We start from the raw sequence: 72,089 nt of genomic DNA on the forward strand, positions 1-72,089 counted from the left end.
GACAGTCTACATTCGGAAGAACCTGGTAACATTTTTTCTTATTGTGATTTATTTAGTTCTGTGATACGACGGTGAAATTTGTACCAAAAAAAAACATCAGGTTGCAAAGAAAATCGCCGCATCACTTGGGGCAATTTGTGGCGGTTCCCCTTCCCCGGGCAATGAAGACAAGAGCCAGTTAATTAACGTGATTTTTGCGGGGGGGGGGGGGGGGGAAGAGAAGAGTCATAACGAACATGACAGCGCCGAGAAACCGGGTTGAAAGAGAATGTAATGACGATCAGATTTCTGGCAGCTATTAAAGTAACGTACAAAGAGGGCCCTGTGTCTTTAACTGGGAACTGTCACATTAGGCAGTGAATTGTTGGATCCTCCCCACCTCCCAGAGCTTTTATTTCCCGTGTAAATTGTTGGCGGGGTGGCTGGACCCATAAAAATCAGAATGCTTAGGGAACGCAGAGGGGAGCGCAGTTAGAGTAAAAGAGTTTGGGAATTAAGGTCATTAATTTCCCAGTTTCAAGGCTGCCACACAGACCGAGATAAAGTCAGCATAAATATTCAACCAGAGTTTCTCTGTTTTCCTTCTCTCTTTTTTTCCATCGGCTGCCCATTTATCTCCATCCTGTCAATTAGAGCAAAAAGCAAAGAACTAATTAGGAACTGTGCAATTTTAATTAGCTGTTTTGATAATTAAACTAATTGGTTCCCTTGTGTTTCCGCAATGTGCACAGAGCACTTTTTTGATATCTGGGCTGCAGATTTCCCATCCGTTGGTTAATTAGTCACTTTTGCATTAAAAAAGGCTTTCTTAATAGCCTTAATTTGCAGTTGAAAAGAGAATCTGCCGTCAATAATTTGTGTAATTGGTAACCGTTTGATTGTAATTTAGAACTGTGGCTGGACAGCTCTGCATGCCTAATTCCTAATAGTTAGGATTAAAGTTGCATTGAATGTTAAAAAAGAGAACGGGGGGTGGGGGGGTTGATCTTGGATCTAACCACTGTTCTGTCATTTTATTAAAAGATCGGTATGAATCCACAGTTTAATGATCTTCCCCCTCCCCTTTTGCCCCCCCCAAAAGATTCGAGGGTGGCTCGGCGTCATTGTACCTTTGGAAGAAATAAGGTTACCGTTTATAAATTAGTAGCAAAACCCTTTCTCGCTCTTTCTCTCTCGCGATCTCCATTGCTAAATGCACGTGTGTTACAGAATGTTGCCTTTGTGAGTGAACCACGCACACTCCTTAAATGGGCTTTTGTATTTGTCAGAATTAATGAGAAAAGTTCCCTTGCCCTAGGGGTAATTAGTGTCCTTGGAGTTAAATAAGCTAAAACTTAGACACCTCTGGCACAGGCAATTATGTTTGTGTATTGAATAATTGATTCGGGGGCTGCTAATCAGATATGAGCATAATGAATTGATTTAATTAACCAGGGAACCTGAGGAATACTGGGAAATGTGTGCATTTATTCGCCAGCTAGGGACCCTAAAGGGTACAGAACCACATAAATTGGAGGAAAAAACTGCTAGTCGCTGTTTGCCGGCTTTTGAGATCGGTTTAGTGCGATTTTTAGGTACAAACCGTTGAAGGTGTGTGGTTGTTGTCATTTTCATTTAATCGAGGAAAGGTCGGTTGTCGCGGCTTCTCCCTATCTTCAAAGGCAAGATAGTCAGCGGTTCAGCCAGCGACTCTCGTTGGCTGGGGAAGCCGAGGAGGGAGCGCCGTGCCCCGGACTTTACTGCATCCAGAGGACGATGGTGCTTGACAAGGAGGAAGGTGAGACGCGCTGTTTTTTTTTAAAAATCAGTTTATTTCTTCTCTCGCTTTCTGTCTCTCCCCTTCCAGTGATCACTCTCTCCTGATATGAGAACAGCCAAAATAACATCGGCGACTGCATAAAGATAGAAGCTGTTTGTGTGATCACTTTTTTAGGATCTGTTTACACCATTCTTCGTATTCTACATGCTTCTCACATGTTCCTGTGGTATTTATGTCGGCTGTGTATAAGCATTGCGTCTTTTCTGTTCCCATTCGTGTGTCTCCCTTATCGGACTCGCGAACTCTGATCATTTCTGGAGCTTTATATTTTCCTGGTCCCCCTGTACAACATAAATCGCTCCATTTCTTTTGTACGTGTTTGTTTGCTTTCCCTTCCTCCGCCTCTGTTCCTCACTCTTCATTTTTTATATTTCACTTTGAGATGGTGGTTTAATGTTGCACTGTGCCCCCCTTGTCCTATGCAGTTATCTCTCTCTCTCTCTCTCTCTCTACCCCCCACACCTCCCCCCCCCCCCCCCCCAAAAAAAAACCTCGGTGCTGCAAATCTTTTGCACGAAAGTATGTGGTGTGGGTTTAAAATGATGTAATTGCTTTTATTCGGCCAGCGAAAGTTACAGCAGCGAATTCACGGGCTGTTGCTGCCGCGAAGATATATTAGCAATCGGATTACTGAATATCGAGACGCTCCGAGCTTTTTAATTTTCTATCGTGGCTCATACTGAAGCCAGTTCCGTCCTTGTCTCATTCTGTTCACCCCCCGCCCCCCCCCAGGTTGCTGGTTGCTGGCGCTTGCCCTGTTGCTACGGAGATGAAATTGACACAATTAACACAATTACTTTCAATCCTCTTGTAATTTTTTTTTTTAAAAAAACGCTTCATACTTTTGCTCCTTTTCTGTTGTGTACTTCCTTTACATTAGCCTAAATACTGAAACACGTGCCTCTTTTAAAACGCACTCCTTCGACAAAACACTTCAATGAATCATGAGCTTCTACGTTAAAATGATTGTGTTTAATGTGGGACTTTGAAACGCCTGTTTTCCTGTCATGCTGCCGTCGAAGTGAACCGGCCCTTTAACTCCTTGAAGACTGAAGAACTTAAAAACGTATGAAATATTTGTCTTGTCGGCCGTCCCCTTAAAAATGCCTCTGACATGAGCTTCAACTGACATGAGCTCCAAGGATAACGGAGGACATAATAGCTCACATTGGACGCGTTGTCTATTCATTATACACCGAGGCTAATTCCACTGAATGCATTGTGGAAAAGTCACCATATACCATAGTGTTGGCAGGGTTAAACTGGTGAAAATGATGAGGATGAACTGCTTTGTGTTTTGATAAGTTACAGTTCTTGATTAAAACCATAATGCAAAAATGACAGTTTAGTTAGCCCTATTAAATCCTGCTTCTCTAAGTGGACCATGTACCAAGTCGACTGTAAATTTCCTGTTTTGGATGTCTGTCTTGCTAAAAGTTTTGTGTATGATTCATGATTTGGATTGCTTTTAACAGATATTGGCTAAGCAATATGGTAAATGTACAAAGGCGATACAAATGGCATTAGTAAAAGAGGATACACAGGACCATATAATGCAGTCAATACTACATTAACTACTGAAGCCCAATTACAGTACACTGAGAGTGGCTTTTAGTAGCATTAGGATTTCCAGAAGAGCAAGATCACCTGCTGTTTATTGCCTAAAAGCTTCACCCTTTGCTTGCTGGGTTCAACCAGTCATTGTGAGTAATAGCTGAAAATTTCTTTCTGCCTGTTTTCTGCTTGTTGAACTTAGTTGTGACAGTAAAAGCCAGATGTTACACTTGGTTGTTTCTCTAAACTAATAGGTTGAAGAGATTTTACACTGATTTATAGCTGCAAGTCTTAACTGCAAGTTTTGAAAAAATCTATCCCTACCATTTCTCAATTTAGTGATAGTTTAAAACTGCTTTTGTCTCCTGCCTTTGACCTGTAATAGGCAGGTACATTCATTTTACTTTATGGTCTCAACTAACCAACCAGAGATGCTGAGGCTGCCATAAAAGTGAAACGCACTGAATTACAACCGTGAAAGTGTAACATTTTTCCCAGAAATCAGTATTTTAAATGGCCATTTTATTCCTCCTTTCTTTCTTGATTTCCCCCCATATAAATTTTCCAAAACATACCTCTGTAAAAAGGGTCATTTTTGGTGAATCAATTATTACTGCTTACAATGATGACCAGTAAATGCAATGTAGCTCCTTACAGCTTTTTTAAAAAACTGGCTTATTTTGCTTACATGTTAATGCATGTTTAAAAGTAGTCATCCAAACTATTTATAGCAATTTAAAGAAGTTTGAGCCTGTTGGACTTGCTTCATTAAGAACTCGCTAATTGTTACCATTTCTCGAGTCTGAGAATGTTAACTTCTGTTGGGAGGAGTATTTTGGAGCTTAAGCTGTCATTATATAGTTGTGTAATAAAATGCTTTACAATTAATTGCATTAAAATTGTTTATAAATTCATTTCGAGGGCAGGGTATACATTGCATCTGGCCATGTGTCCTGTTTTAAATCCTGCACAGTGCTTGCATTGCAGTGATTGAATGAATGCTTCATAATTATATGTTCACTTTCTTTTTTTAGGAAAAGGCATGCTCATGGTATAATTGCAAGAATAACTGTTTAACTAGAAACCGGTCTGCTTTTGTTTATTGAAACATAAAATTTTTGTCAAGTATCAGTGCTGCTGCATATACCTTTTAAAAAAGGCTGATATGAAAAGGGTGCTGTGGACCCTTTAAAATGGAGAGTGCTTGATGTGCAAGATGGTTTGATGGATATGAATTGGTTCTGAAAGTTGATGGCAGCATCTCACTGTACAACACATGCACCTATCAGCACAGCATGCAGTGTCATTGTCATCCAAGTTCATCTGCAGCAAATGTAGACTCCTGTTAATTGAAAGTAAACTTGGTTTCTGAGCTCTTCCAAAATGTTTACTGACACTTTATTAACCCTTTTGAGGGCTATGTTGATTGTTTGCACCCTGAAGTCCAGCTTTGATTCAAAAAATCAACTTGCTAAGCTTTTTGAATGCCTGCACTCCACACACTTAGAATTTAAACTGTTTTAAATCATTTTTTTTCTGGCTGTAAAAAGGACCTACATTTGGCTTAAAAGTTGGATATTTTAGCATAAAACTTAATTCTTCAATTGGTAACTTCTCAAGGAAGAGTGACATGCTGGAATTGTATATCAACACTTGTATCTAATATGATCGGGAATTATATTTGGTATCCCAATTTACCAGTGGTTTAATTGGTTTCCTTAATTTCAGTTCTGTACTGAAGGGCTAACCTGTTGTTTCAAATTTGATTCTCTCATTATCTTTGCACAAGACGGAACTACAGTCATAAAGTTTACATTTCTTTTGAGATTAGTGCAATGCACCTAAATCAAGCCCTTTTCAGGCAAGTCAAAGGCAAATTATGAGCCCATCTTACTCTGAGCTAGCTTTGATCAACAGACAGTTTGGTAATGTGTTCATAAAGTGCATGGTTGAAACCTTTGCAAATGCTAATATGCTTTGAGATCGCTGGCAGTCATTGCAATAAATTCTAGGCTTCGGGGTGCTTTCTTGTATTTAGAAATTTAGGAATTGCTGTTTGTTTTGAGTTGCCATGGTGATTTCCTCACATGAGTATATATCATTAAAAGTGGACAGTAAATGTTCCTGTCATGTATACTGAGTTCCTACAGCTTGATGTAGGATTAATCTGTGGTAGAAATTAGATGAATACCAGAACCTGTTTTAACTTGAGTAATTTCCCCAAGCCAAATTTCATTTTTTCTTCCCTTGCCACCATATTTGTTTTTCAAATTGCTTTACACTCTGCACCTCCACCATCCCTCTCCATAGTTGAACTGTCCTTGCTGTCTTGATTAGAATTTCTAAACTTTTTTAGAAGTTTACGTTGTCAATAAAATCCAATCTTTATTTAATGCTTGTTTATCAGCCTTTGTGCTGGTCCTCAAAGCTAATGTCTCAATTGAATTTTCGGGTTGTCTGTCTTCCTCTTGGGTGTGTATCAACTGCTTTGCTTTTTTTGGCTTGAGAGCTAGCATATCCCTCTTTTAGCTATTGCTCCATTTTGTGTAATTCTGGTTTGGAGAAAAAAAACTAGTGTTATTTCTACATGACAAATTTCTATAAATATTTTCTAGATTGACACCATTGGATATTTGCACTAGTGGTGCACGTATCCAATTTGCCTGAGCACAATTTAAAATTTTGTGCTGTCAGTACTTGTTCACTGTAAAACCAAGATTGCCGTGAAGAGAATTAAGGGATCATTGTATGAAGTTACTTAAACTTGTTAAATTGAATTTTCAAAGTTTGTCGAACATGGAAGCCTGCCTTAAATGAATTAGATTTAACTTAGTTGTGAAACAGGGCAAGGTCACTTAAGAAGATGGATTTGTCAAATAAGCAGAATGATTTGTGGACACTTAAGTGGGTTAGCTTGTTGAAATCTGCATGCATTTAATGTAAATTTCATAGATATTTTATCTGCAAAGGGACAATTTGCACTTTACCTCAGTACAATATGTATAAATGTGGAATGTGATGCCACTGTCTCAAAACAGAACTTCAGAGACTTATAGCTTTCAAGAATTTAAGGTGCATGGTGACCAGGTGAGGCCTACAAGCATACATCACTTAAATCAATGTTGTAAAAGTTCCAAGTCAATCAGATTTAGCAAGGGTGGTGGATGATGATGGTGGTGTTTGGAGGCGAGTGAGAGAATCTGCTGGAGAGTAGGTTTTGTGCAGTTCCATATAATGTCAAAGGATGTTCATTTAAATGTTCAATGGTTGCAGTAGCATTTTAAGAATAAAAGGACAGGTGATAAAAATTGAAAATAGTCTGACAGTCTGTTGTAGACTATGAAAGGTTGATTTTTGAACTTTACACTAATTATGCTATGTCTGCTCTTCAGAACTGAAGTTTGCTTAGTTCTCTAGCAACCAACCCCATTTCTTTCCCTGGGATACTGCCTGAGGTTCTACCATACTATTGACAGCCTTGGTGTTGTATTTGACCCTGAGATGAGCTTCCAAACAAATCTGCATCAAGGCTGCCTATTTTCACCTCTAAATTTGGCCCTACTTCATCTCGTCTTCTGATGAATCTCTCATTCATTCCTTTGCTACTTTTCAGGTTAACTATTCTAGTGTACATCTGGCCAGCCTCCCATGTTCTACCCTCCATAAACCTGGACACCAAAACTCTGCTGCCTGTGTCCTAACTCTCAAATCTTGTTCACCGAGGTGTCAGCTGTGGCTCAGTTCATAGCACCCTCGCCTTTGAATCAGAGGGTTGTGGGTTCATGTTCCACTCCCGGAAACCAAGAACTGTGATTGTACTCGAAAGAGTTGCAATCTGTGACAGTTGATAACTCGAAAGAGTTTCCTCTGCCCTTATGCTTCTACATGGCACCTGGTTAAGTAATGCATTGATTTTTTAAATTATTTTAACCCATGTCATACCTACATGGCCTCCCCCTTCCTCTCTCTAATCTCTTTCAGCCTTACAATACACTATCTGTTGTTCTTATGTGCCCTCATATTAATTGCTCTGCCATTGGCAGCCATATTCCTTAGGCTGCCATGCCCCTAAATACCCTCTGTTCTTTCCTCCGAGTCTAACATTTTATCTAAAGCTTTTGGTCACTACTCTAATTATCTTTTGTGGCTTGGTATAATTGTTTTCAGTGAAGCACCTTGGGACTAGGCATTCTAGATTTTTCTAGTTGCCAGCCTGCTGCTTGAAATCTATACAAGGTTTCCTTACAAACTTTCCTACTATATTCAAACTAATTTTGAGGTGTGGGTCAAACCAAGCCATTATTAACTTGCGAACATAGCTTGAGTGGACCAGAAAAGCATAATGGCATGTGATTTTTAGACTAGATAATGAATGTACAAGAGTAACGCCATCATGCTTCAGTTCCAACCAAAATCTTAATCCACTAAGGATCCTAAACAAAACAACAAAAGGGGGTGCAGGAGCAAAGGGACCTAGGTGTATATGTGCATAAACATTTGAAGGTGGCAGGTCAGGTTGAGAGTGGTTAATAAGGCATAAGTTGGATTTAATGGGGGAGAGTACGAGACCCAAGGAAGTTGTTAAACTTATATAAAACATTAGTTTGGTCTCAGCTGGAGTATTGCATCCAATTCTGGGCACCACACTTAGGAAAGATATGAAGGAGAGTGCAGAAAAGAGTCACAAGAACAGTTCCAGGAATGAGGAACTTCAGTTATGAAGATAGATCGGAAAAGTTGGGACTGTTTTCCTTGAAGGGAAGGTTGAGAGGAGATTTGATAGATGTATTCAAAATCATGGGTCTGGACAGAGTTGATGGGGAGAAATTCTTCCAACTGGTGGAAGGGCTGAGAATGAGGGGGTGCAGGTTTAAGATAATTGGCAAAATAAGCAATGGAGACATGAGCAACTTTTTCCTGCAGCAAGTGGTTAGGATCGGGAATGTGCTGCCCGAGTGTGTTGGAGGCAGGTTCAATTGAGGCATTTGAGAGGGAATTGGATGATTATCTGAAAAGGATGTGCAGGGTTACAGGGAGAAAGTGGGGGAATGGCACAAGGTGAATTGCTCGTTCGGAGTGCAAATAATAGGCTGGATGGTGTCCTGTGCAACAATTCTGAACTTGAGCAGTTATAATTCATTTTTCTGGGTGCACGTATACAATTGAGTATAAGCAACCCATAGTAGAATAATAGAATACTTACTGCACAGGAGGCCATTGTATCCAAGCCAGCTCTCTGCAAGAATAACTCAACTAGTCTCACTGCCTGCCTTTTCTCCATAGTCCTACAAAATTTTTCTCATCGGATAATCGTCCAATTATCTTGAAAGCAGCGATTTGCTGCAACTCTTGGGCAGTGTATTCTACAACCTAAACATTTAATATTTCAATCATAATGAAACAGAAGGAGGCCACTCAGCCCATTGATTCCATACTGGCTCTCTATAGCAATCTCGTCAATCTCTCTCCCCTGTGCTCTCCCAAAGCCCTGCTCTCCCTTGTTGCCTTTGGTTCTTTTGTCAATCACTTTAAATCAGTGTTGTCCTGGTTCTGGACTTTTTGCCTATGGGAACAGTTTTTCCCTAATCTATTCTGTCCAGAGCCCATGATTGAATATTTTTACCAAATGTCCTTTCAGCTGCCCCATCCCTAAGGGGAACAACCCCAGCTTCTCCAATCTACATAACTGGTTCCTCCAGGGATGAGGGACTTGATTCTTGTAAATTTTTTCTGCATCCTCTCTTGGAAGGGTGTGATGCATCAGTGTGGTGCCCAGAATTGGACACTCTAGTTGAGGCCAGAGCAGTATTTTTTGAGGTTCAACATACCTACCTTGTTTTTTGTACTTTCCCTTGATTTACAAAGCCCAGGCTCCTTTGTGCCTTATGCTCAACCTGCTGCTCTGTCACCTTCAATGATTTGGGCTCATATACTTCTACTTCTCTGCCCCTGCACCCCATTGTTATCCTTTTATTTTTGTATTGCCCCTCGTTTTTTCTACCAAAATATATCACTTCAGGCTTCTCTGCATTAAGCTTCATCTGCCACGTGTATGCCTATTCCACCAGCCTATGTCCTCGTGAAGTCTATCTATCCATTTCTATCCTCATACTTACAAGTTTTGTCATCTGAAAAATTTGAGATTTGAGTCCTGCACACCAATAGGCCAATCGTATAGATCAAGAAAAGCAGCTGTCCTAATACTGGGAACCCCAGTATATCTGAATACTGGGAACCCTCCTATTGAAAAACAACTGTTCACTATTGTTTCCTGTCACTCAGACAATTTGCCACTGTCCAAGTTGCCACTGTCCCTTTTATTCCATGGGCACCTTGCTGACAAGCCTGTTATGTGGCACTTTATCAATGTGTTTTGGATGTCCGTGTACTCCACATCAGCTGCATTACCCTCTTCAAAAAAAAATCGCATTAACAGGATTTCCTTTAAATCTGTGCTGTCTGTCTTGGATAACTGTGAATTGTTAATTTTGGTTATAGTTTCTGAAAACTTACCCACCATTTCCAAATGGCCTACAGTTTCTTGTATCTAAAAAGGGTTAAAACATTTGACCAGTGCATTCACAATTTCCACCCTTGCTTTCCTGAGTATCTTTGGATGCCTCTCACCCAGTTCCAGTGACTTCAGGTTAGCCAGCCTTTCTAATGCCACCTATTAATTTAGCCCATCCAATGTCTCAATTTCTTCCTCTTTCACTCACTCCAGCAAAATCTTCCTTTTTAAAGACAATTGCAAAGGTCTTATTTAGTACGTTAGCTATGTCCTCTGCCTCCGGGCATAAATCTCCTCCTTGGTGTCTTATTGGCCCCAATCTGTTTAACCACCGTATTTATACATTTATAGAAAACTTTTGGATTCCTTTTTTTGTTAGCTGCCAATCTCTTTGCACTTTTTTCCCCCCCTCATTTCCCTACATTCTGCTTGATTCTCACATGTATCATCAATCTGACATCTCTCATTCACAGCCTTATTTTATCTTTCATCATCCAGGAAATTTGGGTTTTGTTTGTCCTCCCTTTTTCCCCCTTGTGGGAACCTGCCTTAACTATACCCAAGCCACCATCTCTTTAAAGGCAGTACATTGTTCTATTAAAGTTTGTTTGCCATTCTTGATTCCAATTTACCTGAACAGACCTGTTGTCACCTTGTTGAAATTGACCCCCCTCCAATTAATTATTTTTACCCTGTTGTCCTTTTCCACAACTAATTGAGCAACCTGGGAGAGGCAATAAGGGCAGATGTGTGAGATGGGTGTTAAATAATGCTACCTGTATTGATTGACAGTGCTTTATAGTATTTCAATGGGGGTACCCTTATTTTTACACTACAGCAATGTTCTTGGACAATTCTGGAATTTCAACATGCATTTGATAAAGAATATTAAATTCCTGGCTGGAACAAGCATATCAAAATAGTTGTGACCAGGTGTGAGGGATGGTATTTTAATTGACAGGTTTGATACACTGCTACATAATTGCTACAGTAACCTAACTGTGCAATGAGAACCTGGGACCTCTGAATTTCTCACCGAGATGTGATCTGAGCAGATATGTAAAGTTGAACTCTAAGCAAAGTCGCAAATTAAGTGCTTATTTTTGGCCTATCGATATTGAGCTGAATAACATTGATAAGGGTGAATGTTTGGGGATGTGGGGCATGGAACCGCAAACTTCCAATTTGACTCAGTGAGCGATTAGTGAGTAAATGTACATATGATAACCAAGTTTCTCAACAGCTGTAGGACTCTTATTTATCAGTGGGAAACATTCAATGAGGAAATAGAAGGTTCAAACAAACTTTCCCCCAGAAAGTCAGTGTGGGACTCCTAAATCCACAGACCACTTCCCCCATACAGGGTTCCTATGCAGGGAACGGTAAAGTAAAACAGGAAGCTGCTGTCAGATTTGCGTGTTCAATACTGCAAAAAAGAGTATAGAGAATGTAAGGTGCAATGGGAAAACAGACGTGAAAAATAATGGCAAGGAAAACCCAAGATCTTTTTTAAGTACATAAGAACAAGTGGATAACAAAGGAAAGATTCAGCATCAAGGGAGAGATATTGGCTGGTTATAAATAGTGAAGTAACCATTCAGGGGTTTAACATCTTTGAAAGTAGATAATTTGCCAGGCCAAAATGAAATGCATCCCAGGTTGCTAAGCAAGGGAGGGAATATCAGAGACTGACTATGCCTCTTTAGCCACAGGTGTGGTGCTGGAGGACTGCTACCATTGTTTGAAAAGGGAAGAAGCGGTAGACTGAATAATTACAGGTTAGTCGGCCTAACCTCAGTGGTGGGGAAATGTTGAAAAAGTTCGAGGGATGGTATAAATTGTCCTTTTACAAAGGCACAGATTAATCGAGGACAGTCAGCATGGATTTGTTATGGGAAGGTTGTATCTAACTTGGTTGAATTTATTTGCCTACAAGGATTTTGACGAGGTCCCACATGATAGGCTGGCCACTTGTAAGCCTGCTGGATGCAAAGTGGGCTCAGTGATAGGAAGCAAAGGGTAACATTCAATGGATGTCTTTGTAACTAGAAGGTTGTTTCCAATGGAATTCTGCAAGGCTCTCTACTAGGTCACTTTTTGTATGTCAATGATTTAGACTAAACGTAGGGAGCATGATTGAAAAGTTTGCAGGTGATAAATAATGGTCGCATGGCTGGTAGTAAGGAAAGAAGATGTGGACTGTTCTCAAGATGGAATCCCATTTGACACTGTCCATCCATTGGTATCTTAGTGAGATAATGAATTTGGGGAGGCTCACAAGACAAGGGAATACACAATAAATAGTAGGATTCTGAAAAAAGTAGCGGAATGAGGAGACCGTTTGTCCATGTCCACAGATCCCTGAAGGTAGCAGGACAGGTAGGTAAGGTGATTAAGAAGGCATGTGGGATATGTGCCTTTTTAATAGCTAAAGCATAGAATGCTAGAGCAGGACTGTAATGCTAAAACTGTAGAACACTAGACTTCATCCATCAGATGGTTCAGAGCTCTTAAAATGATTGCTAACTGCTGCAACGTTTCAGTGCTTACATAGATAATATTTGGATTTGAGTCTTTAATCTTGGGACTACTTTAATTTGAAGTTATTAGAATTTAATTTCTCTCCTTGGCCATTTTTCCATGCCAAATAAAATTCTGTTGTAACTTCATTCCTAATGGGGATGAAGGAAATGGATGGCTGGATTCCCACAGTTTAGTTAGACTTGCCTTGATGTTTTCATGGCAGATGCATCTACATGACTGCTTGCTAGAAATGTCTGCTTCTATCTACTTAATAGCTTAGTAAGTACATAATGAATGAAGAGTAGAACAATTAAATGGCTACAACATGGAAAGACTGCTCCTAGATATAATCATTGGGGTAAAAGTTGTAAAGTCTGAAAGTGCATTTTAAATCTCCTTTGAGGTTAGAGAAGTGATGCCATGGCAAATAAATATTTGGGAAAATTATGCAGGAGTGCAGTGCTAGCCTCCCTGCTGATATCTGGCAAAGATGGTAATTCTACTGCAGAAGGTGATTGCAAGGAAGTTTGCCAATCACTATCTGTTGGACATGACACTGAATACCTAGGGGCAAGTACCCAGCTAATGCTGTATAGGCAACCAACAGGGTTACAAACAAATCAAGATGACACATTGAAACTGTCCATGTAATCCTACCCATTAGCACCACTTAGCTAGCCCAAGATTGAATGCCAACTGGCTTCATATTTATAGTCTTAAGACAAGATTTCAATATGCTTAACGGCCTTGACATCTTCAGAACTTCTCTCAATCAGTGTGACACAACCTAGCTGCATGATCATCATCACTACCTGACCAGCTGTGCTGTAGCTTTGACTTGTCCATAGCAGTGTGTATTCCTTCAGTTTAACATCTCTACTCATACAGCAAAATAGTATGTAGGGAGCCAAACACACACTAGCACATTTCTGGAGCTCATCCTGGACATTTCTCATTTGAGGGAAGAAGTGAAGCTGCTGTTTTTTTATCCTCCCAGTGCAATCCTGATCTTATGCCTTTTCTCCTTCCTTATTCCTGCACTGGCGTAAGGGTATTCTATTTGGTCTCTTGAATGCTAATGTTACTTTTTTAGTCACTGTAGACCTGGACAAGCACCCTGACAATGTTCCAGAAGAATAAGAGAGCACAATACCAAACATAAGTTTCAAAACTCATGGACATTCTGCTGGATGCAGTTAGTGAGCTTTGAAGTAGGAGCTAGGGGTGAGACAGTGAAACCAATGAGAGAGCAAGTGTTCACAGCAGATATTAGAAGCTGTATTTGCCATCAATGGTCCCTGTACTCTTGGCCTGCAGCAAGATAGTGGACAAGTGTCCTGCTTTTGTCTGGTAGGAAGAATGGTGGGTGCAAACCAATGCTGCATCTAGGTTGACAGTCTGGAGAGGCAATGATGACCCCAAATGCCAATTGGTTGTAGAAGTCTTGAGCTGTATTCACCTCACTTCCAGAGAGAGTTGAAGCAATTGTCCTTGACCACTGTATCCCAAGGCCTCCAGACAGCCAACAACTTGTTGGTTATGTACATACCAAGGCTTTGCCTGTGTCCCTGCTGTGCCATTTCATCTTGCCACAACTAGAAAATACTCTGTTCAGGGTGATTATTTCACTTGACAACTACCATGTAGCACGAAAGTTTGTGTTGGAAGTTTTATTCCCTATATTGAGCCACAGGTATAGAGCTTAAAATTGGCATTCTATAATTGTCATAATGGATAGCTTTAAGGACCCATGTAAATTGTACCAGAAGATAATGGTTTAAAATACTATATCCTATAACCTTAAGAGCTTTCTTGCAGGTGGAGCTTTTCAGGGGTACAATTGAAACTGCCTAACATGCCAAACAGTGTGCTCTTAAAAGAGTTGATAGATGATGCCTGGGCCCCACGACATTTTCCCAAACTGAAATAGCTCAGTTGGGAGAATGTTAAAAGACCCATGGTCCAGTCCTGGGCTTCAGCTGTGCTCATTCAATGAGAAGCTTGCACTTGACCATCTCTGGCTGACTGGAAAATAGTAGGAATCAAATGTGCTGATAGCTCTCATTTTAACTAGGGTTGCCAACTGTAGATGTATTCCTGGAGGTGTCATCTCTTGGACCTCCATTGGTCACTCATCGTGACACCAGACTTCCTTGGTTGTATAATTCTAGAACACCTTTTTACCCACCTCAAATTTTTAGAACTAAGAGGTGTTCAAAGAAAATGAAAAATAAAACTGGGTTGATTGCAGCAATGTCCTGAAGGGTTGACAACCAAGTCCCTGACCCTTTTTACACTCCCTGCCTGCAGCTTCCTGGCCACTTTAGGAGTGTTCACTTGTGCTGTTCGTGTGAAATCTGAGGGCCCTTATATTCCAGACATGAATGTTGCTGACTGGTGCTGAGGAAAAGTAGACAAGTAGGCCTTATTGTATTATCAACAAGTGATGACCCATAAAGTGGTGTGCTACTTTTGAGTTCAAAAATTTAAGTTGGTTCACTACACTCCTAATCTGGTGCCCGTTCACTATCCTTTATTGAAGCTAGATCGTGAAGTCACTAAGAGTGATCTTGAAAGTATATCTTCCTGTTACTTAGCACCACCTTTCCCATTTACTATTTGTAAAATAAGTATTAATGAAGTGATTACAGAACTTAAGGTTAAGCACGGTATAAAATGGAATTGTGAAATGTATTTTGGGGGCTGCAGGGCATAATATTCAAAACTGGTAAAGCAGAGGAAGCTTTTTAATGGCAGGTTTTGGAAACATGCAGTAAGAATAATGGAAACGATCTGAGCTAATAGTTAAGCTATTTTTGAGTAAGAATGAGAATTTGGAAATGACACCAGATGATTAAAAACTGTTAATGGCACATCTTGAGTAGATGTCAAGCAGAGAACAGCATTTAGCAAGGTAAAAGCTTGAGTGTTCCAGTACTGCCATCAGTGAATCATTCAGACAATAGTGCATTGTCCCTCAACTTGATACCATTTAAAGGTCATCACCAACCACATTAACCCACAAGCTGGGTTAGATGAGAAGCATCTTGATCTGCAGTCTTTTAGTTGTCTCCTAATTTAAAACATGTAATTGAATAGCTCTTAGATTATAACTGAGAGCAGAAATAAAAATCCAGATAAAATATGCAATCTCCCCTGCCACTGAACCCATTTTTTTTCTGTCCTAATTTCTGTTTAGGGCAGTTGAATATTTTGGTGAGTGGCAATATGTGCTTTGTCCAAAATTGGTTTGGCATTTTAAGTGCTGCAGTAGTAAAAGGGTAATTTTAAAAGCATCTTAAATTGATTCTGTCTAACACTCTTCGCTACCTTTCTCTGGCTTACACAAGGCACTTTTCTTCGATTCAGGTGCCACAAAATACCTCCTAGAAATAGTTGTTTGGTAGTACAGAACTTGAGTATCAGTGGAAAAACTTTTTTGTCAAAGCTTCTTGTCTTGCACTCAGGACAATTTGCAAGGAAATACCAATGTCAGGGGGAAACATATGTTGTATGAGAAGATTGCTGATTGGTTGGCAAGTGGAATCTGAGGCATTGCCATGGAGAATGCACCAGTTGATGATGACTGGTTAATTGCCAAGCATTGTTTGAAGTTTAAACCAGGCAGCTTGACTCTAGTCAAGGCATTACCCTGGGGTGTGAACCAGCAAATGGATGTCACTGCATCTGTTTCTGCTAAACAAAATAAATATATGTACATGTTCTTTTTGCCTGCAAAGAACAGGGCCCCATGTAGTAATGTAGCTTCCAGTAATGCAAATGCACCACACTACGAGTCTGACCGACGATCTTAAATTGGTTGTCAGCATAATTCATACACCCTGTTATTCATTTGTACCCATGCAAGCTTGATGCTGAAATAGAACACATCAATGACATCCTGTGGGATAATGGCTAACCTGATCAGATTTTGCGCTGTATATTGTGCAAACTCATGAACTGGCCCAAGGCCATTACTTTTGGCCCTGGAAACTGCGCAGTTAACCCAGATTACCCTGGAAGGGCAAGGTGTATCAAATTTGAGCAATGGGTAAAGCCAGCTGTTACTGCTGCTGTGCAGTAGCAACAGGACTGGTGTTTGCCACAAACAGGATGCTGCTGTCAAGCTAAGGATGTTCTGCCTATCTCAATAGTAATGTGGTGTTTGAATTTTCAGTGCCAGTGTGATGCTAGATATGTAGGCCTTATGTCCTAAAGACTGGCAGATTGTATCAAACAACATGTTCTTTCTGCTGTTCGCAACAGGCAAGGTACAGACCTTAGCCAACCAGCCTGTGCATGCAAAACTCAAAAAAGTGTTCACTATTAGATGTGATTATTTTCTAAATAGTCCTCAGTGTTAAGAATTACGCTGACATTGTCAGTTGGACTCGCAGTGCTGTGTACTGGAAATTAAATATATTAATACGCAGGGCCCTGGTCTTTGCAGATAGAACATGTGTGCATGTTGTGCCTTTCTCAGCTAAACAAAATAAGTTGCATCATTTGCTGGTCCATTCCCCAGGGCAATATCTTGACCAATTAATCATGCTGTCTGGTTTAACTTTCAAATAATGTTTGGCAGTTAACTTGTCAGTCACCATCAGTCACTATCAATCAGTCCACTTGCCAACCAATCAGCACACTCTTCTCACAGCATAAATGTCATTCTCCCTGACATTGGTATTTCCTGCATATTTTCTTGTTAATTGTCCTGATGAGTGCAAGACTAAAAGCTTCTACAAAAATGTCTGTCTTTTTCAGCAATAATTATATAAATGTCAAGCATGCAATTTAGTCAGATTTGCTCCTACAATAGCCATTATGGTTAATAGGCCAGATTATGTATAGTTTGAACAGGAGCAAGATGGTGTGCTACAGTGTTACAAGTAACTTTGTACTAGTCAAAAGGGGCCTCTGGGGAAGAGTGACAATAATAGAACTTCAGTTAATGCAAGCTGCACGGGTATGAGGGTTAAGTTGACTAAAGTAGATTGGGGAAACAACACCAAGATGATAGTTGAGTATTGGATCAGTTTATTTGAGATGCTTTATAAAAGCCCTGTTTCTATTGCAATGCTTTAAGATCAAGGTACATAACTTGCAGCAAATATATATTAAGGCACAAAACCGATGGCTCAATTGTGGTTAACATGAACTAAATCAGTATGGATTAAAGGAAGTCTTATCCTGTTGCCAAACAAAAACAGTAAACTTGAGGGTTGAGAGGTTTGCAAAGGAGGATCAAGAAATTGGTAAGGAAAGTGTAGAGTAGCAAGAGTCACGAAAACAAACATTTACAGTGCAAACAGGAAGAGATTAGTGAAGTGTAGGCTCATTAGACAGGTGAAGTAATGGAGAATAAGGAAATGGAAGACATTAATTTTTTCGTTCACAGGTTGTGGGCTTCGCTGGCTGGGCCAGCATTTATTGCCCATCCCTAGTTACCCTTGAGAAGGTGGTGGTGAGCTGTTGTCTTGAACTGCGGCAGTCCATGTGGTGCAGGTACACCCACAGTGCTGTTAGGAAGGGAGTTGCAGGATTTTGACTCGGTGACAGTGAAGGAACAGCGATATATTTCCAAGTCAGGACGGTGAGTGACTTGGAGGGGAACTTCCAGGTGGTGGTGTTCCCATCTACCTGCTGCCCTTGTCCTCCTGGATGGTAGTGGATTTGGAAGGTGCTGTTTAAAGAGCCTTGGTGAATTCCTGCAGTGCATCCTTGTAGATGGTACACATTGCTACTGGGTGTCAGTGGTGGGGGGAGTGAATGTTTGTGGATGTGATGCCAACCAAGCAGGCTGCTTTGTCCTGGATGGTGTCAAGCTTCTTGAGTGTTGTGGAAGCTGCACTCATCCAGGCAAGTGGGGAGTATTCCATCACACTCCTGATTTGTGCCTTGTAGATAGATGGTGGACAGGCTTTGAGGAGTCAGGAGGTGAGTTACTTGTCGCATGATTCCTAGCCTCTGACCTGCACTTGTAGCCACAGTATTTATGTCTAGTCCAGTTCAGTTTCTGGTCAATGGTAACCCCCAGGATGTTAATAGTGGAGGATTCAGTGATGGCAATGCCATTGAACATCAAGGGGTGATGGTTAGATTCTCTCTTGTTGGAGATGGTCATTGCCTGACACTTGTGTGATGCGAATGTTACTTGCCACCTGTCAGCCCAAACCTGGATATTGTCCAGGTATTGCTGCATTTGGACATGGATCTGCTTCAGCATCTGAGGAGTTGTGAATGGTGCTGAACATTGTGCAATCATCAGCAAATATCCCAACTTTTGACCTCCCTAGTGGAAGGAAGGTAATTGAAGCAGCAGAAGATGGTTGGGCTGAGGAAAATACCCTGAGGAACTCCTGCAATCATGTCCTGGAGCTGAGATGACTGACATCCAACAACCACAGCCATCTTCCTTTGTGCTAAGTATGACTCCAACCAGTGGAGAGTTTTCCCCCCATTCCCATTGACTCCAGTTTTGCTAGGGCTCCTTGATGCCACACTGTCAAATGCTGCCTTGATGTCAGGGGCAGTCACTCTCACCTCACCTCACCTCAGGAGTTCAGCACTCTTGCCCATGTTTGAACCAAGGCCGTCATGAGGTCAAGAGCTGAGTGGCCCTATCAGAACCTAAACTGAGAGTCACTGAGCAGGTTATTGCTAAGCAAGTGATGCTTGATAGATAGCATTGTTGATGACCCCTTCCATTACTTTTCTGATAATTGAGTGTAGACTGATGGGCAGTAATTGGCCGGATTGGATTTATCCTGCTTTTTGTGTACAGGACATACATGGGCCATTTTCCACATAGCCGGGTAGATGCCAGTGTTGTAGCTGTACTGTTTCTTGACATCATGTGGAGTAAATAGAATTGGCTGAAGACTGGCATCTGAGATGCTGGGGACCTTCTTCAGAGGAGGCCAAGATGGATCATCCATTTGGCATTTCTGGCTGAAGATTTTAGCGAATGCTTCAGTCTTACCTTTTGCACTAAGTGCTGGGCTCCTCCATCATTGAGGATGGGGATACTTGTGGAGTCGCCACCTCCAGTCCAGAATACTTCCAGAATAATGAAACCAGATCTAGTGAGAATGACTATCTTAAATCAGTATATAGCACTACAGAAGTCATAGGTCAAAATGATGAATCCCCTGGAAATGACTACCTGCTCCCGAGGGTTTTAAGAGGTAGCTAAAGAGATAACATATGCATTGGTTTTGATCTACCAGAATTCCTGGAACAATTCCCAAGTATTGGAAGGTAACCAAGATAACCTCACTATCAAAAAAGGAAGAAAGAAAAATTGGGAAACAATAGGCCAGTGAACCTAACATCAATAGGCAAAATGCTCTAATCTAGCGTTTGATGTGGTAAGGGGCATTTAAATCCATGTTGACTGCTTAATCATAGGATTTATGAAAGGGCAACTATAAATCGTAAGATTTTTGAATATGTAGCTTTTAAGATGGTTAAAGTGCAACCAGTGGATGTATGTGGCTTTTGGCTTTTCAGAATGTATTCGATAAGGTGCCATATAAATTTAGGACTCGAGGGACTTGGGGTAATGGTGTGGACTAGGATTTTCTGTCCATTTAACCAGAGTAGGAATAAATGGGACGTTTTGGGAAGTATATAATTAGCAGGTACCACAAGGATCAGTACTTGGCTCTAGGCAATCCATGTTAATGAGTTGAGGGGGCTGAGTGTTGTATCCAAGTTTGCTGATGAGAGAAAGTTAGGTGAGGATGCAAGAACAAGGCAAATTGAATGCAGCATGAAGTGTGAACATATCCACTTCTGTGGGTAAAATAAAGCAGAATAATTTGAGACTGGCAAAGAAGGGATCTGGGTGTCCTTGGTCATGAATCAGCAGGTACAGCAAGCAATTAGCAAGGCAAATGGCATGTTAACTCTTGTTACAAAGGAATAACAGTAGAAGAGTCTTTTACAATAATATAGGGACATTGGCGAAGCCGCACCTGGAGTACTGTGAAGTTTTGGTCTCCTTACCTAAGGAAGGACATATTTGCCCTAGGGGCAGTGCAATGAAGATTCACTGCACTATTTCCTTGTCCTATGAGCCAGATTGAGAAGACTAGGCTATATTCCCTGAAGTAAGGGCAGCAGATACATGGAAACACCACCGTCCAGAAGTTCCCCTCCAAGCCACTCCTCATCCTGACTTGGAAATATATCACCGTTTCTTCACTGTCGCTGGGTCAAAATCCTGGAACTCCCTCCCTAACAGCACTGTGGGTGTACCTACACCACATGGCCTGCAGCGGTTCAAGAAGGCAGCTCACCACCACCTTCTCAAAGGCAATTGGGGATGGGCAATAAATGCTGGCCTAGCCAGCGACACCCACATCCCATGAATGAATAAAAAGGTGGTCTAATTGAAACATTCTTAAGGGGCTTAATAGGGTAGATGCTGAACTTAAAAAAAAAAACAGAGTTACAGCCTCTGAATAAGGGGTCAACTATTTCTTCTCAGGTAGAGATTGAGTTGCAGATGCTCAGTTCAGTATATTCAAGACACAGGTCAATTTTGAGATTTTATGGATACTACAGGATATGGGGGTAGTGTAGAAAGATGAAGTTGAGATACAAGGTCAACCATGGGCCAAATGACCAATTGAAGCGCCAATGAATGTGGTACCAGAGCTTGGAATGAGGCATAACAATATGCCAAATGCAGCTATTCCACCTTGAGATTGCACTTCAGGGAAAGAAAACAAAATTATGTCCCTGCTTTTTGACTTGCAAATTTCAGGTCAGTTTTTAATCATCCAAGAATTTTATACTGTAACTTATTACCTGTTTATGTCCTTACTGATGGTACAATTCCGCAAGCTGGAAATCCGGTTTTGCTGGAGTGATCTTTAGCTTAATACTGGGCAGAATTTTGCCCTTTGGGCAGGCTTGGCAGGAAGCTCACCTGACATGATCAGGGCCAGGCCATGATTCCAGGCCAATTAAGACTCGCCTAGTGTGAAACATGTGCTGCAGCGCTGCCTGTGCAGGGGAAGGAGGGTGAATGGGAAACTTCGCGCATGCACATGGGTGCACGCTGGAAAATCTCCGAGGCACAGAGCTGAGTTCTGAAAAACAAAAGTAAAGAATTTTTAAATGTTAAAAAACATGCCCCCTCATGTGACACTCACAAGCAGGGACATTATGAATGAGATGTAAATGTTTTTTTATTGCTGGAAACCTCATCCCGCCCGTGGATGAGGTTTCCTAAAAAGTGCAAAGGCCGCTTAGCCTTCTCACCTGCCCACCAACTGCAAGGTTGGATGGGCAGTGAAAAATTTAAGTTAATACTTTAACGGCCTTAATAGGTCTTCTAATTGCCGGCCGGCCTTAATAGGACTTCTAATTGTCGGCGGGCGTGCTGTTGATTCCCGCACCTGCTGACCGAACTATTGCGTGACTGTGATGTCAGGATGTTCACTCAATGTCACCACGTCATTTCACGCTCGGTGTGCCTGCCCACCGAGGTGAAAATTCTGCCCAATTTAAAGGCAGCTACCTAAAAGTTAATTATTTTCTTCCCCTCTTCTTTGACCTTTGAAAGATGTGCAACCTGTTCATCAGTTACTAACTGAGCAGTTGAATATTTAGTAGAATTGTTAGAATAATGTTTTAACACTTTGATTACAAACTTTAATTTTAATTTCTTAACTGCAAACCTATTTGAAGCAATAACATTTCAAATTGTGCTGATGCATCTTAAAGTTGGTGCACATGTCAGCAGATGCATATATTTTAAGGATGTGAAAGGATCAAGTTAAATGTGTACACACTTGGAGATACAAAATTGACTTGTGTAACTTTGGCTTTGAGAGTTGAATTTGATGTTGGGATTAATCATCTGGGAATGGATATATTAAATATCTGACGTCTCTCAGGCCAGTTGTTCTAGCTTCATCTAGTTGAGAAGCAGCTCCTAAATGAAAATGCAAGTACAATGTAGCAATTAATTGCTTCAGAAAAATACAAGTTCTTATTTTGGAAAGATTGGTAAGGAAGGACTTCTAATGCCCATACATATACGCCAAGAATTCTGCAGTTGAGTCAATGGATTAAGAGGAATGTCAGAGCATGACTTGGAGCACTTGCCATGAAAGGTAACGATACATTTATTCTAGCCTATTCATACAAGATTCAAAATTACTGATGTATGTAAATTTACATAGCCAATAATTAAACATAGGCTCCCACAACAGGAGTACTATAGAAGCAATTTTGTTCACTGCCTCCAAGAAAGCTCTCCCAACTTCTAGGGAAATGAGGTGTTATACCTCAGTGCGGGCAAGATCACAGTTCGGAGCTTGAACTCAGTTTTTATTTTATCCTCACTGCTTTTTCCTAGAGATGGTCAAAAATTGGTATTTGTCTGACTCCTGTTGCTTCAATTATTTCTTGATCAGGGTCTTTTTCAATTGCACTAACAACCATCCATCCAGTCTGCCTGCTACTTGAAATGCCACCAATACTGTGGATTGTTGCAAATTTGAAGACATCATGAGTATAAGAGCAGGACTAGGCCAGCTCTGCCAGTCAATAAGGTTGTGGCTTATGTAATCATGGCCTCAACTCTACACTTCCTGCCTTTGACTCCCTTTTCTAGATCTGTCTCAGCCTTGCATATATTCAATGGCCCAGCTTTCTCTGCTATCTGGGATAGAGAATTCCAAAATTCCATGGCCCTCCTAATCTTAAATGGATGACCTTTATTCTGAAACCATGCTCTTGCAAGGGGAAATGGCCTCTCAGCATCTGCTATCAAGTCCCCTCAATCTTATGTTTCAATAAGATTCTCATTCTTGTAAACACCAATGAGCATAGGTTCGGCCTTCCCTTAAAACAATCCCTTAATTCCAGGAATCAACCTCTCGTGTCTCCTGTGAACTACCTCCAATGCTCCCTTTTAGTCTGACACCACTTGTGCCCTTGCAACGAAAGCCTGTTCTATCCATCTATGCCAAAGGACTGTCCACAGTCTTGCAGGCTATGGAATTGGGAATACCCTGTTCTTCAGGGAAACTGCCCTCCTGGTTTAAAAAAAAAACACTCTCCTTTTGTGCTGTTGTGTTCCATGGGGAAATGATCACAATATTTCTCCCCAAGGGCCAGAGATGAGGAAACTGGAGGGGTGAGACTCAAGTCTCTTAGTAGCTGTGCTAAACTGATTAATTAACTACATTAATGGTGAGCTGGCCTGTTCTATTTTACAAGAAAAAAACTTCTTGGTAGAAGGTATTTAGCTCATCTGCAAGCGTGGCCTTCTGAAAAGTACTCTTGTGCAATAATTCTAAAATGTTGAACTGAATTTATTGAAACTTGCGCTCCTAATGCGGGTAAAAGCTATGTGCAAGGATCAAGAACATCCTTTTGACTTGGAGCAACTTCATAGTCCACTTGTGGAATTTAAGAGTTTTTCAGATGAAACTGGTTATGTATGGATGTGCAAAGACACATGCCATTGTCATCGAATACATATACACTTTACATTCTCTTAATTTTAACTAGGTTTCTTGAAGTTAACTGCTAACGCTTACAACTAATACTCTTCCCTGCCCCCTTTAAGCTACATGTCTCTAGGAACAAAAATAAAATGTTGCATTATGAAAAGAGCCAAAGACCCCCAAATATAATAAAAAATATTACTTTGGCATTTTTTGCAAATAAAAGGGAAGCTAGGTAACACTTAATATGATGAATGGGAATAGTTTTTCAATTACCTCAAAGATGTGACAAGCAATTCATTAACTTGTCTAGTTAATCAGGCTGGGGAAAAATACCTTTTTTTTTACTATGTTAGAAAACCTTTTTGATCTTCCAAGAGGTGGAATGTGAAGAAGCTGCTGAGGCAAGAGCTTCAAGGAATGCCTGGGGGAATACTTTTTCTGAGAGAATCTAGAGTGCTGGAGAATAGCAAGAAGCCTTTATCAAGCAAGACAAACCCATTGATGTGGGGAAGCATGATATGTTTATTTTGTATCTTGATATGAAGATAAATTGCATCAACTGAACTAAGTGAATCTGAAAGCTTGTTCTGTTCACTTGCTGTGAGCTCAAGCAGCTTAACAATTCGTGTAAGTCTTGCCTCACTGTTTTTCTCAGTCTACCTTGAGTGAAGAAATGTAGATGAAAGGCATTAATATCCTGCTCAGATTGCAAATGGTTGCATCCCTGGATTCTATCTTGCAAGTAGTTATGGCAGTGTCTAGGTAAGACACTAACTACTTCCATGTTTAGTTTGTCCTTAAAAGTATTAACATCTGAATTTGTGATAGTTGGAAATGCACCAGTCAGCATCTGAAAGATGGAGTCAGAAGTGTAGATCCTGTTTTTCAGGTTTTGAGTTTTTTTAGTTTCTTTCGTTTTCTTCTCCAAATCAAATGAATACCCATTCTTTTTAGGTTTGATCTTTACACACAATTTGAGAGTGAATTTGGCTGTGGTACAGAAAATGCTAGATGCCTGTACAGACCACTGTATTTAAATGAGTCAAAGAATTTTGAACACTAGCCTTTTAAAACCAAATTGAAGATGACAGTATCAATAAGCCATTTAGCCACTGATCTATGCCTTTACTCCTTACCTTATAATGCCCTTGCCTAATAAATCTATCGAATTTAAGACCTGAATTTCAAGTGACCCAGTGTCTACAGCCTATTGAAGGCAGAATTCCTGATTTCTTCTACCCTTTATGATGAGTATTTCCTAATTTCCCTAAAAAAAAAGGCCCAACTTTAAGTTCCTTGATTTCTAGTAACTTCAACATTGTTAGACTGAGGATTTGTAGTTTTCTAGTTTCTCCCTCCCCTTTTTCAAATAGTGGCACTTGCTGTTTTCCAATGCAATGGCAATTCCTGCATCTTGTATACCTAAATTTCTTCAACTGCCCCCACCCACTCTAGTTTAAATGACCCATTATACTGGCCATGTGATTTCCTACTCTGAAGGAATGTTCATTTTGTCTCGTTTAGAATTTTTAGCACCAATTTGTAATTAATTCCCCCACATTTTAATAATGGTGTGTGGAGTCCTGGCAGAGGCAGATGGTAATCTATTTAATGATCTGGATACATGGCTGGATGAAATTATCTAAGAGCTTTGGTGAGACTGTTCCTGGAATACTGTGTACCGCTTTGGCTTCCCTTCCTAAGGAACGATACACTATGCAAAGAAGGTTCAGTCATGATTCTCTGGGATGAGGGGATTGTATTAGAACGTATGATTCTTTCAACCCCTCAAGCCTGGTCCGCCATTAGATTATGGCTGATCAGGTTGTGGTCTCAACTCCACTTTGTCTTCCTGTCCCCTGCCCCCACCCCACACCAAGAAAAATCATAGCCTTTGACTTCCTTGTGTATCAAAAATCTATCTAACTCTGCCTTGAATTAATTCAATGACACAGCCTCCACTGTTTTCTGAGGAAGAGAATTCCGCATACTAACGACCGTTGGAGAGGAGAGAAATTCTCATACCCATATTAAAGGGTAGACCTCTTAAACTTTCTCCTGGTTCTAGTCTCTGCTACAAGTGGAAACATCCCCACTGTAAATACTCTATCAAATGCCATCAGGATCTTATGCATTTCAAAATAGCCGTTTGATATTAGGGAACTTGAGTATTGTTGAAAAAGAGAGAAGCTTTGACAAACTCTTTTCAATTATATGTTTTCAATAAGATCACCATCTTCTTCTAAACTCCAATGGACATAGGCCCAATCTGTACCTCCTTTCTCTGTAAAATAAGCCCTTCATCCCAGGAATGAATCAAGTGAACCTTTTCTATACTGCTTTTTCAAATAAGAGCAGCAAAAGTGTAGACAGTATTCCAGATGTGGTCTGACCAAGACCCTGCACAGCTGCAGTAAAACTTGCCTTTTTTATTACAAGGTGAATGGAATATATGCTACCATTCCATTTGCTGTGTTAATCACCACCTGTACCTGCATACTAACATTGATTCATGTACTAGGGCACCCAGATCCCTCTGTACCTCCAAGTTCTATATTTTTCTACCTGCCAAAGGAAAGTTCACATTTTCCCACATCAACCCCATCTGCTAAATTTTTGCCCACTCACTTAACCTGTCTATATCCCTTTTGCAGACTCTCTACCTCCAGTGACAACTTGCTTTCCTATCTATCTTGGTATCGTTAGCAAACTTAACTACCATACATTTGGTCCCTTTTATCCAAATTGATGTAAATTGTAAATAGTTGAAGCCTCAGCACTGACTACTGTGGAACTCCACTAATTACAGCTTGCCAATCTGAAAAAGACCCATCTATCCCTACTCTCTGCTTCCTGTTAGCTAACCAATCCTTTACCCAAACTAATATGTTAAGTTGACACCATGTAATCTTGTGTAGTAACCTTGTGGCACCTTATCAAATGCCTTCTGGACATCCAAGTATACCACACCTACAGGTCCCCCTTTTATCCACCTTGTTACTTCCATTAGTTAAACATGATTTCCCTTAACAAACCCATGTTGACTCTGCCTGATCAAATTGCTTTTTTTAAGAACCTTGCTATAACCTCAATAATGGATTCTAGTAATTTCCCTGTGACATGTTAGTCTAACTGGCCTGTGGTTTCCAGCTTTTTCTCCCTTTTTTTTGAATAAAGGTGTTACATTAGCTATTTTCCAATCCACTGGGACCCTTCCAGAATCTAAAGAATTTTGGAAGATTATAACCAATGCATCTACCATCTCTGCAGCCACTACTTTCAAGATCCTAGGATGTAGGCTATCTGGTCCTGGGGACTTGTCAGCCTTTGAATTGAATAGTTTTCCCAGCACCTTTTTCCCTAGTCATGGTGATTTATTTTTAAGTTTCTCCCTCCTGTTCACCGGTATCTTTGGGAAGTTTTCTAAGTCCACTATGGTGAAGACAGATGCAATACCTGTTCAATGCCTCCATAATTTCCTTGTTTTTTTAATCAAATCCCAGACACGCACACTAGAGAGAGCCAACACTAGCTTTACTCTTAATAGAGACTTTTTTTATATTGCTAGCTTTTTTGCTGGTTCTTAATTTGACCGATCTTTTGACCTACCACTAATCTTTGCAGATTTGTATAGTGCCTCTTTCAATTTGATAGTAACCTTTAAACTTATTCAACCATGGATGGAGCATCCTTCTCAGTCTTTCAGCAAGATTTATCCCAGAAAGTTATTAAATATCTCTCTAAAAGACTCACTGCATCTCTTCTGTCTACCTAGTTTCCCAATTCACATTAGCTAGATCTGCTTTCATACCCTTTTTAAACCTGAAGAAAAGTAATTTATAACAGTAGTCTTGGATTCTAACCTCTCCCAAACTGAACATGACATTCTATACTGATATGATCACTATCGCCTACAGGCTCCTTTACTGAGGTTATTGATTAATCCTGTTTGATTTCTCATTGCCAGGTCCAGAATAACCTGCTTCCTGGCTGGCTCTAGAACATGCAGCTCTAAGAAATTGTCCTGAAAACACTCTGAACTCTGACCACCTTTGCTACTCTGATTTACCCAACCTACGCATATATTAAAGTCACCCATGATTACTGTACCTTTCTTAGAACCCCATTAATTTCTTCCCATATACCCTGTCCTACCATGTAACTACTGTTAGGGGACCTATAAACTCTTTCCACAAGTGACCTCTTTACTATTTCTTATCTTTACCCAAGCTGGCCCTACATCTTGCCCTTGTGAACCAACTCCCTCTCACTACTGTACTAATGTCCTCAATTAACAGTGCTACCCCACCATCATTTTTTCTTAGCTTCCTAACTTTTTGAAATGTCATACCTTTCAATATTTAAGTCCCAGCCTTGGTCATCCTCACTAATGAGTGAGTAGGCCAGGTCTATGTTCCCTGGAGTTTATAGGAGTGAGAGGTGATCTAATTGAAACACCAATTCTTGAAGAGGCTTGACAGGGTAAATGCTGGGATGTTGCTTGCCCTACCTGGCGAGGTTAGAACTAAGTCTCAGACTTGAGGGGGTTGATAATTTGGCACAGATGAACATTGTCTTCACTGGGGGCTGTGGATCTTGGCATTCTCCTCAGAGGGCTGTGGACACTTTGTCATTGAGTACATTTAGGAATGAGAAAAGCTAGAATTTTGGATACGAAGGGTATCGAGGTAATGGTGCAGAAGATGGAGTTGAGGTAGATCAGCCATGGTCTTAATGGATGGCAGAGCAGGTTCAGAAATGAATGACCACCTATTTCTTTCCAATAAAACATAACTCAAAAAGGAAATGCAACTTCAATGTTGTAACTTATTTGCCACCTCATTTTTTTGATGCTGCCCAAAACACTTGCAGGATTTGAAGTTTGACTGTGCTGAGTGGGAATTTTCATAAGTTATGGGTTGCACTTGGCTACAAATATCTCCTTGTATAAATAGTAGATAGTGAAATTGTAACAAAGGAATGAAACTGGACGGACCACTTGGCATCGACCTAGGCACTGAAAACTACAATGGCAGATCTAGCCCTGTCGACCCTGCAAAGTCCTCCTCACTAACATCTGGGAGCTTGTGCCAAAATTGGGAGAGCTATGTCTCAGACTAGTCAAGCAACAGCCTGATAGTCATATTCATAGAATCATACCTTATAAATCATATCCCAGACACCACCATCCCTGGGTATGTCCTGTCCCATCAGCAGGGCAGACCTAGCAGAGGTGGAAGCACAGTGGTATACAGTCAGAAAGGAGTAGCCCTGGGAGATCTCAACATCATTTCTGGAGCTCATGAAGTCTCATGGCATCAGGTCAAACATGGGCAAGGAAACTTCCTGCTTATTACCACGTACTGTCCCACCTCAGCTGATTCAGTGCTCCTCAAGATTGAGCACCACTTAGAGGAAGCACTGAGGGTGGCAAGGGCGCAGAATCAGGATAGAGGACTTCAGTGTCCATCACCAAGAGTGGCTCGGTAGCACGACCGCAGACTGAGCTGGCCAAATCCTAAAGGACATAGCTGAGTCTGCAACAGGTGGTGAAGGAACCAACAAGAGGGAAAAACATGTGTTTATCTCATCCTCACCAACCTGCCTGTCGCAGATGCACCTGTCCATGATGGTATTAGTAAGGGTGACCACTGCACAGTCCTTGTGGAGACAGTCCTGCCTTCATATTAAGGATATCCTCTACTCGTGTTGTGTGGCACTACCACCATGCTAAAATGGGATAGATTTAGAACAGATCTAGCAGCTCAGGACTGGGTGTTCATGAGTTGCTATGGGCCATCCAACAGCAGCAGAATTGTACTCGAACACAACCTGTGAGCTCATGGCCTGACATAACTACCCCACTCTATTACCACCAAGCCAGTGGATCAACCCTGGTTCAGTGAAGAGTGCAGGAGGACACACCGGGGCAGCAGCAGGTGTGCTTAAAAATGAGGTGTCAACCTGGTAAAACCACAACACAGGACGACTTGTGTGCCTAACAGCATAAGCAACAAGTGATAAACAACGCTTGGGTGATTACACAACCAATGGATCAGATCTAAGCCCTGCAGTCCTGCCACATCCAGTCATGAATGGTGGTGGACAATTGAACAACTCATAGAGGAAGAGGCTCCACAAATACGTCCTTAATGATGGAGGAGCCTAGCACATCAGTGCAAAAGATGAGGCTGAAGCACTTGCTACTATCTTCAGCCAGAAGTGCTGAGTGGATGATCCATCTCTGCTTCCAGAGGTCCCCAGCATCACAGATGCCAGTCTTCAGCCAATTTGATTCACTCCATGTGATATCCAGAAATGGTAGAAGGCACTGGATACTGAAGCTATGGGTCCTGAAGTAGTCTGGCAACAGTACTGAAGACTTGTGCTCCAGAACTTGCTGTGCCCCTAGCCAAGCTGTTCCAGTGCAGCTACAACACTGGCATCCTACCCAGCTATGTGAAAAATTACACAGGTATGTTCTGTACACAAAAGGCAGGACAAATCCAACTTGGCCAATTACCGCCCCATCAGTCTACTTGATCACCAGTAAAGTGATGGAAGTGGCCATCAACAGTGATATCAAGCTGCACTTGCTTAGCAATAACGTGCTCACTGATGCTCAGTTTGGATCCCGCCAGGGTTACTCAACCCCTGACCTTTACTCAACCCCTGACCTTATTACATCCCTGGTTCAAACATAGACAAAAGAGCTGAACTCCTGAGGTGAGAGTGACTACCCTTGACATCAAGGCTGCATTTGACAGTGTGGCATCAGGGAGCCCTGGCAAAACTGGAGTCAATGGGGATTGGGGAAAACTCTCCACTCGTTGGAGTCATACCTAGCACAAAGGAAGATGGCTGTAGTTGTTGGAGGTCAATCATCTCTGTTCCAGGACATCACTGCAGGAGTTCCTCGGAGTGTCCTAGGCCCAACCATCTTCAGCTGCTTCATTGAAAACCTTCCTTCCATCATAAGGTCAGAAGTGGAGATGTTCGCTGTGCAATGTTCGGCACCATTTGCAACAACTCAGATACTGAAGCAGTCCATGTCCAAATGTAGCAAGACCTGGACAAAATCCAGACTTGGGCTGACGAGTGGCAAATAACATTCATGCCATAAGTGCCAGACAATGACCATCCCCAATGATGAGAGAATATAACCATCACCCCCTTGACATTCAATGGCATTGTCATTGCTGAATTCCCCACTATCAACATCTTGGGGGTTACCATTGACCAGAAACTAAACTGGACTAGCCATTTGAATACTGTGGCTATAACAGCAGGTCAGAGGCTAGGAATCCTGTGGCGTGTAACCCACCTCCTGACTCCCCAAAGCCTGTCCACCATCTACAAGGCACAAGTCAGGAGTGAGATGGAATACTCTCCACTTGCCTGGATGAGTGGGGAGTAAAGCCCACTTGATTGGTACCACATCCACAAACATTCACTCCCTCCACCACCGATGCACAGTAGCAGCAGTGTGTGCCATCTACAAGATGCACTGCAGAAATTCACCAAGTCTCCTTATGCAGCATCTTCCAAATCCACGACTGCTGCCATCTAGCAGGACGAGGTCAGCAAACATATGGGAACACCACCATGTGGAAGTTCCCCTCCAAGCCACTCACCATCTTGACCTTGAAATATATCACCATTCCTTCACTGTCACTGGGTCAAAATATTGGAATGCCCTAACAGTACTGTGGGTATACATACACCATGGGCTTTTTTATATTCATGAATGGGATGTGGGTGCTGCTGGCTAGGTCAGCATTTATTACCCATCCCTCATTTCATTGATCAGAGGGCATTTTTAAGAGTCAACCACATTGTGTGTCTAGAGTCACATGTAGGCCAGGTAAGAACAGCAGATTTCCTTCCCTAAAGGACATTGAACCAGATGGGTTTTTACAACAATCGACAATGATTGCGGTCATCATTAGACCGTGTATTTATTAAATTCAAATTCCACCATCTGCCTTGGCGGGATTCAAACCCAGGTCCTGAGAGTATTACCCTGGGGTCTCCTGAATTACTAGTCCAGCAACAATACCACTACACCATCGCCTCCCCCGCAGTGATTCAAGAAGGCAGCTCACCACCACCGCCACCTCAAGTGCAATTCAGGACTGGCAATAAATGCTGGTCCAGCCAGTGACGCCCACATCTGTAAATGAATCAAAAACTGGTCAATTTCTCAATTGGAGCCAATTTCTATTGCTGGAATCAGTAGAAATGTGTGCCTTTCCACTTTTTTTGGTTTAGGTTTCTCCTGGGCTTTGAAGGGAACAGGAGTTATGTTTTGAATGTCCAAGGGGGAAAAAAAACACAATCTGACAAAACCAGGAGAACATTGATCTCGTGGAAGCATGCACATGTTTCTTAAATGTAACTTCTGCAATTGTAGTAGAAGAGTCCTGGTGTGTAGGTTTTTTCCAATTAAATATTAAAAATAGAAATTGCTTTCAAAGTACAGATCTCTTTTCAATACGGGTAAGTTATGGTGTGCAACTTCATTCAATGGTTAGCAGCAGAAATGTAAAATTGGATTCTATTTTAGTCAGCAATGTTTAATTGGGCACATGCAGCTAACTTACAATAAATGGCTATACTATGCTCCAGGGACAGCCAAATCCTAAACTAATGAGCAGTTGGAGAGATTCCTCATCTTTCTTTCTGCACAACCAATTTGAGGAATGCAAGTTTTCTGAAAGTTAGCTTCCAGAAATATTGAATTGGAGAGCGCCAAAAGGCAACTTCCCTAAATCTACCTTTTTAAGGTTATTTTGACCCTTGTGCTTTAATTTGAAATTGAGCATTTACTGTACAAAAAATCAATACATCAGAAAGGTATATACATTTTAGTGTTTATTCCCAATTGTGCGTTTGGGTAGCGCACAGATCCCTACAATTGTGCATGAAATCGGACTGAGGAGCAATTGCCTCTTGCATTTATCTCATTCCGCCCCTCTCAAAAGTCAGGTACTTGAAGTAATGCAAGTGAGTTTGAGCCAATTCAGGACTTCTCTGCTGCCTTTCAACACTATCAGCTGTGGCTCAATGGTGCATTTCTCTGGTCAATTGTGGGTTCAAGTCCCACTCCAGGGACTTCAGTCCAAAATCTAGGTGGACACCTCAGCACAGTACCTAAGGAAGATTCCATCTTTTGGATGAGATGTTAAAATGAGAACCTTTCTGCCTCAGGTGGAAGTAAAATCCCACACTATTATGAAGAGGAATGGGATCCTGGCAATTTTTATCCCTCATTATCCCTCAATCAACAACATAAAAACTGATTTATCTGGTCACTTACCATGTTATTTGTGGGACTTTGCTGTTTGTAAATTGCTGGCTGCAATTCCTGCTTTATAACCAATGCAACAGTTTTTTTGAACTGCAAGTGTTTTTGTGACATCCTGGGGTCATGAAAGGTGCTATATAAATACAAGCCTGCCTTTCTATTTGTAAAGTGTAGTAGAATGGAGTCTTTTAATATAGGTATATATGGAGGTGATTAAGAAATGAATGAACAGCTCAAAGGTTGTGCAAAACTGTTCATAATTTTTTAAGGCCATCCCTAGGTAACAAATGTTAATTCCAGTCTAGAATTAATCCAGTTTATCTACTCGAGTAGACTTCCTTATGATCTTGTCTAACAAAACTTGGAGAAGGGGAAAAAATTTAGAACTGAAAATCTTTCTAACTAAAGGTTCCTCCTTGAATTGTAGGTGTACCAATGCTTTCTGTACAGCCAAAAGGAAAGCAGAAAGGCTGTGCTGGCTGCAACCGTAAGATCAAGGATCGTTACCTGCTAAAGGCACTGGACAAGTATTGGCATGAAGACTGTCTAAAATGTGCCTGTTGTGACTGCCGCCTTGGAGAAGTCGGATCCACACTCTACACAAAAGCAAACCTAATTCTCTGTCGTAGAGACTACTTAAGGTAAATGTAATTAGGAAAAATAAATAATTCTGGAGCTGATTAACATCCATAAATGGGAAAATCCTACGTAACTGAATATGTTAATGCAGATTTATAAAGGGATCTGTGAAAGATTTCAGTATTTCAAATTATTGGTTGCTTCTAAGGTGTTAACTTGATCAAGAAATAATTGCTCTACTATACTTTATCCTGGTCTGCTATTTGGCTCTCCAGGCTTGAAGTAGGGGAGGGGAGTGATACGTAAAATGTCTTGACCTTATTTACAAGCCATTTTGTCCATCTTGCGCCTGGAAAATCTGGTTTGTTCAAATCTATATACTTCAATAAGGCCATTTTTTGCAATGTAAATTGAACAAAACCTACCTTTATAATACGAAGGAGCTTTTAAGTATAGAAACTAGTATTGCATGCCATATGCAGCAGTTCACTCAAAACTGGCTTTCCAGCAACCTCTGAAATGAGGCACTTTGAATTGAAGAAAGCTAAAACAGAATATTTTCTAAACTCTGAGAATTAAACTCTGGAGGAGCACAAGCATTTGTTCCAGGTCCATATCATACATTTTGTACCTATGCACTAATTTTAGTTAAATTAATTGGATGTTAGAATACCAAGTTGTGCTTCATTTGTCCTAAAGCCTTGGTCAGACCATATCTGGAGTATTGCATAATTCTGGACACCCCTTAGGAAGGATATGCTTCCTTTAGAAGGACTAGTGCAGATTTACTAAATTATACTAGGACTTGGGTTAAATTGCAGACCGGTTGCACAAGCTTGATATTCCTGTGAGTTTAAAGGGTTGGAGTGATCCTATTTGAATTTTAAAATAAGGATTTGATGGATATAAAAGTTACTTTTGTAGACAAACATTTTCAAAAACTGGCATACAAGGTTAAAAAGCCTTTGGACACCGGCTTAATGCAGATTAATCATTTTGCTGTGCTAGAGTTGCTGGCCATGTAGTAGGTTCAGGAATTTTCCTGTTGCTTGTTACCCCTTTGTATTTTGCAAATTTGACTTACAGCATCATAAGACATCTCTGCATCCTGTTCCACTTGTAGGGAGATCTAGAATCTTTGATTAGGAAATGGGATGAGTGTAACTTTCTCACGAGTTAGAAAAGAATGGGAATTAAGTTATGCTGTTTCCAACTCTGGACCTGCTTATAGCTGGCAGAGGTCTTTATGCATTGTTTTCTTTTCCAGTTACAGTACTGAACACTTCAAGCTACAATTGAATAAGATGTATATTTAGTGTTGAGAAGTGGAAGCGCACATTGTGAAAGCATCTCAAAGAAGACATTAAAGGAAAATGAAATACTTTAGCCTCCTGCAATAGTGGGTGAAATTTCTTGATTGGCTTGTAACAATTGGTGTAATCTGCTTTTGGTCTTTGATTCTTGCTGTCTTTTGTCCTTTTTCAGCAATTGGATGCATTATGACTGCAAAATGCAAGGATCACCAATTCCAATTCCATTTGGTCTTTTAATCTGAAGCATTTTCCAGATATATATCCTAAGGACTTTTGCTTCAACCTGTTTAGTCATTTAAAGAAGTGGCTTACGTGCCATCTTTGGCACATGTGTAGAGCTCATAATTGTATTACGTTCAACATGGGAGTATTAAATGGACCAACCTTTAATGGATGGCAATTAATATTTGCTACAATTACAATGTGGTTTTAAATGCAAATTGAAGAAAAAATTTCAAATCCAATACATTCTTCAAGCTTGTGTGGGCAATCTCCGGCAAACATTCCTGAAAACTCCAGTCTTCCAAGAGTGTAGCAGCTACTCAAAATGTGTTTTTGATACAAAAACATTGAGGAGGTAATGAAACATTTTAAGGCCTAGAATTTGCTGCTGACTAACAGCATTATGTCAGCCATGGCTCAGTTAGTAGCACACACACTCACCTCTGGGTCAGATGTTTCTAGGTTCAAGTCCCACTCCAGAACTTCACAAAAAAAAAAGGCTGACTCTCCAGCGCAGTAAAGAGGGAGTGCCATGCTATTGGAGATGCTGGCTTTCAGATGAGTCATTAAACTGAGGTCCTATTTGCTGTATTGGGTGCAAGTAAAAGATCCCATGGCACTATTTTGATGAAGAGTAGAGATTGGGGAGGGGGGAGGGGCTGGTGGTGGAGGTTATCCATTGTGTCCTGGCCAAGGTTAATCCTTCAGTCAACATCGCAAAAACAGAATCTGGTCTTTTCCTACATTAAACAGTGACTCTAGTTCAAAAAGTAATTCCTTGAATGTGAAGGACTTTGGGATGTCTTGAGATGATGTAAGTGTTTTAATGATGTCATGGTGCACTTGTCTTGAGCCCATTTTATATTACTGAAGACTCCATAATGGTTTAAAGTTGCTGATGTCATTGTTTGCACCATGCCATTGATTTGAGTGTGTCCCAGGAAATTGTTAAGATAGTTATACTCATTTCATCTCATTCAAAAATCATCATATGATAACTGGGATCCATAGTTGGCACTCACCTGATATCTTTCATTCTCCAGATTCCCCAACATGACACAATGAACACATGGTAAATTTGTACGTAAGGTTTCATTAAATGGCCAGTTTTTGGGGGTTGATTAAATTTGGATACAAGAATATGCACAGAATTATGCATAGAATTTCCTTCTGTTCAGTGAGTTTAGATCAGAAAGCAGCTGGGGTTTTGGTTTGACAATGTTGCCCTCTTCACTGTACTGAACTGTTGCCCTAAATTGTGTTAAAATCCCTGCAATGGGGCTTGAGATATGTGCTACTAACTGAGCCAATACATTGTATTCCTCTAGTTGGGTCAATGGCATTAAAAATATTCCATTTTTTTGCAGGATGATAAAACTTGTGTACAGTTGATGATCAGCTACATGTACACCAAGTCTGTGTAGCTATTGTCTTATGCTGACTGATTTTGAAAATGCAGCTGAAATAGTTGAATACGAAAAAATTTAAAATACTTAGCTGCTGTTCAATAACTTGATCATGTGATGCAACTGATCTGAATTGGAAATCTTTCCACCAACCAGTGCGAAATGATACTGAGTACGCTCTGCAAGAGACCTCAAACAAAATCCCATAAATTTATTTGGGTCGACAGCTTGCTGCTCAGGATTTGTAGCCTTTTCCATGGCAGTGCTGGATCTGAAAGGTATAAAAGTACACCTATAGTTTTGGCATAGAGATTATTTCAGCCCATAATCTGCACTGATCTTGCAACAGCTATCCAAAAATAAACCACTGATCTATTTTCCAGCTCCCCCTATATAGTGCTGCATCTCCTTTGATTTAACTATCTAATTTGTCCCCTTGAACTGCTTATTGGAAGAGACCAAGTGCTGTGCAGTGTCCACATTGAGTTGCGCTAGCATCTTAATTTCCACTGAAGTTTTTATGCATTTTAACCACTTCTGCATGATCTAGCTGTGGCTTTTATTCTTTGGCTTGTGGACAATAATTGACTTATGGAAATCATTGGGCACTAATTTTGACTGCTCTTCCATCCAGAGGTGCCATCCCCTTCTGTAATGCTAGTTGTTGGCTCCAAACTTTTTTCATTTGTTTAAATGGGCAACCTCCAATCTCCATTTGATCAGTTGGAAGGCATCCAACAGCCATAATCGGGGATTGTCAGAATCAGTCAGATCAGGAGGAGGGCAAAGCTGAATGTGATTGTAACCATTTGTTTCTTGCGTGCTCAAACTTGAGGCGGAAATGTATTATGGTAAGATGACCTGAGTGGTTGAGCTACAGATTAAACTGTTAAACTGTTGAATGTAGCTTCTTTTTTTTAAAAAACTTGCTTTGGCTCAATCTTTTGGGTTGCATTCTAATGAAGATTTAATCAGAAGGTTAGTTGCAGGCACTTTGAGGGGTAAGAGGGACTTGATTTCCACTAAAATGGCTTGGTAGTCCGTCACTACATTGGGGTTGCTAGGGTTCAGGAATCTAGTATTCTACAGCATACCATTGCAATGTGAAGTGTTGCTTTGTGTGCAGTTCTGTAATTTGGCTGTTTACAATTTGCTTTGATGTTGAAGTCCTTTTTCATTATGGTAGAGTAACTGGGTAAAGAGCATACACCACTTACTAGTGGCCAACAGATGTATAGAAATATGGAGCAGCGATTCCAGTATAATTGCAAGCCTCAGACTGAAAGCAGTCTGCTGGCTGTAACAGCACAAATCATTCCCCATGCATTTGGATGCATTTTGTACAAAAAAAATGCTTAAATTGTAGCGTACTGAGATTTTTCTTTTAGAAAGCTTTTAATAGGACAAAATGAGCATTTGTCTCATTGTCAATTTTAGTCTAATGCCCTAATTGTTTTAACATGTGGATGATAGCTCAAGTCTTTACAATGGTATTCATAAAATGCATCTAACCCTGAAACAATATTTGGTTTAAACCTATGACCTTACATCACATTGCACTTTCAATGCTACCCCCTGTTGTAAACACTACGCCCATAATGTTTTCCTTGAGCTGTCAATTTTTGTTAATTTCTAAATTGGCATTTTTTTGCATTAAAATTGCGGGGCAAATCAATTTAAGGAAATTTCTGAAAGGGAGATGGTGGACTTTGGATAACTTCATTGGAAGAGCTGAGTGTATTTTCTTGTAGGCCTGGTACATGAAGTCTTCACTGCATAATGCTTTGTTCAGTTTACCTCCCACTTGCCCAAAAATATTGAAGTGGGCGGGGCATAAGGTATAATCTCTTGTGAATTGACTTTGGCCCCGAGGTACTGGGTTAATTCAAAATGACAGAATTGCTACAGTGTTGGAGGTGGTAATTTGGTTCATCGTGTCTGCACTAGCTCTCCAAATAAGCAATTCACCTTTCTCCTGCCTTCCTGTAAGCCTGCAAATTCGTCTTTTCAGATAAGTCTAATTCCCTTCCCAAATAGTGGAAGGGAGTTAGACCAGAAAATATGTAGATAAATTTCTAACTGCAAAAACAATAGTGCAGTAGGCATTGGAGACTTCAACTACCCTAATGTCAATTGGGATATGATCAGTGTGAAGGACACAGGGCACAAAATTCTTGAACTGCATTCGATTTTTTAGCCAGCATGTAACAATCCCAACAAGAGGGGGCACAATTCTAGATTTGACCTTCAGAAATGATGCTGGGCAAGTGGGTGAAGTAGCAGTGGGGGACCATTTTGGAGATAGTGACCATAAGTTAGATTTAGTATCACTATGGAAAAGGACAAAACAGGAGTGAAGGTTCTAAATTGGGGGAAGACAAATTTTAAAGCTGAGGGGTGAACTGGTGAAAGTGGACTGGATACAGCTACATGAAGGGAAAACTGTCAAATTAGTGGGAGATATTCAAAAGTGTGATTCTACAGGCAGTGTAGACGTGTCCCCACAAAGAGAAAGGGCGGTACTGCCAAATCTAGAGCCTCCAGGTTATTCAGAAGCGTGCAGGGTAAGATAAAGCAGAAAAAGAAAGCTTATGACAGTCACACAAAGCTTAAATGTAGAAACTATAGGGTGAAGGAAATTAGGAAAACAAAGAGGATATGAAAATATATATATAATATATATATATATATTTTTTTTTTTGAAGATGTGGGCAGAGTTCTCAGTACTTTGCCTCTGCCTTCACTAAGGAGAGGGATGATGCACACTTTCTACTTAGTTGTGTGAAATATTAGATGCAATAAGCATAATGAGAGGAAGTACTGGAGGGATTGACATCCTTGAAGGTGGATAGATCACCAGGGTCCGATGGATTGTATCCCAGGCTGTTAAAGGAAGCCAGGGAGGAAATAGCAGATGCTCTGAGAATCATTTTTACAATCCTCACTAGATACAGGCAAGGTACCAGAGGATTGGAGGCCTGCGAGCGTTGCATCATTAATTACATAGGGTGAGAGAGAAACCGAATAATTGTCAGTCAGTCTGACTTTGGAGGTGGGCAAATTATTGGAATCAATTGAGACAGGATATCAGGCATGGATTGATCAGAAGTAGTCAGCATGGTTTGGTTGTCTTACTAACTTAATTGAATTTTTGAGGAAGTAACAACGATTGAGGATAGTGCTTGGATTTTGTCTGTGTAGATTTTAGTGAGGCATTTGACAAGGTCCCACATGGCAGACTGGTCAGGAAAGTGAGATCCCATGGGATACAAGGGAAGGTGGCAAATTGGATCCAAAATTGGCTCAGGGACAGGAAACCAGGTAATGGTCGATGGATGTTTTGTGAATATAAAGTGGTTTCCAGTGGCATTCCATAGGGTGTGGTGTTGGGGACCCTTGCTGTTTGTATATATTAATGATTGGAGGCATGATTTGAAGTATAAAAGATCCTGAACAGTCTCGACAAGGTGAATGTGGAAGGATGTTTTCCCCCTGTGGGCGAGTCCAGAACTAGGGGCACCTTTTTTTAGGATCTTTTATGAGGGTTGTGTTACTTTGGAACTCTGCTTCCAGAAGGCGTTGGAGGCGGGGTCATTGAATATTTTTTTAAGGTGAAGGTAGATTCTTGGGCATGGGAATCGGAGGTTATCGGGGGTAGATGGGAATGTGGAATTTGTAACACAAATAGATCAGCCATGATCTTATTAAATGACAAGAGTGGGCTCAAGGGGCTGAATGGTCTACTTCTCCTATTTCATATGTTCGTATGATCAAGAAATTTGCAGGTGACAAATTGGCCATGCAGTTGGTAATGAAGAGGACTCCGATACTGAAGCAGTCCATGTCCAAATGCAGCAAGACCTGGGCAATATCCAGGCTTGGGCTGACGAGTGGCAAGTAACATTCGTGCCACACAAGTCAGGCAATGACCATCTCCAACAAGACAGAATCCAACCATTGCCCCTTGATGTTCAATGGCATTACCATCACTGAATCCCCCACTATCAACATCTTGGGGGTTACCATTGGCCAGAAACTGAACTGGACTAGTCATATAAATACTGTGGTTACAAAAGCAGGTCAGAGGCTAGGAATCATGCGACGGGTAACCCACCTCCTGACTCCCCAAAGCTTGTCCACCATCTACAAGGCACGCGTCAAGAATATGATGGAATACTCCCCACTTGCCTGGATGAGTGCAGCTCTCACAACACTCGAAGCTTGATACAGTCCAGGACAAAGCAGGCCACTTGATTGGCACCAAATCCACAAACATTCACTCCCTCCACCACTGACGCACAGTAGCAGCAGTGGGTACCATCTACAAGATGCACTGCAGGAATTCACCTCCTTTGACAGCACCTTCCAAACCCTTGACCACTGCCATCTAGAAGGACAAGGGCGGAAGATAGATGGGAAAAACCACCTGGAAGTTCCCCTCCAAGTCACTCACCATCTGACTTGGAAATATCACCATTCCTTCACTGTCACCGGGTCAAAATCCTGGAACTCCCTCTACACCACATGGACTGCAGTGGTTCAAGAAGGAAGCTGATCTCCACCTTCTCGAGGAAAATTAGGGATGGGTAATAAATGCTGGCCCAGCCAGCGATGCCCACATCACATGAATGAATAAAAATAATTTATTTTAAATGATGGCTGTTGTCTCCAGATTGGTTTGGTTGAGTGGGCAGAAAAGTGGCAGATGGAATTCAATCCAGAAAAGTGAGGTAATGCATTTGGGGAGGACAAATAAAGCTAGGGAACACTAAATAAACAGAAGGATATTGAGGGGCTGAGGAAGTGAGACACCTTGGAATGCATGTTCACAGGTCCCTAAAGGTGGAAACCATGGAAACATGGGTAGGTCATTTGGTCCTTCGTCTGTTTTGCCATTCAATATAACCATGGCTGATCCTCTCTCTCCCCATACCCCTTGATGCCTTTAGAGCCCAGAAATCGGAATATATTTAAGAAGGAAATAGATAGACTTGGCCTCCAAAGCCTTCTGTGGTAGAGAATTCCACATGTTCACCACCCTCTTTGAGTGAAGAAGTTTCTCCTCATCTCAGTCCTAAATGGCCTACCCTGTATCTTGAGATTGAGGCCCCTTGTTTTGACACCCCCCCAACCCTCTCTTCGCCCCACCCCCCACCGCCACCAGCCAGAGGAAACATCATCCCTGCATCCAGTCTGTCTATCCCTGTCGAAATTTTATACATTTCAATGAGATCCCCTCTCATTCTTCTAAACTCCAGTGAATGCAGGCCCAGGTCAGTCCAATCTCTTCTCGTATGACAATCCTGCCATCCCAGGAAAATAGTCTGGTGAACCTTTGCTGCACTCCCTCTATGGAAAGTTTACCCTTTCTGGGGGAAGGAGACCAAAACTGCACAATATACTCCAGGTGTGGTCTCAACAAAGGCTCTGTTCAATTGCAGCAAGACATCCTTGCTCTTGTACTCGATCCTTTTGCAATGAAGGCCAACGTACCATTTGCCTTCTAAACTGTTTGCTGCACCTGCATGCTTGCTTTCAGTGATTGGTGTGCAAGGACACTTGGGTCCCTTTGTACATTAACATTTTCCAATCTATCACCCATTTAAATAACACTCCACTTCTGTTTTTCCTACTGAAATGGATAACTTCACACTTATCACACTGCATCTGCCAAGTATTTGCTCACTCGCTCAACCTGTCTAAATTGCCTTGAAGCCTCTTAACATTCTCCTCATCACACTCATTCCCACCAAGTTTCACAAATATTACATTTGGTTCCCTCATCCAAATCATTGATATATATATTGTGAATAGGTGAGGCCCAAGCACTGATCCTTGTGGAACCCCACTAGCCACTGCCTGCCACTCTGGAAAAAGACCCATTTATTCCTTTTGTTTCCTGACTGCTAACCAATTCTCAATCCATGTCAATATATCCCCCCCACCACCCCCACCAATCCCATGAAGTAAACCTTTTCACCCAGAGGGTAGTGAGCATCTTGAATTCACTGCCTGAATTGGTGGTTGAAATGTTCAACTCATTTTAAAAGGTACCTGGATCTGCTACGGACCAGATGTTGGAAAGTGGGATTAAAATGAGCGGCTAATTTCTTTTCCCTTTTTGGCTGGTGCAGATACGATGGGCTGAATGGCTTCTCTATGGTTCTGTGTGCTTCAATTGATCCTGCATCCTCCGCACACTCGGGCAGTGCATTCCAGACCCTAACCACTCGCTGCATGAAAGTTTTTCCTCATGTTGCTTTTACTACTTTTGCTAATTACTTAAATTGTTTCCTCCTCCTTCTCAATCTTTTCACGAGTAGGAGCAGCTTCTCCCTAACTACTCTGTCCAGGCCCCTCATGATTTTGAATATCTCTATCAAATCTCCTCATGACCGCCTTTTCTCTAAGGAAAACAGTCCTAACTTCTCCAATCCAATGGTGGAATGGGTGGACAGGTGGCAGATGAAGTCCAATGCAGAGAAATGGGAAGTGATTAATTTTGGTAGGAATGTAAAAAAGGGAACAATTTTGAAGTGGGTGCAGGAGCAGAGGGATTTGGGCGTAAATGTGCATAAGTAATTGAAGGTGGCAGGACAGCTTGAGGAAATGGTTAAAGCAGCCCAGGATGGTGCATGCTTTAAGTACAAGGGCAAGGTGGTTATGTTGAACTTGTACAAGATGCTAGTTCAGCCTCAGCTGCAGTAGTGTGTCCAGTTCTGGGTGCCAAAATTGGGAAGAGTATGAAGGCATTGGAAAGAATTCAAGAAAGATTCACTTGAATGGTTCCGGGGTGAGGAACTTCAGTTATGAATGGGATGTTTGCTCAGGTTGGAGAGGGGAAGGATCCAGTGGCTGTGGTCCATGTAGGTATCAATGACATAGGGACAGGATGAGGAAGAAGGCTCTGCATAGTCAACTTGGTGCCTAGCTCCTCATACTAAGAAGCAGAATCTCAAAAGGTGGTAATTTCTGGATTATTACCGGAGCCATGTCCAAATCGGCATAGGACAAATAAGATTAGAGAAATGAATGTGCGGCTCAAGGACTGGTGTGGGAGAAGTGGGTTCTGGTTTGTGGGGCACTGGCACCAGTATTGGGGAAAGTGGGATCTGTACCATTGGGATGATGGTCTACACCTGAACCGTGCTGGTGTCCTCTTGAGCTGCATAGCTAGGGAAGTAGGGAAGGTTTTGAACTGAATAGTGGGGGCAAGGGGTCAAATTTGGAAAGCTGTGGTAAACCAAAGAGTAGAGGCAAGAGAAAGATAATATGGGAAATGATAGATTATGACAGGAAGGGACAAAGAGTACAAATCTGAGAGTAAATCAGATAAGGCTAGACACTACAAAAATAATGACACATCTGAAGGCTCTATCTAAGTGCACATAGCATTCGCAACAAAACAGATGAACTGGTGCATAGAGAAATAAATAAGTACGATCTGATGGCGATTATAGAGGTATCGCTACAGGGTGACATAGATCGCTACAGGGTGACATAGATTCTGACCTGAATATTGAAGGGTATGTGACATTTAGGAAGGATAGGAAGTTAGGAAAAAGTGGGGTGGCTCTGTTAATTAATGATGGTACTAACACATTAGAGGGGGATGAATTAAGTTCAGGAAACCAGGATGTAGAAGTGGTTTGGGTTGAGATGATAAAGGCAAGAAGTCAATTGTGGGAGTGGTGTACAGGCCCCCTAATTATTACACAGGACAGTATAAAAGAGATAGTGTTTGTCAGAAAGGTACAGTAATAATCATGGGGGATTTTAATCTACATATAGATTAAAATCAGATGGGAAAAGGTAGCGTAGATGAGTTCATAGAATGTTTTTGGTGTAGTTTCTTAGAACAGCACGTTCTGGAGCCAAGCAGCGAGCAGGCTATATGAGACCTGGTATTGAGCAATGAGAGAATAACCTCATAGTGAAGGTACCCCTAGGTAGCAACAATCAGAATATGATTGAATTTTACATTCATTTTGAGGGAGAAATGAGTACATCCAAGAATAGTATATTAAACTTAAATAAGGGCAGTTATGAGGGTATGAAAACAGATCTAGCTAAAATCAACTGGCAAATGAGGATAAGGGATAGTTCACTGGCAGACATTTAAAGGGATATTTCAAAATACACAATAGATGCATTTCAATGAGAGAAATTCCAATGGGAGGGCCCACCATCCGTGGTTAACTAAAGTTAAAGACAATATCAAACTTAAAGGAAAAGCATATAATGCAAAGACGGGTGGCAGGTTAGATTGGAAAGAATATAAAACAGCAAAGAATGACAAGATTGAGGGAAAAATTAGAGTACGAGAGAAAGCTAGCTAGTAATATAAAGATGGATAGTAAGAGTTTCTATAGATATTTAAAGAAAAGTTAAGTGAACGTTGGTCCTATAGAAAGTGTCCAGGGAATTGATAATGGAAAGTAGGAAGATGGCAGATGAATTAAACAGGTATTTTGCTTTGGTCTTCACTATAGAGGACACAAACAACATCCCAGAAATAGCTGTAAATCAGGAAATGGGAGGGAGAAACTCAAATTACAATCACCAAGGAAATGGTATTGAGCAAATTGTTGGGGGCTGAGAGCTGACAAATCCCCAGATCCAGATGGACTTCACCCCAGGGTCTTGAAAGAAGTGACTAGCGAGATAGTTGATGCTTTGGTTTTAATTTTCCAAAATTTCCTAGATTTGGGGAAGGTTCCATTAGATTGGAAAATATCAAATGTAGCTCATTTATTCAAAAAGAGAGGGAGACAAAGGAAACTACAGGTCAATTAGCTAACATCTGTCATAGGGAAAATGTTAGAAACCATTATTAAAGATGTTATAGCAGGGCACTTGGAAAAATTCAAGGCAATCAGGCAGATTCAACATGGATTTGTGAAAGGGAAATCATGTTTAACCAATTTATTGGAATTCTTTTGAAGGAGTCATGTGCTGTGGATAAAGGGGAACTGATGGATGTACTGTACTTGGGTTTCTAGAAGGCATTTGCTAAAGTGCCATTGGTTATTGTGAAAAATTAAAGCTTAGTGTATGGGTAAAGATTGGTTAGCTAACAGGAAGTAGAGTTGGCATAAATGGGGCTTTTTCTGGTTGGCAGGATGTGATGAGTGGTGTGCCACAGGGATCAGTGCTGGGGCCTCAACTTTAGAATTTATATAAATGACTTGGATGAAGGGGCTGAAGGAATGGTTGCTAAATTTGCTGATGACAAAGATGAGTAGGGAAGTAAATTATCAAGAGGACATGAGGCTACAAGGGACATAGGTTAAGTGAGCGGGCAAAGTTCTGGCAAATGGAGTATAATGTGGGCAAATGTGAAATTGTCCATTTTTGGCAGGAAGAATAAAAAAGCTTATCTAAATGGTGAGAATGCAGAGCTCCAATTCTGAGGGATCTGGGTGTCCTTGTGCATGAATTACAAGGCTAGATTGTAGGTACAGGTAATTAGGAAAGCTAATAGAATGTTAACAATTTTATTGTGAGGGGAATTGATTACAAAAGTAAGGTGCTTATGCTTCAGTTGTGTGGGGCATTGGTGAGACCACATCTGGAGTATTATGTCCAGTACTGGTATCCTTATTTAAGGAAAGATGTAAATGCATTGAGGCAGTTCAGAGAAGATTTACTAGACTCATACCAGGAATGGGCAGGTTATCTTATGAGGAAAGGTTGGACAGGTTAGGCTTGTATCCACTGCAGCTTAGCAGAGTAAGAGGCAACTTAATTGAAACTTTTAAGATCCTGAGGGTGACAGGGTGGATGTGGAGATGTTTCCTCTTGTGGGAGAATCTAGAATTAGGGCTCCGGTTTTAAAATAAGGGGTCACTCATTTAAGACAGATGAGAAATTTTTTGAGGTTCGAGAGTCTTTGGAGCTCTCTTCTTCAAAAGGCAGTGGATGCAGAGCCTTTGAATATTTTTATGGCAGAACTAGGTAGATACTTGATTAACCAGGAGGTGAAAGTTTATTGGGGATAGGCAGGAATGTGGGGTTGAGGTTACATTCAGATTAGTCATGGTCTTATTGAATGGTGGAACAGGCTCGAGGGGCTGAGTGGCCTGCTCCTAATTCATATGTTCGTATGTATGTCCTACCCATCTTTGAGCCAGGTCTTTGTTATAGCCACATCATATTTCCACATGGCAATCTGTGCCTGTAATTCACCAAACTTATTTACCACACTCTGCATTCGTACACATGCACAGTAACCCTGATTTAGATCTTATTACTTTCTCCCTTACTCTGACCTCACCTATTAACTTGCCATCCCTCATTCTAGTGCTATTCCTTGTTCTAGTATTTTCTATCTCTCCCAGTATGCTGTGCACCTTGGTATTCCTGTTTTTTATTTCTTAGTTCCCACATCCCTGCCAAGTTGGTTTAAACCCTCCCCAATAGCATTAGTAAAACAGCCCACAAGGAACTCTGCCCCAACTCTTTTTAGGTGCAATCCATTCTGCCTGTACAGGTCCCATCTCCCCAGAGCTGGTCCCAATATTCCAGGAATCTAAAGCCCTCCCTCCTGTACCATCTTTCCAGCCATGCATTCATCTGCTTTATCCTCCTGCATTAAACTCACACGTGATACTGAGAGTAATCCTGAGATTACTACTTTTGAGCTCCTGTTTGCCGATTTCCTACCTAACTTCCTAAATTCTGACTGCAGGACAATGCCCCTCTTCCTATGTTGTTTGTACCAATGTGGAACCCAACTACTGGCTCATCTCCTCCCCACCATCCCTTACACTCAGGATGCTGTGACATCCTTGACCCTGGCACTAGGGAGGCAACACTAACCTGGATTCCTGTTGCAACCACAAATACCCATCAATTCCCCTTACTATTGAATCACCTATCACTAGCTTTTTCAGTCGTCTATCCCCCTGTACAGCTGAGCCACCTATGGTCCCATGGACTTGGCTCTGGATGCACTCAGCAGATAAACCATCACTCATCAATATTCAGAACTGAATACTGGCTGGAGAGTGAGATGCACTCGGGACTTGTGCAGTACCTGCCCGTTCCTTTTTGGTGCCTCACCCATTCCCCCCTCTACCTGCATACTCTTTAAGCTGTGGGGTGACCAAGTCTATAAATGTGCTATCCATGAAGCACTCAACTTCATGGATGCGCCAGTGTCAGCTGCTGCTCAGGTTCTCAAAGCCAGAGCTCAGACTGCCACTTCTACACAAATGGTTATCCAGGATACAGCATGTGTCCTGCAGTTCCCACAGCACAGGATGTGTACTCCAGAGGTCGGAGCAGCCTTGCCTATTTATTAGTTAGTCTTGCTACTGCTAATAAATCTTACCAATATACCTTGTGTGACTAATATTGACAAATCCTGCTAATACTTAACACACCTTACTAGAAGTAACAACCCTTCCTTGAAGATATTCACCAGCTGCTTGCATTACTACTTAGTATAAGAAGCCTAATGACTGATCCTTGAAGCCGTCTGCAGACTAACATCTTTTGGTGGAGGGGAAAGTAGGTGTAGCCGAGTTCTAGAGATAAGATTGTAGCATTTTAGTACTTGCATCTTTCATGTGTATGTTCCTTTTACAGGAATCAGATTTGTGTAGGAAATAGAAGTAATTACATTTTGACAACATGGTATAGTTTTAAATTCCCTTCTAATTTTCCAATTCATTTACAGGCATAGCTACTAATTAAAGCATGCCTTTCACTTGTTTTCCTTGCTGGGTTCTAGTACTTTAAGTAGTCATTCGTCCTGATTTCAAAACTGAAGCGATTTTAATACAGAAACTCATTTTAGTACATAAGTTGGTCTGTTCTTTAGCAGGCTTCTATCTTTGTTTACAATTTGCTTTCATAAAATTAAATTTGATTTTTCTGAACCAAAATAACCCACCAGGCTGAGTCTGTAGCCAAAATGCAATTCTTTGCTAAGTATTGAGATACAAAGTTTAAAAAAGGGCTTTATAAACTGAACTGTCTAACTTCTAGTCGCAAAAGTCCAAATGATACAAGCATTAAGTCTAAAAAGACAAATCCATTAAGCACCTTTGCATTAAACACAATTTTCAAACTTTTTAAATTGCTTTAGTGTTGAGCATGCTTCCCAAACCTAACCAGATCAGTTCAAGGCACACTAAAACATCCTATGTTTAAGGGAAGCTGTAATGCTTATTAAGGTACTCTACTGGAGCATTCAACCAAAGTGGAAGGAGAAGGAAATGGAGCGTACAAGAGTTCAAAATTGAAGGGATGCAGAGTTCTCTAGCTATAGGGCTGGAAAAAGTTGGTGATGACAAATGTTTTGCACTGATGGTGGCATAGTGGTAATGTCGCTAGGCTAGTTTTTTATTCATTCATGGGATGTGGGCTTCGCTGGCTTGGCCAGCATTTATTGCCCATCCCTAATTGCTCTTGAGAAGGTGGTGGTGGTGAGCTGCTGCCTTGAACTGCTGCAGTCCATGTGGTGTAGTTACACCCACAGTGCTGTTAGGGTTCCAGGATTTTGACCCAGCTCTGGGGATAAGGGTTCAAATCCCATTGGCAGCTGGTAATATTTAAATTCAATTAATTAGTCTCAGTAATGGTGCCATGAAACTATCGATTGTCATTTTTAAGGAAAAAATTGCGCTTCATGTCCTTTATGGAAGAAAATATCATCCTGGCCTACATGTGACTCCAGACCCACAGCAATGTGGTTAACTCTTGATTTCCACTCAGCTGTACCAAACAGCTACAGATGCCAGATGGACTGCAGCAGTTCAAGAAGGTGGATCGCCACCTTTTTCAAGAATAAGTTTTGGAAAGATAATGGCAGGGCTAATATTTTCTACAAGTATTTCAAAATAAGATTTGAGCCAAAGGAGACTTCGTGACAAATATTGCACCTTTTTCAAAAATGGATAAGCCAGGGCTTGTAGGTAGGCCAGCTAGTCTCACCTGTACTCTTGGTAAAGAGTCCTTAATGAATTGGTCTCATCTGGAGTAGTCAAAGTGGATTGAAAGGTTAGATCATGGTTAAATTGAAAAAAAGTGAATATATAAAGGGAGCTTATTCATATGTATAGGATTCCAAAATCTAAAAAGACCATGAGCCTTATGATTGAGGATAAGTTATTGTTATAGTCCCTCTGGGAAAACTAAACCAAAATTTACTGAACGGCCCCTGAATGAAGAAATAATCGATTTCACTTTGTGTTAGGTTAAAAGTTACAAATTGGAACCAACACACATTACACATGAAGTATCAATTGCCTATTCAGATAAAAAGGTAAATTTCACTTAGGTGATGCAACAAACTATAAGCATTTGTACCATTGCATCACTCCCTGCACAAATGTCACACTACATTGCTACACAGTTTCACAATATGCTGTTCTTTATTCGCGTAGGATAGATCTGAAGCCCTATCTGACAACAGCTGCAACGCACACTTCTACAGACCTTCTCTTCCCCCAGATTACAATAGTCCTGGCGTTTTCCAGAATTCCTTTTCAACCAACTTATAACACCCTGGTTCATGGTTTGGCTGCTTCTGGGGAAATGCCCAACTCTTAGCATTTCTGAGCTACACACACAGCTTTCCAGGTTTTAGAACATTTTAGACAGCTTGCACAGTACCTCTTGAATCCCTTCAACTCTTGTATGTTGGTACTGTTTCCAGGTCAACAATTGCCAGGTCACATGGACTAGTATTTCTTATCCAAGAAAGGTACTATTGATCCCTTTTACAATTAATGCAAACTCCAGTCCTTTTCATATATTCTTTAAAAACAAATAGATTTCAGAGACATTTCCTTACCCTACTGCCTCTGGGTTAAAGGTTGTCACCGTTACAATGAGGCCTAGGAAAGAGCAGCAGTTGTTACGGACAGGTGGGGGACTAATTTAACCAGCCCTGATTTCTCCTCTTGCTACCTGTCCATAAACAGGTGTTTTGATTTCTGATTTTCCCCCTTTTTTTTATAGGTGATGTGCTTTCCCCAAACCTTTAGTTTGGAGTGATCCAATCCTCTATTAATAATCCCACAGAACTCAATCAGGTAAAATAAGAGGGTTGGTTTATTTTACATACACAAACGCAGGAAAGGGGTTTCACACTGCCCCTTTTCACTAACTATGGCAGACGAGAAGAAAGCATTGATTTCCAAGTTCCAAGAAGGGCGCCAAGAAAGCTCAGAAGAGGGTGCCACCGAAAGGCAGCAAGAATAGGAAGAGATCCAGGAAAGACTTACTTCATCTACAAAGTGATGAAGCAGCTTCACCCCGACACCAGTATCTCCAAGGCCATGAGCGTCATGAACTCGTTCGTCAACGACATTTTCAAGTGCATCGCGGGCAAGGCTTTCCGTCTGACCCACTACAACAAGCGCAGTACCATCAGCTCCTGGGAGATACTGGCCAAGCACGCTGCGTCGGAGAGCATGAAGGCGGTGACCAAGTACAGCAGCTCCAAGTAAAACTCCACACTAGTGAAAATAACACCCAAGAGAGGGATAAGGAAAAGCAAGGGGTACAGAGCAAGACCACAATAAGAATGAGTTATGGCTTCTTGTGAATCCAGAGTTCAGAATCCAAGTCCGAGGGGGTATTCCTTCAGAAGTTAGCAGGCTGAAACTGTTGTAGGGTGTTCCATCTTCCCAGAAGCAATGACTTCCGTGATGAAGACATGTAAAGGTGAAGGAGTCCTATAGGCACAAATAGAGTTCCAATGTTCCTGTGGTTAAGTGTAGATGAGGGCCAGGCACTTTGCCTGGACAGAGCTCTTTCTTCTACCTGTTAGATGGCAAATTAGTAGACCGCCTGGGTTCAGTTCCGTACGGCAATATTACAGGTTCTAGCAGCTTGGGGGAGGTCATGTGACATACCTCCCACTTCTCCTGGGTATTGGACGAAGAATGTATTTTCCCAGGTCTGGAATCTTGAGGTATTTAATAGAGTTGTCGGGGTCTCTTGTCCTGGCAGACGCGCTGTCTCCATTGGCCAGCTCTGCCTTAGAAATGTTAAAGGGTTTTGTGCATTTCTTTGGAATGTGATTTTCTGCAGTCATTCTGGGTATTAGTGCCTCGTTGAAGATAACGAGGTCCCTGCTGAAAGCTAGAAATTCCTCTGGTATGAGCCATGGCTATTCAGGGAAAAGCCTTTGTCCATTTAATAAAAAATAATTTTAGAGTAGCCAGGTTGACGTAGATATATATTTTCCTTCCTGTCTTTGGATGGGACAGTCAATGGATGTTTATTTGATAGAACAAGAATAGTTTATCCCAAAAATGATGCATTGAATTTTGACACTAAATTTGATTTGGCAAACTGAAGAATGCAAGAGATAGGATAACTAGTTAGAATGGGCAGATAGTAACAATCCATTAAAATGCGCCGATGTGAAGTAGTAAAATTAGAACCTGTTATCTGGAAATATTGATCTCTGGATCTCCAAATGCATAAATGAATGCAGTTAGAAAAGGGAAGATAAACAAATGGATTTATAAATAGGGCCATTATAAAAAGGAAGAGATCGTGAGTTTCATAACGTGGTTAGGTAGCAGTTGGAATATTGTCCACTAGTAGACACTCCATTAAAGAGAACCATTGAATTAGTTGGAAAAAATACAGCTCAAGTTCACTAAAATGAAAGCTTATGATTATGAGCAGCTGACAAAATGCCTACATAATGCATTAAGGGGACCTAATGGACCATTTCTATTTTGTAAAAGTTTTGGTGGGTTGGAGAAAGACAATTGTTTCTGCTATTTACAGAATTGATAGCAGACATAAATTGACACATGGAATGCTTCAAATGATATCGAGGCCATGAGGAAAACAAAAAATAAGCAAATGCTGGAAATACTCAGGTTAACACTTATGGGTCAATGACTCTTAAATTCTTTTATAAAAGGTTAAGGGAATGGAGCAAGTCGAGTTGACAGCTGACTAGCACTAGTGAATTGAAATGGTAGAGCTTCCATTGCTATACCATCTGGGTGAATTAGTTGACCAGTTACCCTCTGATTTTGACCGTTTGTGGGCATCGCTTTAACAGTGAAATACATCTAGGAGTGAACTGGCTTCCACCTGTCTTCTCTGGTAACTATTCATGCAGCGATTTACAGATGTCCTAAATGAAATCAATTTTGTTTTATATGGAATGGGTATGGCTTCTAAAGATTCTTAGAACAGTTGAGGCACAACTAGAAATTTTTGACAATTAAAAGGCATGTGGCTATTATGAAATGATTGGGGAGCAGAAAAAAATGTAAAAGGAGGAAGTTTTCCTCCAAGAGGAAGGATCACAGATGAGACTTCTCATTTACTGTCCATTGATGATCTGGAGTTAGAAATTGAAGCTCAATCCAATGACACTGAATCTGTAAGGGGAAAAAGTGTGGAAGATTGTGACTGAAGCCAGGGGATGGATAGACATGGCTGGTGCAATGTAGATGAAGTTAGAGATTTGGCAATTCATTTGGAAATCTGATTTGGGGTGGGCGGAGCAGGTGCGGGGGAAGGGAAGTACATGGTTTTTTGAATTTGCATCTTCCAACATTTTAAAATTGCATTTAATTTTGGGAGTTAATGTGTAAATTTACTCACCCAAATAAAAGGTGGCATAATATGTTAATTGGAAGCTAGTTCTGAGAGTAGACAAACAGCTTGTTTGGGTATTCAAGAAGGCACTGCTGTTTGTGTTGGAAAAATTTTAATCAGCCAGTTTGAGGTGTGCTTTGTGACAAATATTTCAAAAAAAACCAGGGGAAGACTTTTGGAAAACCAGATATTCTACAAGGAATCGGCAAAAGACTGAAAAGCTTCAACCCCTGGACTGTGGGGCAGAATTTTGAGTTACTCCTGAACTTTCAATGTGCTCATGTGTTCTTTTTGTATCATTACACAACTGTAAATTGAATTAAACAAATGTATATTTCATCTAAATGAAGCAACATGCAATTCGAACCAAACTTTGCTTCATCAAAAATACATTGTCCATTTTTCAGAGAAGGGCGTGTATATGACTCTAAAGTATCTGGTCCTAGTTTCATGGTGTTGCATCCCTAGATTGTGGTTGGTTCACATTACCCCTGTGTAGTTTTTACAATTTTCACATTCAGATGGCAAAGGAAATGTATGCCACTAAACATGAAGTATTTGGCAACTTGCACTTGTACTCCACCTTTTTAATGTAATGAGGCAGAAGGACATTGGACAGAAATGTAATCGAATGTGCAGGTAGACCAGACCATTTTAAAGCAAAGAACTTGAATATATGTAGTGTCTTCCTCAGTGTTTCACAACCAAAATATAGCTGCTTTCCATTTTGCAGGCACATGGGCCAGACGTTTTGCTGTTTGACTTTCTACGACAAGATGAATAGCCAATTAATGTTTTGAGGGATGATTGCTAGCTGAGGTCAGGAGACCTTCTGCACTTATTCAAGTAGTGCCATAGGATCTTTTATGTCCACCTAATCAGAGATATGGGTGCTCCAGTTTATCATGTGGCGTTACTTCTGGCACTCGGCTATTGCATTGAATTGTGGGCAAATCATGAGTGGGCTTGAACCTGTAACCCATTCTGATTTAATGGGGAAAATGTTAGTACTTCACTGAAGTAGCAAAGGATTTCTAGTTTATCTAGAAACGTAGAATGTAAGGTTAGTGATTCACAAAATCTTCTGCCCCATTGTCTCGTAAGCTTTCAAACCGATCCCAGAATTTGGCTAACATTTAAATGGAATGGAATCTTTTTAAGCTTTTACCGTTTGCCGTGGATGTGCTGCTTTGTTCAAATGGCTTGCATTGAGCTTATCAAAAGTCATTTTGTTTTTTACATTGGCTAGGCTCTTTGGTACCACAGGGAATTGTGCAGCATGCAGTAAACTGATTCCTGCCTTTGAGATGGTGATGAGAGCCCGTGAAAATGTCTACCACTTGGACTGCTTTGCCTGTCAGCTTTGTAATCAAAGGTAAGGCAGAGAAATACATTGCATCCAGCAAAGGCCAATAAGTTTTTAAGTATTATACAAATGAAATTTTCTGGGCTTGTTTTAAAATCTGAGTAACAAGTCTTGGAGGTACTGGTTGGTTAACTGAGAAATGCATAACTTTCCTAATTTTTTTTCCATATTAAATGCACCTACTTGGCATGGTCTTTATGTGGCTCCAATTTAATATGACAGGGAGGAACATTTTTAAGGCTTTGCTTGGATAAATGTGGATACCAGTTATTACATCTCAATGGAACTCTTTTTTTCCTACTGATTCTGAAATGAGGGAGCACCAAACTGTACTTGGCATTACAATGGCACCTTAGAGGGTGAATGTGTCTTGGAGTTAAGGTTGCTTTTAAGGCTGGGAAGCCAATTTTATTTTACAGGAGAAATATTACAGGATTATCATATCCCTTTTGGTAGGCCCAATGCTTTTTCTAAATTTTCAAACAAGTTGCCACTAATATGGGAAGGAAGTTCTCTCCCTCTTATTGACTATCTTTGGTTGGAAAAGAAATTAAAGACTTGACCTCTGATCTTCCCCTGGGGAATTGGCTTATGAGGTTGCCAGTTAATTGGTTTCTGGCAGGTAACTAGATGACATGAATGATGCATTTCTTGTGTGAATGTTTGCTGTGATGAGAAAGAACCACCTTGTTTCTGCTAATGTACTATGTAGTAAACTCAACACCATTCAGGACAAAGCAGCCCACTTGATTGGCACCCTATCCATCACCTTAACCATTCACTCCTTCCACCAAGGTACAATGGCCAGCAGTGTGTACCATCTCCACGATGCATTGCAGCAACTCGCCAAGGCTCCTTCGACAGCACCTTCTAAACCTGCATCTCTACCACCTCGAAGGACAAGGGCAGCAGATGCATGGGAACACCACTCCCTACAAGTTCTCCTCCAAGCTTGACATGGAGCTGTATCGCTGTTCCTTCATGTTGCTTGTCAAAATCCTGGAACTCCTCCCTAACAGCACTGTGGGCGTTCCAACACCACATGGACTGCAGCAGTACAGGAAGGCAGCTCACCGCCATGAGGGCAATAGATGCCGGCCTGGCCACGTCCCATGAGTGAATAAATAGATAAAACAACATTCCAGGCACATACTTTTCTAAATCCTAACCTGCATTCCTGGTAACTGAACTAACTCCAGTTAATTCCTGGACAAAGTGGGTCAAATGAGTTTCATTACTGATTGTCATATAGAGCTCCCTGCTGAAAATTCAAATGCGCAATGAAATAAGCTGTGGTGGAGGAATCAAATTTGTACTTTTTTTATTGATTCACACAATATGGATGTTGCTGGTAAGGCCAGCATTTGCCCAACTAACCGCCCTTGTAGTGCCTGAATCAATGGGGACCTTTTTGTAATAGTTTGCACCTGATCAGGGCTCACTAGTCCCATTTACTGAGGGCAGACAAGAGTGCACATGTGGTATGGGGCTGGAATCACTGACTAGAGCAGGTTAGGCATGGTAGATTGTGTTCTGTAAAAGGCATTCGTGAACAGTTCTGAAGATATTATTAACTCTGTTTCTCTCTCTCCACAGATGCTGTCAGACCTGCTGAGTTTTTCCAGCACTTGTTTTTATTCGTGAACCAGTTATATTTTTGCAGCCATTACTATTGCCATACTAACTTTTAAAACAAATTCTGGAATAAACTGATTTCAAATTCAAACTGCTAAAATGGGATTTGACTCGTCTTGGATTTGGTCCAAATCTTTCAATTACCAGTCCAGTAACACAGCCACTGTACTATTGTATCCTTTTACAATGCTTTAATGCTCAATCAGTATGTATTAAAGCTACTCACAAGCAATTAATTACTTACGATTTGCAGTCACCTTGTCGACAAATGAAGCAGTAAATTTACACACAGCAAGATCTCAATCCATAAATGAATGGATAATCCTGTTAGTTTTTTTTGGCTGGGGAAGGAATGTTGGATGGAACAGCCTGCTCTTCAGTTTGCCATTTTTATGTGGATGTAAGACCCATGGCAGTATTTGAAGAGAATCTCCATGCCAGCTGCATGTTTAGGTCAGCCAGATTTGTGAAATGGCACAAGGCCATTGACCATGGAAAATCCTGCTAAACTCCCTGGAGTACTTGTAACTTTCTCATTTCTTTTTAGGTTTTGTGTGGGAGACAAATTTTTTCTGAAGAATAACATGATCCTCTGCCAAATGGACTATGAGGAAGGGGCAATGAATGGAAGTTTCTCATCACAAGTTCAGTGACTTGCCCATGGCCTTCTAAAGCATTATGGGATGTTCAACACTTAAACGAAAATGGAGAGCATCTGTCAGCTTGCTTGCAACACTTCAATTAGTCCGGGATGGATTAAAGTAACTTTCTCCAACACTGAGCAGTTAAGATTTTAGATGCACAGCTGTGCCTGTTTAGCTGGGCAGTGCTTTGCCTGTACGTTTTGTGATGTTGGGTCTGGGAGGGTATGTACAGTGTTTCTGTATATATAAACTGGAACATTTATTTTACATAAATGTAATGCAATTTTATTATTACTGGTGTGCATTAAAGAAACTTAAATGTTCCTTCTTGTGAACATTGACTTTTTTTAAACTTCAGCCAATGAACAGCTACTTCAGAAAAATATAAAATTGATCAATCCTGAAAACTTGCACCTCAAATACTGGCTTATATGAAGTTATAGGATTTTTCATTTCAACCTGTTATCTTTTTACTGATCTTGATCTGGTGTTTTGATTTTGGTGCATAACTAGACCAAATTATAGTCCCGCCATTAAAAGTGTAAAGAAATAATTGTACAGGAGCATCAGTGTGCAATTGTTTTTGTCAAATATCAAATTTTATTTCCTGTTGTTCATCTTCAATTGTTACAAATTCAAGTCTGTTGGCAGCTTGAGTTCTGAATAGCTGCTTGTGTATGTAGTGTATCTCTCACAGGAGTTGACTTTATTTATCTATTTACAGGTTGACATAACTGAAGGTGGAACAAATAAAAAACAAAATGCTGGAAATGCCCAGCAGGTCAGGCAGCATCTGGAGAGAAGCTAACATTTAGAGGTGGTTGACCTTTCTTCAGAACTGAAGAAATGCAAGTTTAAACCAGTGGAAGGGGACAGAAAGAACAAAAGGGTTGATAGGTTTGGAGGGCAGGGAGATTAAATAACAAGATTTCATGAAAGAGTGATATTGTCAAGAAACAAAGGTTGTGTCCAAATGAGGTGTGAATGGATACATAGCAACCATCTGAATGCAACATGAAGGGATAAACAAGATGAGACCTAGGCTATCAACTGGTATTTGCTACAAACCCACGGGACTCTCAACTATCATGCTTAACCAATTTATTGGGGTTTTTTGAAGGAGTAACACGTGCAGTGGATAAAATGGAGCCTGTGGGAATGCTGTACTTGGATTTCCAAAAGGCACTTGACAAGGTGTCACATCAAAGGTTATTGCAGAAAATAAAAGTTCATGGAGTAGGGGGTAACATATATTAATGTGGAAGGGAGATTGGCTGGCAGAAAGCAGAATATGCATAAATGGGTCTTTCTCTGATTGGCAGGATATGAGTGGAGTCCCCCAGGGGTCTGTGCTGGGGCCTCAACTTTTTACAATTTATATCAATGACTTGGATGAGGGGATTGGAGGCATGGTAGCTAAATTTGCAGATGACAGGTAGGAAAGTGTGATGTGATGAGGTAGCAGACTGATGGGTTGAGTGAGTGGGCAAAAATCTGGCAGATGGAGTATAAGGTAGGAAAATGTGAAATTCACTTTGACAGGAAGAATAAAAAAGCAGAGTATTACTTAAATGGAGAACGGCTGCAGAATTCCAAAGTGCAGAGGGGTCTAGGTATTCTAGTGCATGAGTCAAAGTTAGTATGCAGGTACAGCAAGTATTTAAAGTTAATGAAATATTATCCTTTTATTACAAGAGAAATTGAACATAACATTACTTATGCTTCAGTTATACAGGTCATTGAGACCACATCTTTTAATACTGTGTCCAGTTTTGGACTCCTTATTTAAGAAAGGATGTAAATGCATTGGAGACAGTTCAGAGGTTTCCTAGATTGATATCTGCAATGAGTGGGTTGTCTTACGAGGAAAGGTTAGACAGACTGGGCTCGTTTCCACTGGCGAGTGGAAACTTCTTCCACTAGAAGAGTGAGGGGTGATTTGCTTAAAGTATAGAAGATCCTGAATGGTATTGACAAGGTGGATGTCGAAAGGATGTTTCCTCTTCTGGTAAGTCCAGAACTAGGGGGCACCGTTTTAAAATTAGGTGTTGCCCTTTTAGGACCAAGATGACGAGAAATTTTTTTTTTGAGGATGGTGAGACTTTGCAACACTGTCTGAGAAAGCATTGGAGGCAGGGTCACTGAATATTTTTAAGATGAAGGTAGATTCTTAGGCAAGGGAATTGAAGGTTATCGGGGATAGATGGGAATGTGGAATTTGGAACACCGATCAACCATGATCTTTTTGAATGGCAGAGCAGGCTCGAGGGGTTGAATGGCCTACTTCTATTTTGTATGTAACTACACTTCTTGCACCCTGCTTCCTGTAAGGACTCCATTCCATTCTTCCATTATCTCTGTCACATCTATTGAGGGTACAACCTTCCACGCCAACCTTCCAATAGGTCTTCCTTTTTTCCTCAGCTGAGGATTCCCACCTAGTGTGACAGGGCTTTCTAGTGTTCAATCTATTTCATGCACTTCTGCTCGCTCTCCTTCCCCTCCCTCCCAGAACAATGATAGGGTTCCCCTTGTCCTCACCTTCCACCCCTCCAAAATCAGCAGATGATCCTCCTGCATGATGGCACCATGAAACACCCCTCCCCTTTCGGCCTTCCAAAGGGACCATCCCCTCTGTCACCCTGGTCCACTTCTGTCACCTGTAACACCCTTCCCTATGGCACCTTTCCATGCGAGCGTAGGAGATACAACACATCATTTCACCTTCCAAGGCCCCAAACGCAAGTGAAAGCGATTTACTTATGCTTTCAATTTAGTATACTATACTTGCTGTTCACTGTGGTATCCTCTACATTGAGGAGACCAAAGACAGACTGGGTGACCACTGTGCTGAACACCTATGTTCAGCCTGCAAGCATGACACAGCTTTCAGTTGCTTGTCATTTTTGATTCTCCACCTTGCTCCAATGCTGACCTTTTCTGTCCATGGCTTGCACAGCAGTCCAGGAATGTTCAACACAAGCTTGGGACAACACCACCTTCCAACTCTCAAGTTCAACTTCAGGCCATATCCACTGCCTTCATCTTCTGTTTTTTTTCTTTCTTTGGCTGGCCTGGTCTTGTTCTTTTATCCCTTAATGTTGCACTTCAGATGGTTATGTAGTCATTCGAACCTCATTTGGACACAGTCTTTTTGTTTCTTTACTTTACCCATTACCATCCTTTTGCTATTGCATCATGAAATCTTTTAATCTTCTCTGTCCTTCCTGCCCTGCTGCCCACCTTCACTGGCTTAAAAACTTTCTTCAATTCCGAGGAAAGGTCATCGACCTGAAATGTTAATGGTTTCTCTCCACAGATGCTGCCTGACCTGATCGTTTCTAGCATTTTCTGTTTTTATTTCTGCTTTCCAGCATCTGCAGTAATTTGATTTTGTTGAGGAACAATAATATTTGTGGCTTTCCACCCCCACCCAACCACACATTACTGCAAAGGGCTTACTCAGATCCACCCTTAGCTGCTTTGGTCCATAAGATGAACGTGCATAAAAAAACAGCTAGTTTATGATCACTTGCTTCATTCAATCTGTGCAACTTTTACGCATCTCAGAGCATGTTGTCCACCACAAGTTGGCTTCTAACTATACTCTAACCATGCCTCTACAAACACCCTTGCATCTTTCCACTGGGCAAATTTGACTGCCATTCCAATTTTAAAAGCCTGTATAATGTTTTCTCTCTCCAGAATTATTGCATCAGACTTTTTTGTAATATGTGTGAAGAATCGAGAATGCAAGCTCATTAGAGTGGCAAAGATACTAACTTAATGCACCATTTTCTTAATTCAATCCTTAATACAGAAAAAGCTGGAAATCCAAAAACATGACAACATGCAATTTCAGTAGTACAGAGCAGTTACACCTCTGGCTGGTTAGCTGATATTCATTCTGGTGGTATGGATGCTGAAATCAATGCTGCTGGTGAGCCCTGGACACACATTTGCAAGCAAGTCAATCAGATGAGGATCTCACTGACTCCAATGCCTTTTGTGGTTGTCTAAAATATCTCTTGTTCAGTGCATAGCTGTTCATAGCTGTGGAGTGACATTTCCATGTGAATCTGGTTTCTAAAAGGGAGGCTACATTTAAGATTCTCAATATTTGGATGTAGCAGTAGGCACTTTTACTGGGAGAAAGGTTTCCAGTCCAACCTTTTAAGCTTAAAAGTACATCTTCAGTATGTATTAGTTTTTGGTGAGTTTGACAATAATTCCATTACAGAAATCAGCATCTTTCACTAAAGTAAATGCTCAACTATCAGAGGAAGGGGAAAATTAAAGAAGTGATAAAGTGGAAAACTCCAATCAAGTTTTCTATCTAGTATAGAATTAATCAATACATGTGATGGGGACTGTAGGTTATAAATCACCTTGGCGTAAAGTGATTTTCTTTTGCGGGGGTGGGCACTTCAGTGTTGTGACTTGCTTTCTAAATCACTAAGCAACTTGATCTGAGCTTCTGTTGAGGTAAGGCCCATGTACTGAAATGAACAATGCAAATAGGTTTTTAGTGGTTACATTTTTGGGGAATGGTGAAATGGCAAGTAGGTGGAATGGAGATTTATGAAACTGAACAGTTACCAATAAAATTGAAGTTTTCCTGTGTCCATGTTTATTGTAAAATATCCATGCACCAAACAGGATTTATTTTTGGGGGTAGAGGACATGGAAGTTAAAAGGACTCACAAGAAAAAGCACTGTCATGGGCAAATGTGTACCCCTTTTGTCTTTCATGCACTACTTCCCTCCTGCAGCAACTGCTCCCCCTCCACTCAAACCAACGTCTTCAATACAAGGTACAGCTGCAGCTTCAGATTACAGGGGGATTGGGATAAAGACAGGTACTCTAGGTTAGGATTTCCTGAATTCTCTTCAAAACTGTCGTCATTCCACTTCTTTCCAAGATAAAATTCCCATCCAGGTTCTAGTTTTTTTTAAAAAATTGAACTTGGCACAAGTCCAGAAACTGGCAACTTGTAATCCATTGTTTGTAAGATTGCTTATTGAGCTACTGTCCCACTCACTTCAAGTGCCATTACAATAAGAGGAGTTGTGCATTTAACATGGCACATTTGGGAATGTATTTAAACATCCTGTAGACCTTTTGCATTTTACTTTAGTTTGTGATGTAGAAATATTTATATTCAACATTTTCATGTAGCAATAATTCCATTGCCTACTGCCTATCTAGATTTGGTTAAGGAATGTAACAACCTAAACTTCAATGTTTAGTGTAGCTGGAGACTGTAGAGAGAGAACCCAGATGACCAGTGTACATGGCATCTGGGTGTGCCAAATTGGTTCCTTTAAACAACCTTTCTCATTCAATCATGGTCATGGTTTTTAATTTTAATTTTTCAAATACACATGAAGTGAGTTTGTTGGTCAAAAAAAATTGTGGTGAACGATTTCAAAACCAGACCCTCTAATGTTGGTCTGTATTTATTTAACTTCATTGCAGATGCTGCCTGATTTAGTTTGACTTTATGCCCATTTTTGTCTTCAGGTTTAATCCTGTTCTAAATAGTTTAGAAACATCATTCTGCAGTCTTAGTTCATTTGTATTCCTGGGGCACCAGGTGCAGCTCAGCTGGCTTAAGGATGACTTGTGTGATGGGAAAGGAAAATTTAAGTGATGTTTAAAGGCATAGGGTTAAAGGTGTCACACAGTGAAGACAAATTCCGGCAATGAAGGTGTAGATAGTGACAAAGAAAAAGTGAACCTTGAGTGCAGATCGGCGTAAATGAGCACATGTGTGTTGCTGTGTGAGGTGCTTGCAAGTGGAAGGAAGGCCCTGTACCATTCACAGTAGCAGAAGATCATGTGTATAAGGAAGTGCGTGGAGCCAAGTTAACTATACTGTTTAACATTTTCCCAGCCCTCTACTGCATACTAGCTGTGTGTGTCCTTTGAGCATATGCCTTCCTTTATACCCAGGCCTGAAATAGATGGATTGATTATGGGAAGGTCAGTGCGTTGAGGTGTGCAGAAACAGTGCTGGTTCTTGAGGGGCCACGTGAGCTTACTGGTAGCACACTCACCGGATTGCTGAAGGTCAAGACCCTGTCTTCCTGCCCCTAGAGACTTGAGCATGAAATCCAGGCCTATGCTACAGTGCAATACTGATCCCATGGTACTATTTAAAGACCAGGAGGCCCTGGAAAATTCATCCATCAACCAACATCACTTTTAAAACAAGAGGAAAAAATGATCTGGTTGTTATCTCATTGCTTGTGGAACTATGTTTGATTCAAATTGGCTACTCACTGCATTTCCTACATTACTACCAAGTACTTGACTTTAAAGCTCTTTTCAGTAGAGAATCTCTTATATAAATTTCTATCTTGATCATCTTTGTATGCTTTTAATATTGTGCTGCATAAAGCATAATATGCCATGATTTGGTATTTTTGATGAATGGTGCAGTTAGTCAAGCACTCAAGTATTTTGAATCACTGGGAATCTGCAGGCAAAGCTTCCTGCGGGAAGAGCAGCTATTGTCAGTACAACATCTGTCAAAGCAGAGGTAATTTCTCTTGTAGAAGTGAGTGTGTGTGGTTTGATGGGAGAGTACAGCAGCTGGATCTGCCTGGTATCTCTCTTGGGTCCTCAATCTCCAAACATTATCCCAGAGGACTTACATTAGCATACCTATATACCTATTAAATACAAAAGGAAAAGAGACAAAATTAACTCGAGTGTTCGAATCTGTAAGAGAAAGGCGGGATGGAGACCAGCAATAGGAGGAAGTTCCTCTCCAAGCCACATACCATCCTGACTTGGAACTATCTATTTGTTCCTTCACTGTCACTGGATCAAAAAGCCTGGAACTCACTGTGGCCGTACCCACACCACATGGACTTCTGCAGTTCAAGAAGGTGGCTCACCGCCTTAAGAGCAATTAGGGGTGGGTAGTAATGTTCACATTCTGAATATTTAAAAAAAAAAACCTTCAACAAATGAGCTGGTATGAGCCTTTAAAAGCCTTGCCATCTGAACAATCCATTTAAGGATCTTTTCTGATCTGATTTCATAGCTACGCCAGATACTTGGTATGCAGTACTAAGCTGCAAAATGAAACAGTACCCATCCCACTGTGTTCTCACCCTAATAAAATTCTTGCCTGCTGCTTGCTTCAGACAGCAAGCTTCCCAAGTCCATCTCGCAATTGTGGGTCAAAACTAGGCATGAAACCTGGCAAAACTGATTATCTCCTGGTTTTGCTGCCCAAATAGGTTTGCATTTGCCCGAACTTTACAGATGGGGCATATAGAATACTAACAGGCCCCTTTTAAATAACGTTCAGCACTCATTGGCTAACTTATGGTTAGAAATGCTTTTCCCACATGTTATTCAGAAATTAACACCTGCCATTTCCATTACTTGAAATTGTGTTGGGCTGATTCCTCTTTGTATCCAGTCTTGCACAGGGGGATTCATGTTTTTCCTAATGTAACAGTGATTTTAATAGCACCATGATCTTTGCAATAATTGCTGCTTATACATTTGAGCTGCATAAACTTCTCTCACAGGCGGTAAAACTATTTTGTCTGCCGTATCGAGGCCTGTGATGCTACTGCAAATCAGCCACATCGTTGCCATTAGGTAAATGTTGTGCTTTACTGTATAATGACACCAGACTCCTCTTTGCTACGTTTGCATCAGAATAGCTTTGAACTCTAGGCAAGCTTATCTGAAAATCAACAAGAAAACTGAATTTGTGCCACTTTCTACTTCGTTTTCACAATGCATTATTGCATCTTTAAGTACAGTGACTCTAGCAAATTATGGGTTTACAAGAGGAAGGGCAAAAAAAATGATCAAAGTTAACTGGACAACACGCCAACATGGAAATTTAAAATAGCTTCAGTGTTTCGCTTCCTCCTCACTGGCTCTCTGCTTTCAAAATTTACAGGGAAGTATTTCTATACTGCAGTATTGAGCCTTGTTCCACATAAAATGTGTATAATTTGAGACAAGCTGAAAGAATGGTTTAACACTGGTAAGTATGTGCTGTTTAAGAGCAACTGATGCAAAATCTCACCCAAAATAGTAAGTTGTCCACTGAACTACTTACTTCTGCTCTTTTCGATCATTAAAACGTTAATGGAGATACAAGGCCCATAGACAACATTGACTAAAAGTTTGCAAAATTCAAACTTCTCCAACTTTATGGTGGTGCTGCCAGGAATGGAAATAATATGAATGTAATAATAGCCTGACACTATGTGCTGTGGACTGTGAAAGCACTGTTATGCTGTTGGTTACCTGACTGCTAGTCAATGGAGTTATACACAGTAATTTGGCTTATTTTAAGATAATCTGCAGTCCAATAGAGTTGAATTCCAATTGCCATATAAATGACATACTGATTTAAAATTGATTCCAACACATTGCTCATTTTTAGAACTGGTTAAAAGAAAATTAATCATATTAAACTAAAAATATGAGTACCCAATATAGGCATGTTTAGTCTAATTTGTATATAAACAAGCCATATTAACTTCATGGTGCATATTTGTAAAATTATTTCCCAGAGGTAATAGTAAATGACCCCAAAATATTAGTTTTCTATGGAATGTGGACAAAAACAAAGGCTATTGTAGTCAACTAACAATGGAGCTGAATTTGATAAACTGCCCACTAAAACTGAAATCCCAGCAGCCTGCCTTTCTCCTATGTACTATAACGCTAATAAAATGAATTTATATTAAATTACCTCTTTGTTAGTGTTTTGTATCCATTTATCTTTTTTATAAAAATGTCATGGAAAATGTTGTCGTATAAACTTAAACTTAGTTTCCCGAAGTGTAGAATCAATAGGAGTTATACAAACAGCCAACACTTCTAAAGGACAAGTTGAACTGATTTCCTTTTGGAAGACTCCCAAGTCTCAAGACTTTTGCTTGTGCCTCGCCCATAATGTAATTGTTTCAAATTATAAGCCCCCGATGCACTTGTATCTGCTGAAGACTGCTTGATAAATGCAGTTGAAGTTAAGAAGGAACCACTATTAATGCAAGATAAAGTGGTGTTTTACGTTTAAGCTCCCAAACATGTGGAATATCAGTCATCTGTAATACAAGTTCAGTACCACAGCATATTCAGATATGATATAGACTGTACTTGGGGCTTCTGGTTTTCACAGTTTCAAAAATTCATTAAAGTTACCAAGTGACTTATTAGAATTACAAGAAATTCCTTTTGAGATCAAATATTTTCAACCAAAATACTGCTGTCAACATTGTAATACGATAAATCATTAATTATTCTATTGAAATGCAAAGTGAAATGACCAATATGAAGTAACACTAAATTTGAGCAAACCACTATCTGTTTCCTAATTCATTTCTTTAAATGTTTGCTTTCTAATTTCCTTCATAGATTGCTTTCCTCTGCCCTTGTAGTGGTGACATCCTGGAGTATGATTTCATTGATGACCTTGACCTTGTTGTCTCTGTTGGCTCCACCCTGTCTTTCGCTCACCTTCACCCCAGAGCACCAAACCAAAACTCCCTCCAGGTTTGCCCTGATATCCCATACCTTTCTCCCCTGCCTCCCTTTGTGCCCTGGCCTCATCAGAGAGCCAGTTGCTGCTGTTGTGATCCCATTCCCAACAAACTTCCCTCCTTGATTCCGTGCTAAATGATATTGTAAATGATTCCCTCTCCAAGTGTTGTCCAGCTTCCCTTCCAAATCAGCAATCATCACATTGCTCCATGAAAAACAAACTTTCTTCCCTGCCCTATTTCCAACTTTCCTATCCTCTTCAAAATCGTTGAATGGAATTGAGATGTGCCAATACATGTGATAATAGCCTACTACATGCTGTGAAGTTTGAAAGTGCTGTTTTCATTGCTGGTTATATAATTGCTAGTCAATGGAGTTGTACACAGTAATTTGGCTTAAATTAAGATAACCTTCATTCCAATAGAGTTGAATTCCAATTCCCTTATAAATGACATACGGATTTTACAATTGATTCCAACTTATTTTTATTTTTAACCAGCTTTAACAATGAACACTCTAATCATCTTTAAGAACATGAATACCCAATATTGGCATGTTTACTCCAATTTATATATAAACAAACCATATTAACTTTTCACTAGGTATTTGTAAATTGTTTTCGAGGTAATAGTAAATGATCCTAAGTTTAGATTTCTATGGAATGTGGACACAAATGAAGGCAATTGTTGTCAACTTACAATGGGACTAAAAATGTTAATATTTCGAGTCTGTATGACTCTGAAGACAAGTCATACAGACTCAAAGCATTAACATTGTTTTTCTCTCCACAGATGCTGTTAGACCTGTTGAGTTTTTCTTGCATTTTCTGTTTTTGTTTCAGATTTTCAGCATCTGCAGTATTTTGCTTTTATGTTACAATGGAACTAATTTTGATAAACTACCCACTAGAACTGAAATCCCCGCAGCTTTCAATCAGGGTTCCACCCCTTTCTCAGCATTGGGCCAGCACTAATCAAAGTCACAAATTACTTCCCTTGTCCTGGTCAACCACTCTTCTGTCTTGGACATGGTCAAGATCAGCATTCTTCAATGTTTCTCCATTATTCAGTTCAATGGTTTCATGCTTATGTACCCAATTGCAGCCATGGCATCTCCAGTACTGGATTCACTTTCCATCCCACACGGTTAGCACAGGTCCCCCAGTAATTTATCTTTGGCCCCTTTTCTTCTTCCTCTACCTATTGTCTCTTGCAATGTACATGGAATAGTTTCCACATGTACACTGGCAACACCTTCCTTATTTCACCACCCCTCCCAACTCCACCACTGCTTCTGTATTGGCAGTGTTCATCTAACACTGAATTGTGTGTAAGCCACAATTTCCTGCAGTTAACTATTGGAAAGGCTGAAGCTAGTAGTTCAGCTTTTGTTCTCACTGGCAGAGAATGGCTCTTGCCATTCAAATCACAGACAGCTGCCAAGAGACATCTCACTGGTTTGTCAGTGGAGATTTCTACTAATCCTGCATCTGATCCAGTGTGGTCCCCTTTACAGGGGATTTGTGGCATCTGAGCAGGAAACGCAGCAACATGGAGACCCTTCAACCAACCTGATTGAAAAATTCTCACTGACACACAGGCTGTGAACCAAGCAGTAACAAAATTATACTTTAGTCATCGTACTGGAAGTAAAAAGCTAGTCTCAGTAATGAGGATCATGAAACAACCAGATTGCCACAAAAACCCATTTGGCTCACTTACTTAATGTCCTTCAGGCTAGGGAATTTGCCATCCTTAGCCTGTCAGGCCTACATATCACTCTAGACCCACAGCAATGCGGTTGGCTCTTGACTACCCTCTGAGATGGCTTAGCAAGCCATTTAGTTGTATCAAACCCCTGCAGAAAAGTTGCATAAGAATAAAGCCAGGCAGACTGTCTGGCATCAGCCTAGGTGCGGGAATAAAAATGGAAGTCACACACCATCCTGACTTAGAACTACATTGTTGTTTCTTTACTGCTGCTGGTTCAAAATCCTGGAACTCGCTCCCTAAAGGCACTGAGAGTGTACCTACACTACATGGACTGCAGCGGTTCAAGAAAGTGGTCACCACAAGCTTTCCAATGATGATTAGGGATAGGCAATAAGTGACACCCACATCTCATGATCGAATATAAATAAGTGAAATTAAGTTTGGGTGATACACCTGGTATCAAGGGAGGGAGATGAGAGGAAAATAAATGAAAAAAAATCTTTTAAGTCTACAAAACTACTTTTCTTAGGGAATGAGATTCTACACTTATGATTTTTTTTGAACTTGAGAGGTTGTTCAGCAATTATCAATTTTTATGTCATTAAAAATGTATTTACTCCTGAATGCAATGCCCCTAACTTTTCCAGACATTTTCATGAAATTCATTAATTAACTTACCCTACATTTGTGCCATTACAATGATTTCAATGCTGAGTTTAGCCTCTGAGAAATGCCTTTGCACATTTTTCTGCATTGAAGGCACTATATCATTGCAAGTTGTTGTTGTTGGTCAAGAAATCATTCTTAATGTGTTAATCTGGCTAGTGTGTGTTGGCTTCTATGATCAAAAATGTTGCAAACACTTGAGTCAGTAAGAATCAAGGGCATCAACCGTGCATGTTTGTGTTTCTCCGCAGCCTTGATGAGCTCCTAGTTTAACGTATGAACACAAATGAGCCAAGATAAATGCAATTATATACTGATGAAAGGTATGAAACAAAAATTAGTTGCATCATTTGTCTCAGAGGCTACAAAAGATATTGTGATATTTGATTTGCATTTTAATAGAAACTACCCATAACTTTTGTATTTTGTTTAAAAAGCTGGAAGCTAAGAAAAACGTGGAATACCAGCCTATTGAAATGAAGTTTCTTCTCCCTAATGCTGCTATTATGCTGGCAATTCTAATTGAGAGGGGTCCAGGTTGCATACTTACACTTTGATTACACTTGTGAAGTGCATTGGGATATTTTACTACATTAATGATGCTATATAAATGCAAAATATTGTTGCCGCTGCTGTGGGAGAGCTGTATGCACATATGAAGTGTGATTTACTGGACTCCTCTACTGCTTGTGAATTTTCTGCTCATTGAAGAGAGCTGATGGGGCATGCAGCTCTTTTCAATCAGTTTGAATCAGAATGGCAGCCAACTTTTTTTTTAAGCCAAATCAAGGCAGTCGTCCGCAAAAAAAAAAAATCTGATGAGGCGATCTATTGAGGTAGAAAATACCAAGCTGGCACCAGTAACAAACTGCTTGGTATGGAATTGGCTACAATAGTATAGTACAATAACAATGTTATACTGAGGTAGACTGGGTGGGCACCTGTTGAAATTAATAAAACTAGGCTGCTTTATTTTTTTAAATATTATAAAGCAAGCTTGAAGCCCACATATTTGAATTTAGGGCTGGAGTGTTCCTTTGGGGCTTGGGACAGGTGTGGAGGGTGCAGTGGTGACTGAAAGAGGAGGCAATTGTGATCGAGATGAGGTTTGGAGCGAGCAATCAGGAGAGAGGTTGAGGCAGCCAGGTGGGGGGAGGGGGATGCACGAGCAGTAGCCCATGGTTTTAATGTGCTGCCAGATGAAGAACTGCTGCATGAATCAAGGCAGACTAATTGGGAAAAGGCAACATGAAAAATCACTAGGAACCAAATTTAGATATGAAAACGAGTTGAATGCCTGTTTAAGATGTCGGCCCTGGTTGCCTCTTTTGATGCCTATACAATATGGCTGGCAGCGTAAAATGTGCATTCTCATACTGTTGCCATATGGGCACTTGGGTATCTATTTCACACTTGTAAAGTAGCATCAAATTTCTGGACCTTTGGGTATTACTGACCAAAGTTTTGTGGTATTTAACTGAAGAGTAGTATTTGAATTCAGCTGCAATTTGGTTACCACAGATCAGGTTGTTGTGAAAGCAAGCTGAATACTGGAAACCTAAATTAAAACCAGAAAATTCTGGAAATACTCAGCAGGTTAGACAGCATCTGTGGAGAGGGAAACAAAGCCTCCAACATTTTAGTCCCCTAACTCCACACAGCCTGCTTTTACCTCTTTCCCAAATTCCATAAACAACATTGTTCTGGTGGGCCCATCATTTTGGCCTGTTCTTGCCCTAGAGAAATGATATCTTCCTATTCTGGCTCTTTTTTCCCATTGTCCAGTGTCCTCCCACTTACACCTCTTGCTCTTCTGACACCCCGCTGTACTTTAACATTTTCCAGTTTCTTGGTCCCAACCATCACCTTTTCACCATGGATGTCCATGAAAGTTCCTCTCCAAGTTGCACACCATCCTGACTGGAACTAAAATGCCATTCCTTCACTGTCATTGGGTCAAAAACCTGGAACTCCCTAACAGCACCATGGGTGTACCTACACTATTGGGACTGCAGCAGTTCAAGAAAGCGGCTCGCCACCACCTTTTCAAAGGCAATTATGGATGGGCAACAAATGCTGACTTCATCAGTAAAGCTTACATCCCACGGAAGAATAAAAAAAATCCCTCTGCACTACCACCCCCCACCAAGGATGGTCTGAGAGCTCTGTTCCTTCCTTGACCGCAGGCTCAATCAGTCCCCATCCACCGCCACCCTCCTCCTCCTGACTGAACTTGTTCTCACATTGAACAACTTCTTGGACTCCACTTGCATCCACCAAATAAAAGGTGTTGCTATTGGATCCCCTGTGGGTCCTAGCTATGTCTGACTTTTTGTGGGCTATGAGCAATATTCCTGGTCTCTGTCCTACTCAGGTCCCCCTCCTCCACCTCTTTCTAGTGCATTGGTGACAGTATTATTGGCATTTTCACTCTTGCCGAGAATAGGAAGATTTAATCAACTTTGCTTTCAATTTCCACCCCTCTCTCACTTTCACCTGGTACATCTCTGATTATTGCTGAAAAAAAGACTTTTTCCTGTTGAAGCTTTTTGTCTTGCACTCATCAGGACAATTTGTAAGAATTGTATTACCAAACGTCCCTGATTCTTCCCTTCCTTGACTTCTAAGTCTCTATTTCTGGGGATAGGCTATTGATCAATATCTACTATAAGCCCACTAACCCCCCCCCCGCCCCCCCCCCCCACACCAAACCCCACAGCTACCTTGACTACACCTCCTCCCATCCTGTTCCCTGTAAAGACACTACTCCATTCTCCCTGTTTCTGCCTCCATTGCACCTATTCTGGTAATGCCACCTCTCAGTGCCTTCAATATGTCAGCATGAGGACACAGTAGTGCTACCAACTGAGCCATGGTTGGTATTTACATGGAACATCTCCATTCAGTCCGCAAGTGTGACCCCAAGCTTCTGGTCATCTGTCGTTTTAATTCTTCGCCTTGTTCCCCTTCTGACTTCTCTGTCCTCAGCCTCCTGAACAGTTCAAATGAAGCTCAATGGAAGGTTGAGCAACAGCACCTCTTTCAATTACGCACTTAACAGCCTTCTAACTCAACATTGAGTTCAACAATTTTGGATCAGAACCATTTTCCCGGTTTTTCCTGACTGCAGCTGTTGACCCTACTGTTCCCAGTTACACCTCCTCTAGACCCACCTTTTGTTGTTTTACTTGTCCAATTACCACCCATGTGCCTTGCATCATCATCATCCCTTTTGTTATGTA

General features: G+C 40.8%; 1 protein-coding gene across 2 annotated transcripts; it reads left to right on the top strand.

Annotated features, from left to right (window-relative positions):
* The first annotated feature begins 1,046 nt into the window (after positions 1-1,046).
* lmo1 (LIM domain only 1) lies at positions 1,047-57,263 on the top strand. 2 transcript variants are annotated; one of them, XM_078549220.1, is made up of 4 exons: positions 1,047-1,777; positions 33,616-33,829; positions 54,545-54,670; positions 56,844-57,263. In XM_078549220.1, exons 1-4 carry the CDS (start codon positions 1,756-1,758, stop codon positions 56,947-56,949), a joined length of 468 nt encoding a protein of 155 aa, XP_078405346.1. In that variant the 5' UTR covers positions 1,047-1,755; the 3' UTR covers positions 56,950-57,263. The 2 variants fall into 2 exon arrangements, with proteins under 2 accessions (XP_078405346.1, XP_078405347.1); XM_078549221.1 differs by lacking the exon at positions 1,047-1,777 and adding an exon at positions 3,295-3,522.
* The last annotated feature ends 14,826 nt before the right edge of the window (positions 57,264-72,089 follow it).

This window comes from Cetorhinus maximus, chromosome 9 (genome assembly GCF_964194155.1).
Source record: "Cetorhinus maximus chromosome 9, sCetMax3.hap1.1, whole genome shotgun sequence".
Classification (NCBI taxonomy): Eukaryota; Metazoa; Chordata; class Chondrichthyes; order Lamniformes; family Cetorhinidae; genus Cetorhinus; species Cetorhinus maximus.

What these genes read in the sequence shown, in the direction of transcription:
- lmo1 (XM_078549220.1), top strand. Translation starts at nt 1,756, where the DNA reads ATGGTGCTTGACAAGGAGGAAG. An exon ending in GGTGCTTGACAAGGAGGAAG is followed by an intron (nt 1,778 to 33,615) that starts GTGAGACGCGCT and finishes CTTGAATTGTAG; the next exon opens with GTGTACCAATGCTTTCTGTA. An exon ending in TGTCAGCTTTGTAATCAAAG is followed by an intron (nt 54,671 to 56,843) that starts GTAAGGCAGAGA and finishes ATTTCTTTTTAG; the next exon opens with GTTTTGTGTGGGAGACAAAT.